At 33.7% G+C, this 72,089-nt stretch overlaps 1 protein-coding gene across 1 annotated transcript; it reads right to left on the minus strand.

The window, feature by feature from the left end:
* Positions 1–3,096: 3,096 nt before the first annotated feature.
* Positions 3,097–51,220, minus strand: LOC114329698 (protein sister of odd and bowel). Its single transcript, XM_028278883.2, has 2 exons — positions 50,132–51,220; positions 3,097–3,560 (listed from the first exon to the last, which is right to left on the minus strand). The coding sequence occupies exons 1-2, from the start codon at positions 50,896–50,898 to the stop codon at positions 3,194–3,196; spliced, it is 1,134 nt and encodes a 377-aa protein (XP_028134684.1). The 5' UTR covers positions 50,899–51,220; the 3' UTR covers positions 3,097–3,193.
* Positions 51,221–72,089: the final 20,869 nt, after the last annotated feature.

The raw sequence follows: 72,089 nt of genomic DNA on the forward strand, positions 1-72,089 counted from the left end.
CCTCAAAATTGTTGCGTCATATACTATAGCAACAACAAAACACAAAATACTGTGTTTTGATAAAATCTAAATACCTTGTAACGCTCCAAACGTCACATCCTTGTTTTTATATACTTTTAAAGACTTTCAGTAATTTTCGGTCCCCACGTTGGACGCCAATTTGTGTCGCGATAAACTACCCCAGTTAACTGAAATACCTACTACTGAAAAATAATATTTCAATCAACTATGATAGTTATCGTTTACCCTAGCCTAGCTCAGATTCCCAAGATGTGTGTTCGTCCTGTTCTAATCAAAAATATGAACAATGAAGATCTCGATTGAAGGGAAACAAAACAATATTTTAACTAATCATGTTTATTATATCTATCTATCTATCAGCGAGGTTCCTACAGCCTCTGCCGCTTCTCGCATTTCGACCGCCATCGTTTTCTGTCCATCCATTCGTCTTCTTTGATGGCTCTATCTTTCATGATGTGCCGTACATTTTCTTCCCAGGAAACTGAAGGTCTTCCCCTTCTTCTTCTTTGGTGTGGTATGTAATTTAAAGCTTTCTTTGGCCATCTATCTTCATTCGTTTCACGTGACCATACCACACTAGTTGTCTAGTTTCAATTTTATCTACACTGGAATATACAGTATGTGTCCTCCTTCTAATATCTTCATTCCTGATGTGATCTTTTTTAGATATACCACACGCTCTCCTTAGATAATCCATTTCTACTACTTCTATTCTTTTCCTATCTTTTTTTGTCATCTGCCAAACTTCTGCCCCATAAGTCATAATAGGCTCTACCAAGGTACGATAGATTGTCAATTTCGTTTCTTGCCTTATATCAAGTATATTCAAATGGGAAATAAGCCACAATTTTACCTAAAAATGATTTTATTAACGTTTCGATGCCCAAGTCGGGTATCGTTGTCAAAATACAAAATAATACTAAATAAACAAAAATGTTGTTGCTTAGTAAAAAATTCTTCTAATAATTTATTTAATCTGACTCATTTATATCGGCAATTCAGACACGTATTATACATTTTAAAGTAGACGACTTTAAAATGATATTGCCAATATTGATGAGTTGCGTTCCTGGGACGACTTTACTAAAAGATAGTTCATTCGATTACATGAAATCATTCCCAACTTAAGAATATCCGCAACAAAAAATCATAGCATGTGATCTGTCTTTAAAAAGACAATCAAATGCAACGGTGGCACTGAAATTCTCGCGATTTACTATGGAATCTCTAACGCGAGAATTTCAGTGCCACCGTTGCATTTGATTGTCTTTTTAAAGACAGATCACATGCTATGATTTTTTGTGGCGGATATTCTTAAGTTGGGAATGATTTCATGTAATCGAATGAACTATCTTTTAGTAAAGTCGTCCCAGGAACGCTACTCATCAATATTGGCAATATCATTTTAAAGTCGTCTACTTTAAAATGTATAATACGTGTCTGAATTGCCGATATAAATGAGTCAGATTAAATAAATTATTAGAAGAATTTTTTACTAAGCAACAACATTTTTGTTTATTTAGTATTATTTTGTATTTTGACAACGATACCCGACTTGGGCATCGAAACGTTAATAAAATCATTTTTAGGTAAAATTGTGGCTTATTTCCCATTTGAATATACTTGATTATAGAAATGCCACAAGAAAATAGCTTCAGAACAACATTGCCTTATATCTTTAGACCACAGTAGAGAGCTCAGAATGTTTGCCGCTTTTTGCCCTGCTGCGTTCTCTTTTCGGTGTCTCTTTTGGTAGTGCCTTCTTTAGATATTATAGATCCGAGATATTTATATTCATTACATCTTTTCGTGGTTCTAATTTCTAACTCTGGATCTTCTTCATCATCCCCTATTTTAAGATACTCTGTCTTTGACATATTCATATTGAGGCCCCATTTTTCATATTCTTTCTTTAGTTTTCTAAACATGTAGTCCATGTCTTCCTCATCATTCGCTACGACTACCTGATCATCTGCAAAAAACAAAGTTGTTAGACATTTACCACTGCCTATGTCTATTCCCATTCCGGATACTTGTTTCCTCCACTGCTCTAGCGATGATTGAATATATATTTTAAATAAAGTCGGAGACAGACAACATCCTTGTTTAAGCCCCTTTGATATAGGGAATGATTCAGATATAAAGTTTCCTTCTTTAACGACACTTCGTGCATTTTTGTATATATTTGCGATAGCATCCACATACTCTCTACTGAGACCTACCTTCGTCAATGTTTGAAACAGTTCTTTCAAAGGTACCGTATCGTATGCCTTCTCCAAATCTACAAACAATAGGTGGGTAGATAGATTCCTTGCCTTCCGTTTTTCTATTACCTGCTGCAGAACGAATATATTATCAGTGCACGATCTTCCTGCACGAGATCCACTTTGTTCTTCCATGTCTTCGTATTCTGATTCTATTCTTTTCTTTATTATTCGACCGTACAACCTCCCTACTGAGCTGGTAACAGTTATTCCTCTATAATTAGAGCATATGCGTTTATCCCCTTTCTTGAATACTGAGCTGATGTATCCAACATTCCAATCATCAGGGATATTTTGTCCTTTTAAGCATTTATTAAATAGTTGAACCAACATCTCTTATATCTTTATTGAACAATAAACATGATTAGTTAAAATATTGTTTTGTTAAAATAACTGAAAGTTTTTAAAAGTATATAAAAACAAGGATGTGACGTTTGGAGCGTTGCAAGCTTAATAAAATTTTGTACTTTGAGGTAGCAATAAAACTGTGTCATTTGATTAATAATAAATTCTTAATAGATGTATTTCTTGACGCCAAATTAGCATTGCTTAAACCTCTGTTTAAGAAGGGTAAACTTAAACTCCTATGAAATTATTGTCGTATCAGTCTGGTTCCTTCTTTCTTTAAATTATTTGAACCTGCGAAGCGTATAGACTTTTGTAATTGCTGGTTTAGCTTCCTTTCTAGAGTTCTTATAGGTTTAAAGATCTGTGTCTCTTGGCATTATTTAAACCTGTTTATCTTAATGTCCGGTTTTTATATTTTTTTTAAGTAAGAGTATTATGAAAGTTTTGTAAAAAAATCAACAACTAACATTCACTAAAATTTTATTTCTCACATGATATTTTCAGTTTTACAAAAATAAGTCCCTACAAATAATTTGTTTAAAACGATTCTTACATCTACATCATTTATCGACCTTTTTCACAGTCGAGCTTATCAGAGAATCTATACTAAAGTTTTGATTGGGCATGTTGGGCAGGGTCGTACTCGACGAACTCGCGCCCAAATTGTGCGTCAAACTATGCCGTCGCAAATCACAATTTCTTCGAAACACTTTACCACAAGTCGAACAGTTGTACGGTTTAATGTCTGTGTGGGTGAGCAAGTGCGTTTTGAGATTGGACCGTTGGTTGAACGATCGGCTGCACACTGGACACTTGTGCGGAGACTCTTCCATGTGGAGGATTTTGTGGACGGCCAGTGTACGAGACTGGCAGAAACCTTTGCCGCATTCTGTACATTTGAAGGGTTTTTCTTTACTGTGGATGTATCTGAAACAAAATAAAATATGTTAGTCAAATATTTAACTGTAGGTACTCATTTACAATAAATTAGTAAAATATGTAAAAAGTTTGTAAGAACTTAACGAGAAAATTATCATGGTAGAGCTGACAAAAAATGGCCATAATATACACACATCGGAAGTGCGCGGAAAGGAAAAAAATGTGGAACAATGGGCATACCAGTACAAGAGGATATATTATATTTAAAAATCCACAAGAAAGAATTTCCTGTAGCTGTATACATTAGTTACAAGTAAAATTTAATAAAAAATTTTTGTCCTGGTAAAAGGTATATTAGTTTAAAAAGCCCCTATAGGGCTACAAACATAGAAACAAAACGTTTTCGCTCTGTAACAAGAGCATCATCAGTGTTACAAGAACATTGTGAGCCAACCAAAAAAAAAATACAACGGTCAAAACCTTTCAACAACAGACTAAAAGTTTCATATAAATGCGAACATGACAAAATCCAAAGGATGGATATAATTCCTATGGATGCGGCCCTAGGGCAACATATGACTCCCACACATGGTAAGTGGGTCAATAGGTAACAATTAGGTCATTATGTTACAAGGGGTTGCCAAGGTCTTAGTTGCCAGCGAGAAGTGCTAAAAAATTTCATGGCAGCACAACGAACAATAGATTAAAGTGTGTAACAAATTATGAAAAACGACAATATTCATAAGACTTATTAAAATGATCAAATACTTATAAAATACACGTTATTCTTCAAAATATAAGGGAGACTCTATTATCACAAAAGAGAGGAAATCCTGCGAATGAAAAAAAAGTAGCAGTACGAATGAAATCAAACGACCGACCGTGGAGATTATTTACGAAATATGCACTAAAAGAATGAATGAGAAGGTATACAATCAAGATTTGTCAGGATGCTATTCCTGACGTTGACATAACAAGAGTACGTTAAATTCTAGTAATGACAGAAAATCACCTTGAAACAGAAAATGAGATAAGTCAAACAGGTGGACGAATGATAAAAATGACAACATACAAATTATTTTTTCTGTACCAATTACATTTTATAACATGTTTCATTAGGTAATAAGCTTATATAGGTCTGGATCTCGCGTATGAAAAAAAGTTGATTAATAGCAAGCTGAAAATTTGTTAATAGCTTAAGGGTGTCTAGTAGGACAAACTTTAATATATGAGAACACTGGAACAGGGGAAGTTTTAATTGTGGAACAGGTTAAAAATTTGGAACGGTCAGACCACGAAAACGTCACATGTATTTTGCCCGACAGAACTTCCAATTGATTTGTTACCCTTTCATTAAACTCTCATGCAAAAATCAGGCTGCTATTTATCACTAAATGGTAATTATAATGAGTGGAACACGTAGAATATGTCAAATGACAGGAATTATCTTCTTCTTCTTCAGGTGCCGTCCTCGTTCCGAAGTTTGGCTATCATCAAGGCTATGCGTATTTTTGATACCGTAGATCTAAATAATTGGCAGCTGCTGCACTTGTACCAATCTCTTAAATTCTTCAACCATGAATGTTTTCTTCTGCCAATGGATCTTTTACCTATTATTTTTCCCTGGATAATTAATTGTAGTAGCTGGTACTTTTGTCCCCTCATTATATGTCCCAAGTATTGCAGTTTGCGCTTTTTAATAGTAAGCGCAAGTTATTTTTCTTTCTGCATCCTTCGCAACACTTCCATGTTTGTCACTCTCTCTGTCCACGATATTCTCAGTAATCTGCGGTACATCCACATCTCGAATGCTTCTATTTTCCTTGTATCGATCTTTTTCAGTGTCCAAGCTTCCATTCCATAGAAAAGAACTGACAGCACGTAACATCTCATGAGGCGAATTTTAAGATTTAAACTTAGCTCTCTCCCGCATAAAACTGTTTTCATTTTGGTAAAAGTAGCTCTAGCTTTTTCTGTTCTGATCTTGATTTCTTCAGAGTTGTCGTTGTTTTCATTAATAACAGTTCCCAGGTAATTATATTTTCTATCACGCTCAATTCTTTGATCATGTACGGTTATGTCAGAAAAATGTTGTGGAGATTTCGACACCATCCTTATTTTTGTTTTTATGATGTTAAGTGATAAATCGAACTTTTCGCTGCACTCTACTATTCTGTTTATCAGTGTTTGGAGATCTTCCGGGGTTTCTGCTATTAATACTGTGTCATCAGCGTATCTCAAATTGTTTATTAAAGTGCCATTTATTTTAACTCCTATATCTTGGTCAGCAAGGGCTCTGTTTATAATATCTTCTAAATATAAGTTAAAACAAGGTTGGTGAAAGTATGCATCCCTGCCTTACGCCTTTTTTGATCTCGAGTTTCTCGGTTGTTTCCCGTTCTACTCTAATATTCGCCTTCTGGTTATAGTAAATATTGAAGATAATTCTGAGGTCCCTTTTATCCAAGTTTTTCTCTACCAACAGTCTCATCAGGTGTTCGTGGCGAACTTTATCGAACGCCTTGTTGTAGTCAATAAAGCACATATATATTCTGGTTAACATCTAGGCATCTTTGGCACATGATATTAAGTGCAAATAGTGCTTCCCTTGTTCCAAGCCCGTTTCGAAACCTGAATTGAGTATCACTGATGTCAGCGTCTAGTTTTTTGTGAATTCTTGTATGTATCACTTTAAGAAATACTTTTAGTGTGTGTCCCATTAAGCTTATTGTGCGATGGTCGGTGCACAGTTTTGCGTTTGTTTTCTTTGGAATAGTTACAATAGTTGACAGAAGCCATTCCTTAGGTATTTCTCCTGTTTTATAAATGCAGTTAAAGAGGTCAACCAAAACATTTACTGTTTCATCTTCCACAAGCTTAAGAAGTTCCGATGGAAGTCCATCTGGACCCGGTGATTTGCCATTTTTCATTGTTTTTATAGCATATAGTATTTCTTCTTTAGAGATTTTTGGTTCTTCCTCACCTTGTATGTTACCAATATCATGATCCTCTCTTTCATCGGCAAAGAGTTCTTCTATATAATTCTTCCAGGTCGTAAGCTTTTCTTGTAGGTCAGTTATTATTTGGCCATTTGCGTTGTATAGCACATTGGGATGCTTCCTTTTTTGTATACCTGCCAATTCTTTTACCTTTTTATGTAGGTTAAACGTGTCATGTTTTAATTGCAGTTCTTCAATTTCTTTACATTTTCTTTTGTAAAAGTTTTCTTTCGCTAACCTTATTTCATCTCTAATTTGCTTGTGTATCTCGTTGTATTTTTGTTTGCATTTTCCCTTAAACTGTCTTCGTTCCTCCATGAGACTTAAAATTTTCTCTGTCATCCATTCTTGTCTTTTTGTCGTATTTCCTCTGCTAAGGATATTCTGAGCGGGTTTTATTAGGGCATCTTTTAAGTCTTGCCACTTGTTTTCCACGTGCGTGTTTGGTTCCTTTGTAGACAACATTCTTCTTCTTCTTTAAGTACCGTGCCCAAATTTTTAGGCGTGGGTAGCTTCCATAACAATTTGCCGACAACATTCTTAGGTTACCATTAATCTGTTGCTTTAATTCTTCTTTGATTTTTGAGTTTTGTAAGCGGCTGGTATCTATGTAATCTGGTTTTACCCTTTGTGCAGGTTTCTTAAGTTTAATGCTTACACGCGCTATCAAGGGATTGTGGTCAGAGGAAACATCTGCGCCTGGGTACGCCTTGCCGTTTTTGTATCTTTCATTTATCAACACAAAGTCTATTTGATTCCTAACTATTTTCTGTGTGTTATATTGAGGTGATGTCCACGTCAAAAATGTGTTTGAAATAATCATATCGTTTTCTTGGCAGAACTGTAACATTCGGTCTCCTCTCTCGTTCCTTAACCCGAGACCATAATTTCCTACATATTTGCCGCTTTTTCCTTCCCCAATTTTGGAATTAAAATCACCAAGGATAATTGTGACGTCTCTTGGCTTTATAGATTTTAGAACATGGTTAATTTGTTCATAGAATTCCTCAACCTCTTCATCTGATTTTTCTGCAGTAGGAGCATAGACCTGTATGATATTAAGATTTACAGTTTTTGTATGAAGTTGAAGGAATATTACTCTATCAGACACTGGTGTAAAGTTAATAACAGACCGCATCATTTTTTTTTGATACAACAATTGCTACTCCATATCTGTGGTGTGGGTCATTATTTCCTGAAAAATATATCATTCCGTTGTTTGTCGCAAAGCTGCCTGAACTCGACCACCTTGTATCGCTGATACCTAAAATTAGGTATTATTACAGGTTACAGGAATTATGACAGGTGATAAATAGCAGTCTGATTTTTGCATGAGAGTTTAATGAAAGGGTAACAAATCAATTGGAAGTTCTGTCGGACAAAATACATGTGACGTTTTCGTGGTCTGACCGTTCCAAATTTTTAACCTGTTCCACAATTAAAACTTCCCCTGTTCCAGTGTTTTCATATATCAAAGTTTGTCCGACTAGACACTCTTAAGCTATTAACAAATTTTCAGCTTGCTATTAATCAACTTTTTTTTCATACGCGGATGCAGACCTATTATTGACAATATTTACTAGCACGAGACAATTTACAGTTTTATCATTTATAAAAGATTTCAAAAATCCATTAATATTTCTCCGAACGTTTTTAGGAACACGCCTTGTTGATACGGGCCTCAATATATCTTTGTTAAATTAAATTCTTAAAGTCTTAATTTAAGGGTCATGATTGAAAGACAAACAACCTGGTAAAATCACTTCACGATGACTAAACACATCTGTACGTATTTACTCCCATCTTTAATTTTTAATTAGTACGTATGTTATTAGGAAGGCTTATCTGTTCAAATTAATTTTTCACGTGGATTATTATAGATCAGATCTGATGAATTGAAGGGTGTGTAGTCCGGGAGCTAAGAATGAAGAAATTTAACTATTTATAACAAATTAAATTAATTAGTGTTTTATTTTTTTCAACTTGTCTTGTATAAATGTTTGATCCAGGTTTTTCTTCTTTTATTTAGCCCATTTTTCTGACGAGGATGCATTCATAAAGGGAAAATTCTCAGTGGTTATCATAATTTCAAACTAAAAAAAGAAAGTAGGTATAATTTTATTTGGTTATTGATATACATAATTTAAATTCATGGTAAGAACTATCCAAACGGATTAGTTGACATAAAAACATGTTCGGTCTTGTCAGGCCATCATCAATAATACTTGTACATGTCCAAAAAGCCACTTACAACTAGGTAATATAAAAACCTTTTGGTTAACGAGTAAGGTAAAGGAGGGTAAGAGTACGCGGTCGGCTAAAACTACGCAGGGAGTTGTTAAACACTTGGCATCACTGCAGCATATGCGTAACCAGGATGATCCTAAGGGGGGTTACAACTACTGGAAAGGGGGGGGGTTACAACTAATGGAAGGTCTCTGAGAGGTATGGTGTTAAGCATACTGAGCTCAAAGTCCATCCCAATGGGGGGGGTTACAACCCCCAAAACCCCCCTGGTTACGCCTATGCACTGCACTCAACGAAAAAGGTAAGTAATATCAATAAAAATGTTAATTCAGACAACAAACGCAATCCTTAAAATTTGTCTAATTCTTGGTTTTATTGGGACAACAAAACGATGTTCATCAATTCATTATTTTCGTTAGTTAAGCCAATGTATTACGTTTATTGAATGGATGAACATTCATTATGTATACCATAATATCACTTTATTGGTATTACGAACTCTGTTCACTGAGTCAACGAACACTATTTATTGAAACAACAACGTCGTTAATTGACCGACGAAGACTATTCGTTGTGTCAATAACAGTGTTATTTCTCCTAACGTATTTCGTTTATTTCTACAATTATTTCCGTTTATTGTTACAATTAATTCCGTTCATTCCTACTATGAACGTATTTTATATTAATAATTACTGAATGCAATAGCCCAAAATATATGATATTAATTGATTAATAATAATTTTTTAAATCCCCCTTTTTTGTCCTTAACCTAAAGGACTTTACATTGTGTGATTGTTCATATGATTTCACTTATACAGTGTACTGGAATAAGTGTTACACTCCCCCACCCCCTTATTAACTTATTTATTTTTAGCACATAAGCAAAACGCTCGGACAGGTCGATTTTTAAAATAATCAAAGTATATTATAACATCAATGTTTCGAACTTTACACGATCCCTCTTCAGGTGAAAGGCGCGGCGTAACTTTGATTTTTTTAATGGGAAAGTACGTCATGTGACAGCTTATTTAAAAGCGTTTGAAATAGTGATTCCAAAAATGTATAACACTTTAATCCTTTTTGAGAGCGCAGGTGCAAAATTTCGATCGAATTCTTTTTAAGTGCATTCATTTTTTTTTGGAATTCTGAGAAAACTAGTAAATTTTTTTGAAAAATTTAAACGCGGAATAAAATATTACATTATTACCGAGGGCAGAAAGTCCCTTAAAATAAACAAAAAGTTTCTGTTGAATGGTATGCCTAATTGAAATTAAAAATTATACTAAATTTTCTCTTTTTCACCCCTATGACTTATTAAAATAATCATTATAGAGATTCTCAGGGACTTCAGACCCTCGATAATACTGAAATATTTTATTTTGCATTTAAATTTTCAAACATAATATTTAGTTTTCTCAGGATTGGAAAAAAATGAATACATTTAAAAAGAATTCGACCGAAATTTCACGATAATAGACACACAAAAACTTCCTTCTACTACGGACTACATTTGGAAACGAAATGAAATTATTATTCGGCACTTCGGCAGAGGTAACAGCATTGTTTAACAAATAATTCTTTTTTAAACAATGGTAACACAAAGAAGCTAGGTGTATCACGATAAGGAAAAGCCGTTACATTTCAAATGGTCAAGCAAAACATTTATTGTCTCAACAACTACGTTTATTGTCACAATAAACGCATTGATTGTGGGAATTAAATGCAGTAGTAGATTGATTAATGCATTCGTTGTCACAACAATCAATTTACATCTATTCAATAATCATATATTACTCTATATTAACAACATTTGTACATTGTTTTAATGAAATCTGTACGTTGTCACAATAAACCAAGGTAATTGCTTGTCATCTACGAAATCAAGAACGTGAGTTGCTGCCAGAATTAACAGTATTTATTAAATATACGAAACTAAGTTATTGGCTGAATAAATTGAGTGTTATTGATTAATGTACTCTAGTTATTCTCATAATTATTATTCAATCATTGTGACAATAACCAAATACATTCGTCAATGTCTAATAGTTCGTTGAAACAACAAATTAAATTGTTGTGACAACGAAATACTATTCAGTAATCACTGTTAATCAATATTACGAACTAAATTTTTTTGAGTGTGCAGGAATTTTACGATATCACGTTTTAGTGTGCTTTCAACTGGAGAAGAACTCGCCATATTGTCATCCACCTGACACTCTATCTTTGCATTTTACAACGTAAATTGTTCTTTTTCACCTTCGGAATGTAATATTTTTACTCTAAAACGTAAGAGTTTAAGGTTACTTAACATTGGTAGGCATATTTTGTATTAATACATATTAAGGCAAAGACGATTAGCTATCTAATGTGTGGAGTTAAAGAGAAGAGTCTGTTTAGTGCAGGTACGTAGCGGCTATCCGTTGAATCAAGTCAGATGAGTCTAAAAATACACTGTCTAAAGATTTCAAGGCTGGAGAAGCGGATCAAAAGGAAAATTATGAAAGATAGTGACAAAAAAACAAATAAGAAAGATTCAAACGTCAAAACTAAACTAACTTTTGATATTGAGCAACCCAAACCATCTACCAGCTCCTCAAACCGAGAATCAGACTAGACTGTTGAGTGCCCAGGATGTGGACAGTCATTTAATGGCAATTTGATTCAATGTGGAATATGTGCAGAATGGTGGCATGAGGCCTGTTCAGCGTATGAAGGAAGCAGACCTTTCGTTGCGACCATCGTAAGACTCTTAGCTAGTGCGTACTTTTACCCTTATTCGTACTCTTAGCCTCCCTGGAGCTCAAGAGTGCGCAAATGACACTTTTTCAAAATATTTGTATTACAGCGATGTTTTTTTGTTTAAACATAATAAAATATGATTTTATTGTTACGTAATAAATAAAGATCGATATTCAACAAATATGGTATTGTTATGTCTTTCTTCCCCCAAATTACAACCCAAAATAAACTAAGTTCGTACTCTTACCCTCATTTACCCTATGTATATTGGAAATTATTTAAGAATAATAAAAATACAAAAAAAAACAACAATTAATGACCAACGGAATTGTTATCTTGAAGGGACAGAGAAAACAACAGAGAAACAAAAAGGAATATAAAAAACAGAAATTAATAAAACAAAAGATAAAGATCGCGCAAGAAAAGTGGATGGAGGATAAAGACAACAGACGTTAGCTGAATATGAAAGACCAGAAATGCTGAAGGTAGAAGTACCGCGTGCTATAATAAAGTTGACAAAGGAAACGTAGTTGGATCTGATAACATACTCGCAGATATGTAAAAACTAATTACTACCGTAGAAAATATGAAGATATTGGTTAAGCCTTTTAATCATATCTATTCTCAACTGATGAAATTCCAGAGGACTTCTTAAGATCTGAATTCATGATTTTACCAAAAAACACAACTTCATGTAGTATGTATGCATGTATGTTATTCCTACGTATGTATGTTATTCCTACGTATCTATGTACATTAGAATAATAAGTAAATAAGATAATGAAATGCACTTTGGATTTAGAGATATATTGGGAACTATAGAAGCACTTTTGCGCTGAATTTTGTGCTCCAGAAATGTCGAGGTCACCATGAATATCTCTTTGCTGTTTTTAATGATTATGAAAAGGCATTTTATACAGTACATTTAGAAAAATATTAACATATCTTGGACATACAATGGGGGGAGAACAATATAGTATTCTTTAACTAATAATTATGATGAGTAAAATCAAAGGACGCAGAGGAGTTGGTAGAAAAAAGCCTCGTGATTGTACAATGTCGGAGAATGGACCATGATACGGAGAGTCGAACAACTGTCCAGAATAGCTTAAGATGAAGAATCATGCCGTGTCAATCGCCAACGTCAAGAACTAGCAATGCCGTACGAACTTATTTACTCTATATTCAATCATGCCCTCGAAACCTGGATATTGAAACAGTAAATAGGAATAGAATTGATATGACTGAAATTTGATGTGGATGAAGAATGCTTGGTATACTTTGGATTGTCAGAACAATAAACAGATCAGTTCGTGAGAAGATTAATATCACACGATATCTCCAGCTTCATATTTACAATGGATTAAACTTCTTTGCTCATAAACTTCATGCTGACAATATGGAGCAGTTAATGTTCCAGTGAAACTAGAGGGACAGAGAGGTACAGGGTCAACTCCAACACTATGGACTGAAACAGTAAATACTGTGGAACTACTGGAACCAAACTTAGTGAGTGCGGTATGACCAATCCAACACTCAACGAAAAAGGTACGTAATATCAATAAAAATGTTAATTCAGACAACAAACGCAATACTTAAAATTTGTCCAATTCTTGGTTTTATTGGAACAACAAAGCGATGTTCATCAATTCATTATTTTCGTTAGTTGAGCCAATGTATTACGTTTATTGAATGGATGAACATTCATTATGTATACCAAAATATCACTTTATTGACATTACGAACTCTGTTCACTGAGTCAACGAACACTATTAATTGAAACAACAATGTCGTTAATTGACTGACGAAGACTATTCGTTGTGTCAATAACAGTGTTATTTCTCCTAACGTATTTCGTTTATTTCTACAATTATTTCCGTTTATTCTTACAATTAATTCCGTTCATTCCCACAATAAATACGGTTATTCTTACAAGCAATTCTATTCATTCTTACAATCAGTTTCATTCATTCCTACTATGAACGTATTTTATATTAATAATTAATGAATGCATTAGCCCAATGTATGATAATGATTAATAATAATTTTTTAAATCCCCCTTTTTTGTCCTAAACCTAATGGACTTTACACTGTGTGATTTCTCATATGATTTCACTTATACAGTGCGCTGGAATAAGTGTTACACTCCCCCCCCCCTTATTAACTTATTTATTTTTGGCACATAAGCAAAACGCTAGGACCGGTCAATTTTTAAAATAATCAAAGTATATTAGAACATCAATGTTTCGAACTTTACACGATCCCTCTTCAGGTGACAGGCATAACTTTGATTATTTTAAATGGGAAAGTACATCATGTGACAGCTCATTTAAAAGCGTTTGAAATAGTGATTCCAAAAATGTGTAACACTTTAATCCTTTTTGAGAGCGCAGGTGCAAAATTTCGATCGAATTCTTTTTAAACGCATTCATTTTTTTTTGGAATCCTGAGAAAACTAATAAGTATTTTTGAAAAATTTAAACGCAGAATAAAAGATTACCGAGGACTGAAAGTCCCTTAGAATAAACAAAAAATTTCTTTTGAATGGTATATTTGAAATTAAAAATCATACTAAATTTTCTCTTTTTCGCCCGTGTGACTTATTAAAATAATCATTATAGAAAATCTCAGGAACTTCAGACCCTCGATAATACTGTAATATTTTATTCTGCGTTTAAATTTTCAAAAATAATAATAAGTTTTCTCAGGATTCGAAAAAAATGAATACATTTAAAAAGAATTCGACCGAAATTTTACGATAATAGACACACGAAAACTTCCTTCTACTACGGACTACATTTGGAAACGAAATGAAATTATTATTCGGCACTTCGGCAGAGGTAACAGCATTGTTTAACAAATAATTCTTTTTTAAACAATGGTAACACAAAGAAGCTAAGTGTATCTCGATAAGGAAAAGCCGTTACATTTCAAATGGTCAAGCAAAACATTTATTGTCTCAACAACTACGTTTATTGTCACCATGAACGCATTGATTGTGGTTATTAAACGCAGTAGTAGATTGATTAATGCATTCGTTGTTACAACAATCAGTTTACATCTATACAATAATCATATATTACTCTATATTAACAACATTTGTACATTGTTTTAATGAAATCTGTAGGTTGTCACGATAAACCAAGGTAATTGCTTGTCATCTACGAAATCAATAAAGTGAGTTGCTGCCAGAATTAACATTATTTATTAAATATACGAAACTAAGTTATTGGCTGAATCAATTGAGTGTTATTGATTAATGTACTCTAGTTATTTTCACAATTATTATTCAATCATTGTGACAATAACCAAATACATTCGTCAATGTCTAAAAGTTCGTTGAAACAAAAAATTTAATTGTTGTTATAACGAAATACTATTCAATTATCACTGTTAATCAATATTACGAACTAAATTTTTTTGAGTGCAAATAGAGCCAAAAGGATGTCCGCGTATAATATTATTATTTAGCTGGTTAAACAAATAAGACAACTTGCTTCTATAATTATATACTTGCTTATAGTAATCTTTTGTATCAACTGATAGCTACCTTCAATTTGTTGAATGTGAAAATGCGCATTAATCTCCCGTACTATTTTAAATCGAATCAGAGGCACTGAACTAGTTATTAAAAATTCATTGACTATTAATGACTAGCTATTTTCTTCTGTCAGATTATTACTTAATTAATTTTTCAGTAGTGCTACGGCAACAAAAATTAATAAAAGATATAGAACAGCGGTTCTCAATCATTTTGTGTCATGTACCACCAAATACTTTTTATTATTTTTGGTACCACCTAACTGAAATGCATATCTAATTAGGTGATCTAATTAACTATAATAGTGGTGCTGATTTTGGTTGTTTTTGCGTTTTGTGTACCACCTCAAAAAATGAAATGTGCCACCAGTGGTACATGTACCACAGAATGAGAACCGCTGATATAGAAGTTATATCTTTGATGGAATCAAATAAAATCTTACAAATTGATTTAGAGGGCAAATATTTTTTTATTTCTCATTTACTTGTGGAACGCAAGTTAACGAGATATAATAGAAGAAATAAAATTTTGTTGTGTAAAATGTTGTTTAAAAAATTGCCTAGGCACTCTTATTTAACATATTTCAATGGTTTTATTTCTTCTTCATCTTCTTCCTTCTTGTATGTAGGCTTTAAAGCCTGTTTCTTCTTCAATATTAGCCTCCTAAATTGTTTTTATCGCACCATCTTTTTCTTGGTCTGTCAATACTTCTTCGTCCATTTGGTGACTTATCTCGTGCTATTCGTACTATCCTATCCTCCAGTGGCGGCTCGTATAACTTTAGGAAGGTAGTGCCAGAATCCGGGCAGCTGCCTAAATTTTTTGTGGCGGTTTTACGATATGGTCAAAAAGGATATAAAATATAAATAGAGTATCACGATAAGCTGAATTTAATTGGGTTTTTATATTTAACTTACCAAGCATTGAAAAGCTAAAAACGTTATTCATGTGCACTTTAGATTTTTCATGGGATTTCAATTTCTCCCATATATGTACAAGATCATCGGTGCCTTTGTTTGACCAAGTCTCGTCACCTCCAAACAAAACGCATACAAAACAGAAGAGTTTATTAGTTTGTTCGCAACCACACAACCAGCTATTTTTATCATAAATAATTTTATTAAACTTACGACAGCGAAGTTTTTGTCCATTTCCACTTTGTTTTTCAATTTTTAAATCGGGTAAAGGCCGACCGAGTTCTTTAATTTGTAGTTTTTTTTTCTAACGAAAAACCACCAAAAGAGTTTTTTAATATATTAATTTGATTCATTGTCAATAAATAAATTAAACGTAGAAAATAATCAAAATATTATTTTTATACCTACGACACCCACGATCACAACGCACTAACTAATAATTACAAATTAAAAAATATAGTAGAGTATAAACACAAATATACAATACAGTAGTAGACAATAAACACAATAGCGTCAAGCGAACGCGTAAAGAAACTAGAAATATGTAGATCTAAAACATTGTATCCACTAACTTCCTTTTCGAGATTTCGAGCCTGGCACGGAGACTCCAATTTAAACGTATGTTAAAAGTGCAATACCGCTCTCTCTCTGTCACTTACACAGGATGCTCATACAATCTTTCTCTTTTCTCACGAGCCACTATGCCGTTCGGCACTGGGATTTTTATGATTTTCATCCTTTATCCGGTCAGCTGTGGGTGGCCAGAGTCGGTAGATTTGCATTGCGCTACGCAGTTGCTAGATTTGATATAATTTATAAAAATAAAGAGAAATATTCACAAAAAAAAATAAACAGGCATTAAAATGTTTTTAAGATAAAAAATATGTTTCTGCATAGTATGGCACTACCTCACGGGCCGCCACTGCTATCCTCTGCCATTCTACTAATGCGTTCGTTCCACTCCTGTTTCCGTTTTGTCACCCATCCATTTATGTCTTCTACATTGCATGAGTATTTTGCAAAAACTACTTGATGGATTATGCTAAAATTTTATATAGTTAGTGTTTTTTTTTTGTACTTAAATTGTAGGTAGTTAAATATTTCCTGGATTTTTGAAGGGTCTATGCGGCTTTTGAATACATGAAAGATTAAAATTGATTATCGAAAAACATGGATTTTTGACCTTTTTAATGGTTTTTGCTAATTTTGCAATAATAACAATCATAACAATTATGTTATAGCAATCTCGTAGAGAATTTAGTTGCAAAACTTTTCTGTTCTCACAAAATTGTTCTAAATAGCAAAAAAAGAGAAAAAAAACGCATTTTTCTATTTTTTTTAAATAATTTGTGAAAAAAAATTATTGTTAACAAAAAGTATTGTATATAAAAAAATTGGCCCACTTATTGAAGTGTCCGTATAATGAAATTAAAGCGATTATAGGATTGGATGGAAGTGGAAGATGATGTGGTTTACAGATATTAAAAGAGGAAATTAAAATTACATTAAAAAACAGCAAAAATGGCAATACAGTAGGTCCAGACAAATCCTAGTAGAAATCATAAAATTCTTGAATGATGAAACCTTGGATATTTTAGTAGATTTGTTTAATATAATATACAAAACAGGAGAACAGGACATATACCATATACCGAAACAATGGACATGGACACTCCACCTTTTGCGCTACATATTACTAAAAATACAAGTGCTAAAAACTGCAGTGAATACAGAACAATACCATTAGTAAGTCATGTTTTTAAATTATTCCGGAAAATAATACACAGTCGTATAAATAAAAAAACTGGAAGAAGGAATAGATGATAGTCAGTTTGGGTTTTGAAACGGACAAGAAATCAGAGAGGCTTTATTTGCTTTTAATGTAATAGCTTAAAGATGCGTGTATAATATGTATACATATTATGAATGTGGATGTGCATACAAAATACATAAAAAAATAGACTAGAATAATAACAAACCTATACTGAAATCAAAGAGCATAAATTGTATCAGAAGAGCAATTGGGCAGAAATGTATTATATCACCACTAGTACTAGTAGCTCAATGTGTAGAATCGAGGGTATACATTTTTGAAAAAGCATTAGGCGGTGATTTCCAATAAACGCTGTATGCTGCGTACAACGTCACGATGTATGAAATTTGTTCATTTTCTTTACTTTTAATAAACTTTGAAGGACAAAAACTATCTCACAACCGAAAATAGTTAAAAAAAGGGTGATTCTAAAACAAATTCAAATTACGGGATGAATTGATATTTGGGTACATTTTTGAAATGTACAGGTAGAAAGGGTTGATAAATACAAATACCTATTAACCTGGCTTTCAGAGAATAATGATCAAACAACAGAAATAAGGACCAGGATAGAAATAGCAAGAAATGCGTATGTAAAAATGAAAACATTTCTCTGCAACAAAAACCTTAGATTAGAACTGAGAGTAAGAGCATTGAGATGCATCGTGTTCTCGATATTGCAAAATGGACTTGAAAACTGGATATAAAAGCAAGAACACATGGAGAAGGATGCTTAGAATAGCATGGACATACAAGAAAACCAACACGGAAATATTGCGCGAAATGGGCAAAGAATCATCATCATCAGCATTGACTGTACAACCCATGGTGGGTCTTGGCCTGTTCCAGAATCAGCTTCCATTCCTTTCCATCCTTCGCCTTGGTTTTCCAATGGGCAAAGAATACGAAACAATAAACAAAATAAAAATAAGAAAGTTACTCTATGTGGGGTATGTAATGAGGAGACAGCCACATGAAATGCTCAGACTTATAGTACAGGTAAAGATAAGAGAAGAAAGGAGAATAGGAAGAAGGAGAGTACCATGGTTGAAAAATTTAAATTTCTGGTTTAAATTCACTTCAATGAAACTCTTCAGAGCCGCTGTAGATAGAATAAAGATATTGACGACACTTAAGCTGGGGCCACAGTAACGTCTAATGCCGTTAATTAACGCGTTATTTGACATTAAAGAGAGGTGTAGCCAATTTGCTAATTTGTTATTGCCATTATTAATGCCGTTAAACGTTAGGCGATAGATAGGGTGGCGGTTTCTTTCCACACTTCAAAGGAGTTACTTCGTTACTTATCGCGTTGTTGTAGCTACACTTGCACTGTTTCAACAAGTTCTAGCTTGCAGCGCAGCAGAGTAATTTGTTTTGTGAAATCGGTACATACTATTCTACGAAAATTGAGTGGAGTAATGAGAAAATAATTTAATTTTTAACAGTGTTTGAAACAGAACTTTGTTTATGAGATCCCCGACAAAAATCATATAAAAATCGTGGTGTTCATGGTGACGTTGCATTTTTATCATCCACCATCTTCTTTTGAGTCTTTTGCTTGATCCGTTTTTTCTGCTGACGCGCTAAAATATGTGTAGATAGTCACTTTAACGCGCAGTTTATTTCATCATTTTTGGTGTGTATGTTAATTAATATAATGGACGTTAGACGTTAACGTTACTGTGGCCCCAGCATTAAAGAAGAAGAAGTTACTGGATTATTAGTTCTTTCTTGTTTATATTGCGTACCTACTCCAAAAAAGTGTGATTTACTCGTAATCAGACGTTAGTATTTTCTTTTATATCTTTTTGTTCTAACAAGTACAACTTTATTGTTTCAATAATTTAGTTTTTATGACGAGAATATTTTTTCAATGTACATAATGTATTTCGAAAGCGAGAATCCCCTTGTAGTCACTGAGTTATAACACGAAAAATAAATGTGTTTTACCTGAGGTCTACTTCTTGTGGTGTATATTTCGCCTCAATAACCGTAGATTTAGAGGAGCCTTATAAAAAGGTGGACCATTCAAATATTTTTTATGATAATTGTCACGAAATTAACATACTAACATCTCCAATAACATCGTACATAATAAAGTTGATCGTGATACCGAATACACCCATTAAAACCAGTTTTTACAAGAAAATTAGTTAAATATGTCTGGAGATAACGATCTACAGAAAAGTATAAGGTTTTAGTTATCAGTGAATCCCAATAAAAACAATTAGCGATGATAAATGGTTATGAGATAAAGTAGAAAGTTAATATTATTTCAACACCCAAACATTCTGAAACGATGGTAATTATTGATGTTTCTATATTTATTATAGCGATAATAATAATTCTACCTTATAACCTTTCTATTTGTTTACGTAGTTTTAACAGGTAAACAGCAATTCCATTTGGCTATAAATTAACATGTTCAATAACTATCCTTCTTCTTCTTACTCTAAGTGTCGTCTACCAATCAGAGGTTGGAAATCATCATCACTACCTTTACTCTATCTACGAGATGATCGAAGTTCTATTGAACAGCATTTAAACCATTCTCTTAAATTTTTCAACCATGACATTCTCCTTCTTCCAATACTCCTTCCTCCTCTGATCTTTCCATGCATTATCAATCTTAGCATTTTATACCGTTGTCCCCTCCTTCCGTGTCTCAGACATTGTAACTTTCTTATTTTTATGTTGTTTATCATTTCGGATTCTTTTCCAATTTTCTGAAATAGTCCCGTGTTTGTTTTCCTCTGTGTCCATTTCACCCACCGTACATCAGTTTTTGAACATCGTCTCTTTTCGTTGTTCATTCACCCACGAAGTAGCTAAAGCCCCTCCGTCAAACTATACAAGTATACATTTTCAACTAATTGTTTGCCTCAGAAAAATCAGAAGATTCTCACCTTACTTTCACAATTATTACATAACACAGAACAATCTTCAGGGAGGAATATAGACCACTAATGGCAGACTATGATGTATTAAAATAAAACAGACAGGAATAGTTGTGTTCTGCGGACCCCAAGAAGGCATTTGACAGAGCCAAATTAAAGGACTTTATCCATTTATTGTACGCAAGAGAAATACCTCTAGGAATAATTGATACGATTGAAAATATCTACCAGAACACAATAAAAGAAAAAGTAGAAGAAGAACTAACTGGCCTGACCTGACTGAAGTTGGCAATGGGATAAGACATAGTGATGAGCGAGACTGTTCTTGGTCTTGCGGTCTTAGTCTTGGTCTTGCAGCAAGACCAAGACCAAGACCGCATTTTGGTTGCAAGACCAAAACCAAGACCAAGCTTGCAAGAACAAGACCAAGACCAAGACCGAACCTTGCAAGACCACGCAAGACCAAGACCAACCTGCAAGACTCTTGCACTTTTTTGAGAAAAATTGGTTTTTATTATTTAACTTTATTTTTTTAGTTCAATAATATATTATACTGACATTGTAAGAAACCTTAAACAATATCGAATTTTTAAAATACATAATATTTTGGTTATATTTTTAAGTCGTTTTGATTAAGTCAAACGGTTTGCATTTTCTCAACCTTCAAAGTGTCCAGAAGGCAAGTTTTCAAACGGCGACAATTCAAGGACAATTGAAATTACTTGTAAGACAAAAAAATGTAATTATAAATAGGGTAATCCATTAAAAAAAATGCAATTAAAAACGGATTTTATGTACCAGCAGTTTCCGCTTTTTGTCTAATAAAAATACTGACACTTATTTCAATTCTTTTCGCATAATCGAGGAAAAATGTAGGTCGTTAAATTTAAAATGAATACAAAAAATATCATAATAGATTTTGAAAAGGGATTCACAATGCTGTGAAAGCATTGTGGCCTGAATAAAAAATAACTGGTTATCGATTGTAATGTGTCAAGCTTGGTATCACAAAATCCAAAGCTTAGGTTCAGTTTCTGAATATAATGACAAAAATTCCGATACTGGGAAATTTTTAAAATTATTTTTTGGATTAATTTTTTACAATCAACGAAAGTTGGAAGTTGAATTATTTGTGAACATCCCGGATAACAAACGCGTAAAGAATTTTACTGATTTCATAGTTGAAAACTATTTGGAAGAATCTAGGTTTTCCCCAGAAAGGGCCAGTAGTACAAATCGTATGTGCCGCACTTGAAATGCACGCGCATCATTTCAGTGTGTTTTAAATTCTAGTTTTTACTACCCACATCCGAATATTTTCAACTTTTTAAATGTCATAATGGGTATTCAATCCAAAAATATGTGAAAATAAAAAGTGCGAATAACTCGTGTTACGAGAGCAATGCGTAGTTTAAATAAAATTAAAGAACTGAAAGATAACAAATTACAGAATTAAGCGTTTATAACTCCCCATTAGGTTTAGTTATTATGTTATAGTATTAGGTCTATAAATAGGTATGGTAAATATGTACGTATTTACTAAAAAGTATGTTTTAGTTAATTTATAAAAAAAGTTAATTATATTAAATAATGATTAAATAGAGTAAAAAATATTTGATTTTTGTGTTCTCTTAAAAAAATTTTATTTATGTTCTTAAATTTGACCCTCGTAGGATAAATACTACAGTGTTCGAGTGAAAGGAGCAGATCATTATCTGTTAACAACTATAAACCGTTTATCCCTTTTCGCAAAATCCGTGAATTGAAGGTCCCCGACCATTTGTGGCACCTTTAAGAAGCTCTTTTTCTTTAACATTTTATTAAAATACAGGGGAATAAACAATAATCCAGACTCAAGACGTGGTCTGAAGGCAGGCGGCAGGTATCGACAGCATGCAAAACACAACGTGACACAACCCAAGGCCGGCAATTGCAACTAGGGTTGTAAATGCAGGTTTTTCCTACTGATAAACATTACCATTATAAAAATATACTCTAATCTCTTTATATAGAGGGAAATAATTAGGTCATTAGGTGAATGTATAATGTTAAAATTGGTATCCGTTTGAAACTACATTCTACATTCTGTTAAAATTTTAAAGCAAAAAATATAGTTTCATTCTTCACATCTTTATTTATTTCAATGTACATTTTATTCGAAATTGTTTGGTTCAAATTATTACTACCAAAAAAGCAAGACCAGCAAGACTCTTGCAGCAAGACCAAGACCAAGAACAAGACCGGCTAGTGCAAGACCAAGACCAAGACCAAGACTGCCTTTTAGCTGCAAGACCAAGACCAAGACCAAGCTTGCAAGAACAAGAGCAAGACCAAGACTATTTTGGTCTTGGTCTTGTTCTTGTTTTGCTCATCACTAATAAGACAGGAGAATTCCCTAAGTCCTCTGTTGTTTAACCTGATCATGGATGAAAATAAAAAAAGTAAGGATTAAAAAAGGATACCAAATGTGGGAAAACACCTTAAAATAAGTAAATCTCTTAAAGTGAAGATGATTTACAACGTATGCTGCACCAAGGTAATATAACGGCTGGAAGATTTTGATAATTTCCCCAAAAAGGACAAAATACATGGTTATAACGGCAAATCTTCTTCCTCACGTGCCACTACTAGCGGAGATTGGCAATCATCATGGCCACTGCGACTTTGTTAGCAGCGCGCCTAAAAAGTTCAACCGAACTACACCCGAACCATTCACGTAGATTGCGACGGCCACGATATTTTTCTTCTTCCCACACTTCTTTTGCCCTGCATGATTTTTCTTAAAAGTTCGTACTTTTCACCCCTCATAATGTGCCCCAATTATTCCATATTTCTAGTTTTTATTTCATTTATAATTTCGCACCTTTTGTCTAAAGTTTGGAGTACTTGCGAGTTAGTGACGCGGTCCATCCATGATATTTTGAGAATGCGCCTATTGCACCACATCTCGAATGCTTCGATGTTTTTTGTGGTCGACTGTTTTAGTGTCCAAGCCTCAACTCCATATAACAGGGAGGGAAAGACCTAACACCGCAGTATGCGGCAAATCTACTAAGATCTAAATCAGAGCTGAGGGTTCAGATAATAGAACTAGTGATTGAGTTTAAATATCTAGGCATCACACTATCTACCTACGGAAAGCGCGAAGCAGAAGTGGAATATGAAGTGAATAGAGCAAACAAAGCCGCAGGTTGCCTGGATGAAACAATATGGAGAAATAAAGATATCGGAAAAGAAATGAAAGGCAGAATTTACAAAACAGCCATCAGACCAATAATGATATATACCCGGCAGAAACACGACGTGACACAGAGAGGACAAAAATAATGCTTGAAACAACAGAGATGAAAACACTTTGAAAACTCGATGGTAAGACACTATGGGACAGAGCTATAGTATTTTTACTACAAAAACGTTATTACGTAGGTCAAAATTTTTGACGTAAGAGAACTGTCAAAACATTAGAATGTGACTTTTCATTATTGCCGTGTTTATAATAAATAATAGCAATAATGAAAAGTCACATTCTAATGTTTTGACAGTTCTCTTACGTCAAAAATTTTGACCTACGTAATAACGTTTTTGTAGTAAAAATACTATACAAGTACAAATATACCACGGAGCAAGGTGGAGAATAACTCTGCCGTGATAAGGTAAAAAGCAGTAAGTGCCGAAATAATGGTTTTGAGTTATTTGTAATTTAAGATTTTTTCTTTCACACAATTTATTATTTCTTTAATTTTAAGCAGAAAAATGTTAAAAAACATTAAAAAATATGTATTAATTTTTGACAAATCAAATAATTGTGTTACTTGTTTTTTGGCTGAAAATTCAGCAGTTACTGCTTGTTGCCCTAATAATGAAGTTGTTTTCTTAAGCAAAAATGTAGAATTGTCAGCTTTATGTAAATATCGGTTTTAAAAATAAAACAAAAATGCAGAATAAAGCGGTAGTGTAATCAAATTTAATTCACATTAGAAAAAGAAAAAAGTCTTAATTAATTACATATTACATAATATTGAAAAAACTATTCAAAATTTATTAAGTCTTCTATGTCATCTTCTTTTTGAAAGCCAAAAATGCTGTCTGTTTTCAGGTATGAGAGGGCACAGTTGCGAAATTATACCTTGTTTCTTTTGCGTAGGGACACCTCTACAATTATCGCGCAATTTACTAGGAATTTATTGTTTATTTTCTGTCATGTGTTTATTTTAACGGATGTTAAATCAGGTGATGTTTAAATGGCAGTATCTGAGAATATACTGTCGTATGTCATGATAATAATACAAACTTTGAATACAAATGTGAAGGAAAATAGCAGTACCTATCTACTTTACTAAGCAGATACTGCCATTTAAATTCACATTAAAAATTATGTTCCAGATCTCTGTGTAGGCAAACAGCAGTAATTAGTTATTTAATACGTTGGATACTGTCCGTCACCATCACATTGAGAGTTACTTTGTTAGTTACTGCTTTTTGCCATTGGTAGTTCTGGTATAAGTTGACTATAAATGTGCACCAAACCCTTTGTAAAAGTAAGAGAAGTTACTACTTAGGTAGAACACATTAATATCATATTTTTGACAAAAATGTCACTTACTGCCGTTTACCTTAACAGGGCAGAACTGGGTAAAAATCAAAAGAGTAGAACGGAACTACCACATAAACCGAATGACAACTATGTAATAGAATAGTAAGGATGGCGAGAAACGGTTCCCCAATAGGAAGACGATGAGTGGGGAAGACCACTTTATGTGAACACAAAAAGAAGAAGATTAAGAAGAATAAGAAGACTTATATTTAAACAAATATACCTATAGCTCAGGAAGGTTAAATATACCATTTAACAATGAACAGTTATATTAATAAAATAATATATTAAACAGTTTGGTTGTTAACTAAACTAAATAAAAAAATATGAAATACACTTCTCAACAATTGAAGTTAAGTGGATATTATGAAAATGTGTATTTTATTTTTTGTTCATAAGGTCAAATAGAAAAATGGAGTGATATAAATAAAGATTTATTTTTACTTCGTATTTTCATACAGACAGATGAACCGAAAAAAAAAATTCTTTAAGAAAAAAAAAATAGAAAATAAACAAAAATTGTAAAATTAACAACCTAAAATTTCTATTCCTGCTCAATTTCTAATATCCCGAAAAGAAAAATTAATAGTGTGTGGGTCCACCTTTGTGTCGCCTTAGCGCTCTAACTCTATTTGGAAGACCTCTTATTAAATTATTGATGAACTGCTGCGGTATACGTTCCCAAATCGCGCGTAATGTATTGGACAAATGATCGAAGGTTTGGAGCGGTTGAAGGAGCCTGTTTTGTTGCCTAGACATTTCGGCCCAAACATGTTCAATGAAATTCATATCAGGTGAACACGGTGGCCACTCCATTCTTGTAATGCTATGAGCTTCTATACACTCGTTGACAATTCTCGCACGGTGAGGGCGAGCATTATCATCAATCAGAACAAATTGTTCGCCTATTGCACCAAAAAATGGAACAACTATTAGTACTATGACTCTGTCTCGATATCGTGTAGCAGTCATTGTCTCATTAATTAAGACGGCTAAGTCCGTGCGACCGTCAAAACATATGCCTCCCCACACGCAAACGGATCCACCTCCAAAAAGAGTGGTTGGGACTCTCAGATTTTCATTGTAACGCTGTCCTCTTTCCCTCCACACCAATATTCGGCCATCATTCGTATACAAACGAAATCTGGACTCGTCAGTAAAGAGACAATTCCTCCAATTTTCGAAATTCCACTGGCAGTGTTCCATCGCCCAGTGATATCTGCATGCACGCTGCTCCCTAGTTAGTCGTGGATGAGTAGCGCGCCGTCTAGCCGTTAAATTGGATGCATGATGCATGTAACCGTCTTCTGACAGTTTGACTGGAAATCGTTCGTCCAGTAGCATGCCTGAAGATACTGTTAATTCTGGAAGCCGTGAATGTTGGGTTTCTTCTTGCCGTCAGAACTACAAAACGGTCTTGCCGACGAGATGTAGATCGTTCTCTTCCTCCTCCATGCCTGTATGTTGCAGATCCAGTTGCTACATACCGATTCCATGCACGACTTATCACACTGTGCGACACATTTAGCCTCATAGCAACCTCATGTTGAGTTATGCCTTGTTGGATCCAACGAACTAATTGCTCGAGCTGCACTAGTTCTAAACGTCTTTGCGGCATAATGTTTTTGTGATAAATAGATTTCTTGGCTTATTGACAACTGGTAAAGCCAATACAAGCACTTTTATACGAATGATATATTCATGTTTTGAACAACATTTCTCTCTTTGTACGAGATAAGGGCCGATAAGAATAGGGAGAAAAAAACCACATGCAAAAAATATTGGCAATAAAGATAGCATATAGAGTATAGTACAGGCAATTTTTTTTAAAAAAATTGTTTTTGTTAATTTTAGGAATTTTAAAATTATCCACTTAAATTGTTGAGTAGTGTAGATGTTAAAACTATTATATTGTTTGTGAAATTTGTACCATTAATTATTCGTCTCTTTTCGTTGTTCATTCACCCACGAAGTAGCTAAAACACCTCCGTGAAAAGTATACAAGTCACAAGTATACATTTTCAACTAATTGTTTGCCTCAGAAAAATCAGAAGATTCTCACCTTACTTTCATTATTACATAACACAGAACAATCTTCAGGGAGGAACATAAACTACTAATGGCAGAAGACTGTGATGTTCACGCCCACTCTAAATACCGAATACTTGTACCATTCTAAGAGATATTTTATGTTAATGTCAGACACTGAGGCTGGAAGGTATCAGGTTTTTAATAAGCAAATTAAAATTTTATCATTTTTACAACTTGAATTTCGAGTGTGACAAATAATTTACTGCATTTTACATTTACATCTTACTTGTTACTTAAAAATTTACAGTTTGTGATACAAGTAACAGCTCGTCAGTTAGAGATAAACCGTATTTGGAGAAGCCATAAGACATTCTCATTTCCAAACCTCATAAAATACTATACTTTATTTCAAATCTGAATATAAATTCTGTAAAGAAGTAAAGAATACGTAGTGTGGGTCTGGGATTCGGAGACACAACACATAATAAAAAAAATGGTGATTGTATCTTGCAACATTTTTTTAATTCCAATAGCAAAATAATTAATAATCATCTTCACTAAAGAATTTTAGGTAAATATCTCAATAAATAGCCGCAAAATACGTTTTGCAGATGACACATGCCTTCTTGCTACAGGAAATCAAATCTCGAAAGCTACAGTAATTCTTTACGCAAAATGAATCGAGATATGTCCTCCTATTAGCCATCCCGTAGAGAAAACAATTTGGAATTTCCAGGTCGAAGAACACCCTGGTTAAAGAACTTCAGTACCTGGTTCAACACATAATATGTGCAGCATTTATGCGTTGCTGCAAACAAGATAAAGTTAAACACGCATGGGTTCAAAATTCCAGCTTCTGCACAATGAATGGTACAACTTCTGTACAATGCTAAGTAAAACCAAAAGGTTTGTTTAACTATCACCATTTTAGCTTACTGTCTCCATTGGTTGCGGTCCTATACCAGATGGACAGCTTCATGTAGGGATTTTTCTACCAGAATTTTCATTTGGTCGCGTTTCTCACTACATAACCAGCCTATGTATTTTCTGAAGCACGGCACATTGTAAGATAGAGGTATTCCTTCAAACAGTTGATATTTCATCTTCTTCTCTTCTTCTTCAGCCTGTTTGCAACCACTCCTGGAGAAAGGCCTCTCCATGAGTTCTCCATTCTTCTTTGTTTAGTGGTATTTGGTGACAGTTTCTTCCCATTTTGGCTTTGATATCGTCTAACCATCGTTTTTGTGGTCTTCCTCTCCTACGACTGTAGGAGTACGTGTTCTCGGTCTTACTGTATGGTGTCGAGTCTTGGACTGTGGATAAAATCGATATACTCGCCTAAATCGCCTTGAGGCTTTCGAAATGTGGTTCTATAGAAGAATTTTAAAAGTATCTTGGGTAAAGAAGATTCTAAACTTGTCTCCGAGTTTAGAGCAAGAAACGCAAGAAAGAAAGAACGTCTCAGCAAGACTGCTGAGATTATAGAAGGCATCAAGAAGAGAAAAGTGGAGTATTTTGGACATGTAATGAGAAGTTTCAAATATAGGCTGCTACAAAATATTATGCAAGTAAAAATAAAAGGCAAACGCAGTCCAGGACGAAAAAGCACTTCGTGGTTAATTTAGGGTGGCAGTGAATAAAATTAAGACAGCTATGATAGTAACCAACGTTCTGAAAGGACATGGTACATGAAGAAAAATAAAGTAACAGCCCATACCGAAAAAGAATCTGAGTACGCGAGTGGCGAGAAAAGTTTTATTTCATTGCCCCCTCCTTGCAAGGTTGCTGGATCCGCCGTTGTTCGCACGTCCTCATTTCGTATATACACACAAATAAATTTATATGAAATCACCATGTATTGCAAAGCAATATTTATTTCTTTTGAAAAAACTTGTTATTGTTGCGAAGAAAAAAGGTTTTTATTGAAAATAAACAAATGGATAAGACAATCAGATAGTACAGCTCGGTACGGTATAGGTTATTTGCTTGAGTTGCAAATTGAACGAAAATAAATAAACTAACGTTTGCGTCCAAAAACGAAAATATGCCTCATGTGGGGTTATAGAACTTATAACGGGGAAAGATTATTATTGGTCTTGTGCAGCAAGTAATGTTCTCAGAGGGACATAGCTGCAGAGCAGCAGAGCTAGGCGTAACACAGGGTGTTCTGTCCAAAACCTATGGTAGGTAACAGGAACTAGGAAAGCCTCAAAAATAAAGCAAGGAAAAGTCGCCAAAAGTAATAACGGCTCTCCACGATCGTTTAATTGTCCAATCAGCTGGAAGACACCCAACCATTTCTCACCTGCAGCTCTAAAAGGCAGCTTTAGGAAGCTACAGGTGTAACAATTCAGTTGGAACGAATTAAGAAGAAGAGTTCTTGCCAATAAGTAGATAGCAGGAGACAGTTATGGGTTCCCGAGTTATTTAGGCAGCACAAGATTGATCGCCTAAATTGGTGTCTTCTCCACCAAAACTGGAACATTGGGAATTGACAAAATGTGCTATTTTCAGAAAACGTCAGGATTTGTGTAAAATCACATGACCCACGCAATCGTGTACTTAGAGGTCGAGGAAGACAAGCAAGAACGAAAACTGTCAGATCTGTTCACAAATATAAAAGGGAAAGTGTAATGATCTGGAGAGGAATTGTGATCCATAAAAAAACTCCTTTAATTTTCATCCAATCAACTTTAACTGCTCACAGGTATGTTGATAACCTGTAGTTGGGCTCTGGAGAGGTGCAACAGGAAAAACATTAATTTTTATAAATGTTAATGGACTTCCACATACCATCAGAGTGACTAGAGACATCATTGAAGCAGAAGGTATCCCTTGTTTGGAGTGGCCTGCTTGCTCACCCGAACTTAACCCTATAGAGTACTTGTGGGATATGCTTAAAAGAAATAGAGCTCGCCGGGATAATCCACAAAACACCGCACGGCTAGTACAATCTGCTCTTGAAGAATGGAGAAACCTACCACAACAAAATGTTGATAATTTAAAAATGCAAAAATAGACGGTTTCGTTTTGATTTAAATCTGTCTCCTGCCATCCCCTGATACCGCTATTTCTAGGTCTACCTGTTATCAAGGAGGCTATGCAAGAAGACAAATTTACATCAAAACTTCCGTAGTTCTCGGTATATCTACGGTGTTGATAATTTGATTAGAAGCATGTCCACGCAGACTGAAGCTTGCACAAGGACTAGAGGTGATAACACTGACTACCAAAAAAAAACAAAAAAAAATAAATAAAAACAATAAACATTATAGTCTAGGCGCCAAATAGAGGTCACCGTGTCATTTTCAATTCTGATGGACAAACTCAACGGTTTCTTATGGATTTTGGGCTGCTGATTACGAATTTCGAGGGGGGATTTCGATCGGAGTGGTCAAAAAATTGTTATAAACAATTTAATTGTTTATAAATTGTTTATAAGGCTCTGGCTCATAAACTAAAAGAGATAAAAAAATGTTTCAAATAAAATTTGTTCCCTAATAAAAAACGAGGAAACAACCGTTTACTAAACTTAAATCCGACAATTAGAACACAAGATATTGTAAAATTAGTGCACAATGCAAATTGCAAATTGCAAAATAAGTATTTTTCGAAGCTTAACACATCGTAACTCGGCTTCTACGCATGCAAATGAGCCTTATAAGGTGTCTTTTTAAAGTTTAATTAAGAGGCTTCCAAGCAAAGTTTGTTAAATTATTTGATCTTCGTTTGTTTTAAAGTTATACCCGTTTGAAGTTATAATTTTCTTTAAAAAATTGTACATTAATTTGTTTATAAAGGTTTCAAGCAAACTTGAGCTATAAACATTTATACTTTAATTAACAATAATGATAAAACAACTCAAAAGGGACAATTTGAGCTTACGAAAATGTTCGTAAGTTTATTTTTGGCTAAGATGTCGATATTTTAATGGCGCGCTATGAGGCGCAAGATTGGCTCACAGTCAAGTAAGTATGTATTCTTCGACGCTTTATCGATCGTAACTCAGCTTCTACGCATGAAAATGAGCCAATATGTGATATCCATATAAAAATGGATCGAGTTCTTTTGCAGCATCATCATTGCATATAAAACGAGCATTTATGATGTGGCGGCATACACACAATTGACGGGCCTTGATGATGCTGCAAAAGAACTAGATCCACTTTATATGGATATCATATTAGATAATTAGACTCTGAAGCCTCAAAAAGTTTTAGTTTTACGGCCTACAAGAACAGACTTGTACCACCATGTAACTGTTAAAATTTCGCTAAGAACTTATGCAGATGTAAAAAAGCTGATATTCCCTCTATATCTCTATGCAGATTTGCAGATGCATGAAAAAAAAGTTTGTAAAAATAGTAGTAATAAATAATATCAACTTACTTTTTAGTTATACATACTTCTGAAATATTAGTTTTTAATGTTTTTTTCTCATTTAGTGCAAAAAATAGAAGACAATGTAAATAGAATGAAAGGTGATACGAGGTACAGTATGATGATTTAATTATAAGAATTATATGATAAAATTTTATTAGGATCTTCAAAAATGAAAAATGAAGATAACGTATGTATACATAGAAATTATAATTTGCATCGAGAAGTTAGCGCGTGAACCTTTACGCGGTGAGCCGATCTTGCGCCTCATAGCGCGCGCCATTAAAATATCGACATCTTGGCCAAAAATAAACTTATGAACATTTTCATAACCTCAAATTGTCCCTTTTGAGTTTTTCTATCATTATTGTTCATTAAAGTATAAATGTTTATAGCTCAAATTTGCTTGAAACCCTTATAAACAAATGAATGTACAATATTTTAAAGAAAATTGTAACTTCAAACGGGTATAACTTTAAAACAAATGAAGATCAAGTAATTTAACAAACTTTGTTTGGAAGCCTGTTAATTAAGCTTTACAACGACATGTTCTAAGACTTATTTGCATGCGTAAAAGCCGAGTTACGTTCGATAAAGCTTCGAAAAATACTTATTTTGCAATTTGCAATTTGCGTTGTGCACTAATTTTACAATATCTTGAGTTCTAATTGTTAGATTTAAGTTTAGTAAACGGTTTTTTCTTCGTTTTTTATTAGGGAACAAATTTTATTTGAAACATTTTTTTATCTCTTTTAGTTTATGAGCCAGAGCCTTATAAACAATTTATACACAATTAAATTGTTTATAACAATTTTTTGACCACTCGGATCGAAATCCCCCCTCGAAATTCGTAATCAACAGCCCAAAATCCATAAGAAACCGTTGAGTTTGTCCATCAGAATTGAATATGACACGGTGACCCCTCTGGCGCCTAGACTACTATTCGTTTTACATAGAAATTGTGTATGCTATTGATTTTAAAACAACTAGCTTCAATTTGTTTTTTAAATACTTTATTGTTTTATTTAATTGTTATGTATTTGTTATTAAATTGCTTTAAAATAAATATTGTTTGACTTCGTACGTTCGTTTTTTTTTAAATTCGCATGAAATAATAAGAAATATCAAATGATTCCATATAAGTTTGGTTGTGTACATATAGTCCTGTCGCCAGGGGGGGTACAACGGCCTCGTTAATTCAGATGGACTTACTCAAGGTTTTTTTATGTATTTTGACCCGTAGAACACGAATTTTTTGGGTAACAGTTGATCCGGATGTCGATAAGATTGTTATAGACCAAGAACTTGAGGAATCAAATAACAGCGATTTTTGGCAAAACAAAACAATATTTTGTATTTTTTGGGCCATTTTAAGTAAAAAATATTTCTACAAGTTTTTTCGTAGGATGCACAGTTTTCGAGATAAACGCGGTTGAACTTTAAAAAAATCGAAAAACTGCAATTTTTGAACCCGAATAACTTTTGATTAAAAAATAAAATAGCAAGTCTGCTTACCGCATTTGAAAGTTGAAGTCAAATTATATCGGTTTTGATTATTTGCATTGGTAAAAATTTATTTTTTTATTGTTTAACAAAGCTATAAACACGTAGGGTTTCCCGTGCTTTTACATGCGTTTTAACGCATGTAACGTAGAAATAGTCTTGATTGCACTAGTACCTATTCTACCTACTCGTTCGATTTTAAATGAGAAATCATAGAAACATCACTCACGCACTAGTTGTTTGTAGCTTTGTTTAACAATAACACAATAAATTTTTAGCAATGCAAATAATCAAAACCGACATAATTTGACTTGAACTTTCAAAGGCGCTTAGCAGAATTGCTATTTTATTTTTTAATCAAAAGTTATTCGGGTTTAAAAATTGCAGTTTTTCGATTTTTTGAAAGTTCAACCGCGTTTATCTCGAAAACTCTGCATCCTACTAAAAAACTTGTAGAAATATTTTTTGCTTAAAATGACCCAAAAAATACAAAATATTGTTTTGTTTTGCCAAAAATCGCTGTTATTTGATTCCTCAAGTTCTTGGTCTATAACAATCTTATCGACATCCGGATCAACTGTTACCCAAAAAATTCGTTTTCTACGGGTCAAAATACATAAAAAAAACTTGGGTAAGTCCATCTGAATTAACGAGGCCGTTGTACCCCCCCTGGCGACAGGACTAATATTATGTTCCCTCAGATATACATACTCCTCGAGCTATGTTTCCAGAGAAACATAATTCGTTTGTTGACATTTTATGGTTCTTTTCAATTTCTATTTTGACAGTTGCGCCTTGAGACCTTACTTACAATGTTTCTTGTTATCTTTTCAGAATTTAGGGACACCTTGTATAAATTGTCTTATACCAGGATAATCTAATAGATCCAGTAACATAATATAATTGTATAGTGTTTTGTTTATATTATATTTATTCTTATAATTGCCAAATCATATTAAACCGATTATACTCTGTAGTTAACTCCAACAATGATTTATCTCCAGTTAATTCATTCCATTCTGTTATAGGCCTGGATTCCGCGTAACAAAAAAAGTTGATTAATAGCAAGCTGAAAATTTGTTAATAGCTTAACGGTGTCTAGTCGAACAAACTTTGATCCAGGAGAAGTCTTAAATTGTGGAACGTGATTTTAATTGTGAAACGTGCCATCATGTCAAGTTTATGATTGTGAAAACTAGCAGGTTGTTTTTAAGTTTATTCAATAGCAAAGTTTATATTATATATGAAAAAATGTTTGTCCGACAAATATGTTAGACATTTTAATAAGTCCGACACGTAGAACATGTCAAATGACAGGTATTACATTGCAGGTAATTAGCAGTCTGATTTTTGCATGTGAGTTAAAGGGTAACAAATCAATTGGAAGTTTTGTCCGACAAAATATATGGGACGTTTTCGTAGTCTGACGTTCCACAATAAAAACCTGTAACCTGTTCCACAATAGGGAACTTGCACATAAAAATATGTTTGCATAAAATTGTTAATTTATGTTTAAAAATGTTATATTCAAAATATTACGTCTTAACAATGAATAGTGTACGTACAACAACTGATAGTAGTTCCGCGCCCCAAATTTCCGTTTCAAACAACTTCAAAAGCGCGAGCTGGTGTCTGACGTCACCAACCACTGCGTTCTCGTCCGCCCGTTCGGTGAGCTATTGCACTGAATGCATTTTGCCATTGCTAGTTGTGCGTGTCGAATAACTGTCTTGTTTGCTCGGTGTTTATATATTATTGCTTTTAGTGTATTTAGTGTATAATATACTTTATCAAAATGGAAAACAAATCTCCGTAATATACTAATATAAGTACTATACAGGGTGTCCCAGACTAATTTAGCCACGCTATATCTCTTAAACGAATAGAGATTTTCGAGTGGGACAAAAAGTGGTCTATTCTACTTAGCACCCTGTATATTTTTTTATAGTTTTGGATGTGGTCTTATATCGTCTATTCAACACATTTTTTGAAAATAAAGTCGGTTCGTAAATAACCAAGAAAATATCAGTTTAGTTTTGTTAATTATGTGTCCCAGACTAATTTATCCAGGCTATATTTTTTAAACGAATAAAGATTTTCGAATGGGACAAAAACTGATCTATTACATTTTTTGTAATACACTTTAATCTGGCGTAGAAAAAAATTATCCTCTAAATATTCATCCATTAGTTACAACCCCTAACTTTATTTTTTTTTAAATAGCACCCTGTAAGTTAGGGATGAATATTTAGGGGATGAATTTTTTCTACGCCATATGAAAGTTTATTACAAAAATAGAATAGATTAGTTTTTGTCCCATTCGAAAATCTCTTTTCGTTTAAGAAATATAGCCTGGATAAATTAGTCCGGGACACACAATTAACAAAAATAAACTGATAGTTTCTTGGTTATTTACGAACCGATTTTATTTTCAAAAAATGTGTTGAATAGACGATAAAAGACCACATCCAAAAATATAAAAAAATATACAGGGTGCTATTAAAAAAATTAAAGTTAGGGGTTGTAACTAAGGGATGCATATTTAGGGGATGATTTTTTTGTGCGCAATATTAAAGTGCATTGCAAGTAGAATATATCACTTTTTATCCCATTCGAAAATCTCTATTCGTTTAAGAGATATAGCGTGGCTAAATTAGTCTGGGATGCCCTGTATAGTGCCGGAATGCCAAAGCACAACTGTCAGAACATCCAACAAATATTTTTTACTCTACCAGTAGAACTAAAACGTCGATTGAAATGGCTAAAGGCATGCAGGGAGATAAAAAGCATATTTCACAAAGTAGCAAAAAGGTCTTTATGTCTGTGAGGATCATTTCGATGGTAGTATTTATCTAATTAGGTACCTAATAAATAAGACATTTTCTATTTCAAGAAAAAATATTAGGTAGTTGTCGTTTCATGAAATGTGCCTACTTAAACTTGTTTATTTGTTGCAGTTGGAACAAGACATGGATAACCATACATATACATAAATTCAAGATTATGGGTGGTCTCAAAATTATTAAGTCAGGTGTTGTCCCGCACATATTTGATTGTTAACCAGACATAAATCGAACTTCTTCTCAGCCCATGAGGGAATCAGCCCTTAAAAGGGTTAAACGACAGCTTCTTGAAGATGCCGCTTCTACATTTAAGTCTGTTCCGGAGGACAATGATGATAAGAGACAGTGTGATCCTAGTTTCACAAACTTAGTTCAACCAGCACCCGAATTAAACCAACCAGCTTTACCTTAAAAACTACTACTATGCATCAACTCAGACTCACATCAAAATCAGAAGTAAAGGTGTTCGGTATAAATTTCAAAGGAGTGTTATAATCGCGTTGTCGCCATTGAAAATACATAATAAGGATGCAGGAACTTCAACTATAAAAGACTTGCAAACATTATTTGAAGATATAAAAAGTGAATCAGGATGTTCTGTGTTTGAAGATAATAGTGAATATAGTGGTAGTGATGACTATTGGTACAATGAAAGTGATTCTTTATCTTGTGATGAAGATGCGAAAGAAGAGAAAGTAAAACAATTTAAAATGTTGTCTCTGAAGTGTACGTGTGTACAGTGATAAAGTTACAATACAGATCTAGATTGTATACGTTTCAATTAATGGAAAAATATTGTAAAACACAAACAATGCATCTATTTTAACTCTATAAGGCAGGCCGCATATCAAAGAAACATGAAACGTAAATTACGTTTCATGGAAATAAACCACTGCTAAACAAATATATGTCCGGCCATTTATGAAACTCTCCCAAAATAAAAATGTGTCTTGAGCATGAATCACACTCGTTTCATTGGTAGGCGGACTTTGAGATTTGTTTAGCAGTGTTTTCTTTTCATGAAACATGTTTTTCGTTTCATGTTCCATGTTTTTCGTTTCATGTTTCTTTGGTGTGCGGCTTGGCTAAAAGAACAGGACACACATTTATGTCTCTCGGAGATAATTTTGGCATAAGCGAAAGCAATGCTTCGAGATTATTTGCAAAATCTGTTCCATTAATTAGTAAATATTTAAACTATTGTATTTTTAATCCACAAGTTAGTTCAATTAAATTAAACTTACCCTTAGCATTGGAACTAAAGACGATTAAAATGTGCTATACAATTCCCAGAATAACCTAATCGCTTTCTTTTGAAAAACCCTCGCGAGTAATAGTATCACTTATACGTTTTAAGCACTTAAAAGTAGCAATTTCTAAAGATTTAAAAATTTTATTTTGAAACTAAATAAACTGATTGTAAAACTATGCAAGAGTACAAATAATATCTGGTAATTTCTAATTAAATGCGATTAAAATGTTATATACAATTTCCGTAATACTCTAATCGCGTTTGTAACCGGGCTCGACTCGTAGCCCGGTTGTGGTCCGTGACGTCAGACCAATAGAAGGACGTTCAAGCGCCTTCTAAAAAATTTGAATTTTATAGCATTTTCAAAACCTCGTAATAAGCGTATGGGTTAAGAATATTTGTCTTTTTTACATGCAAGCGTTTTAAGATCATGTTATTTTATATTTTTTAATATTATTTTAATATTTAAAAATTTATGCAAGTTCCCTATTTCCCCTGTTCCAGTGTTCCCGTACATCAAAGTTTGTCCGACTAGACACCGTTAAGCTATTAACAAATTTTCAACTTGCTATTAATAAACTTTTTATTGGTACGCGGGATCCAGGCCTATTAGATTCCGTACATATTATTCTAATAAATTAAGTGCAGTATAATTAACTTTACGCAATGTTAATAGTCGTGTAGCTGTGGGAGATTATTTATATAATAGCATAGAAACAACTAATAAATAAGTAATGAACAAGATACAACCATAATTTTATATGCAACTAAGGTTATTGGGTAAGTTTGTAATTATTGAAGAAGGTTTTGATTTCATTAATTTCATTTTCAGGATAGGTGGAAATCTAATGAAAAAAAAAAGAATAATATTTATGACGACATAAGTATTAACTTATTATTATTAATGATTTAAAAGTATTTTATGAATATAATTTAGGTCAATTGCTTATAACAATGCAATATGTAAGCAGGCGCGGATACAGGGGGGGGGGGTCAACGGGTCCATGGACCCCCCTATTGTATTTAGTCTGTAAGTATTTTTTTAATATTTATTATTTTTTCTCTTAACTCTAAACTTTAAGCCATCAGTACAACTCTAAATTATACGACAACCGCTTCCAAAGAACTGAAAGAAGCCATAAAATCTAATAAAACACCCTTCTCTGAAAAATAATCTGCAGGCGCATTTGTTTGGGTACCGGTGGAACCATAAACAACGGAAATATTTTTCTCAATTCAAAAAATAACAAAAATGATATTTTAAAATGCAAATACATTACACTGAGTATAAACCTTATCTCATGAAAAGTCACGTTTTCAATTTGCGATACAATAAAGATATAAACATTTGTATTTTAATATTGAATGAGTTGCATATGTGAGTCCATATTAAATGTAGTAATGAAACACAGACTTACTCACAATCATTTAATTATACTTTGACGACCGGTTTCGATCTCTACATTATACAGATCATCTTCAGGTCGGCGTTACAAGTAGTTAAATGCTACAATAATGAAAACCAGATTTAGAACATTATCTGGTTGCACAAGTGTTAACAGAAAGCCAAATTCGAAAAAACTTTTTGCAATAAAGGTTTTTAACTGTTGACATTTCAGAATATTGATACCTACAAATGCACACCTATGAGCTAAAATGCTCATAAGCATATATGAGCAAATGGGTGCATGTAGTTTGTGAGCATGTGTTGAAATTTAAATTATTAACAATTAAAAACAAATTAAACCATTAAGCAAACTTAAATATGCATCCAAACTCAAAATAGTAATAACAAATAGATAGTAATATTGTTCAAACCTACTTACATGCCGTTACAAGGGATGCGTTGCCACTTAGTTGTTATCATATTAATTCGTCCAACTTATGCTGATTGGTTTGCTGTAGGGTTATACGGTAAACAGACATGTTACGCAGGTCAAAACAAAGTAAATTTTTTTTTCAAAAATTTTCAAAAATTTACTTTGTTTTGACCTGCGTAACATGTCTGTTTACCGTATAACCCTACCAGCAAACCAATCAGCATAAGTTGGACGAATTAATATGATAACAACTAAGTGGCAACGCATCCCTTGTAACGGCATGTAAGTAGGTTTGAACAATATTACTATCTATTTGTTATTACTATTTTGAGTTTGGATGCATATTTAAGTTTGCTTAATGGTTTAATTTGTTTTTAATTGTTAATAATTTAAATTTCAACACATGCTCACAAACTACATGCACCCATTTGCTCATATATGCTTATGAGCATTTTAGCTCATAGGTGTGCATTTGTAGGTATCAATATTCTGAAACGTCAACAGTTGAAAACCTTTATTGCAAAAATTTTTTTCGAATTTGGCTTTCTGTTAACACTTGTGCAACCAGATAATGTTCTAACTCTGGTTTTCTTTATTGTAGCATTTAACTACTTGTAACGCCGACCTGAAGATGATCTGTATAATGTAGAGATCGAAACCGGTCGTCAAAGTATAATTAAATGATTGTGAGTAAGTCTGTGTTTCATTACTACATTTGTATTTTACTAGATAACCCATGCGCACCTACCCATTGATGGTAGAAAGGTTAAGAATGGTAAAGAATGACCAGTGAGATTAATAGTCGTGAATTGTCTATCAATCCTTTTGATACCGTAGGTATCTGGGATTATATAGTGTATGTTACCCTTAGAGTAAGTGTGAGTCGTATGACTTAATCTGGAAAATATAATATTTTTGAGGTAAGTCTGCCCCCCCCCCCTATTATGAATTTCTAGATCCGCGCCTGTGCAAGGGAATAGACTAAACTAAAAATAAAACAATTAGGCATGCACGTCATACTTTTAATGACATCACAACTTACCGGTACAAACTTGAGAGCAAACAAATTCAAAAAATGTTTCCTAATATATTAGTTTTTTCGCTAACGTCAAGTTTAGCAGGAAAGCGCTGTTGCCAAATAAAAAAATATATGTATTTATCACAGCAGCTACCGGCTACACTGTTTCTCTTTGTCTTTAAGAGTGTGAAACAAAGAATCTGTAATATAAGTGTCACAGCCATGTTATCCTATAGAAGGTTATGTAAGATTTTTGTTTGCTGATTTTTTTTTTCTTCTTATTTTATGGCCCGTGGGAGCTCTTCCCATTTAGCCAGCAACATTTCTTAAAATTAAAGCCTAAGTAAACCTACCATACAACAAGACTATTATAAACATTCGTTAAAATATAAACTAAATAAATAAAATATAATTTGAAAATAATAATTTGACATCATATATAACCTTCAATATTATGATAGACGTCAGTAACCATTTACCATCTCACCAAATATAATAATCACGTCATATACTCATCACTACTTCTAGCCAATGAAATGCTCGCTGTAATAGGAATGGCATGTCAAGGGAATCTGATTATTCCCTATATATTTTTTCAAAATTAAAATATGGCAACACGGGGAAAATTGCATGCGAGCCTTATTGTTTGACTTCGTCCATACTTAACACTTTTATCGCTAAGTGAAGTTGGCTAATTTTTAACGAAGCTTTGGAAGGGCAATGTGGAGTTCGAATCGGGGGAGAAATTATTAACAACATCAGATATGCAGATGTCACTGCGATCATGGCTGAAAGTATCGAAGATCTTCAATTCTTTATAGATCGAGTTACTAGACTACTAGACAATGCTCCAATAACGAACTTAGCATAAATACAACTTATTAACTTATTAACATATTATTATAACAATACTTAACGGACAGATCGACTGAAAAAGAGGAATTGATAGGAAGAAATATTCATGGCTCCGAAACCTTTGTCAATGGACTGGCTTCTCAGCAGATGAATTACTTACTACATGACGCGCAAGATGGAGAACAATATCGGCCAGTTGTCATGGAAGCTACTCACGTCTAAAATTTGATCACGGTACTGAAAGAAGAAGAAGAAGAAGTTGGCTTCACTAATATTCCTTTATAGGTCAGTCTTTGGCCATAGCAACTCCACGCGCTGAATTGGCTCATTTCTCCCTTTGTAGAAATGAAACCAATTTTCTCTCCTCTCTTCAATTAATGCTAGAACTTCCGAAGTCATCCACTTCTGCATTTTATTTGTCTTTTCAGGCTTTAAATTTTCTTCTCCAGCCTTTAGCAAGTTAGCATTAGTTTTATATTTTATACTGTCCTTATTAATATTTAGTAACAACTGCTCCTGTTAATACTCGAAATGCTTATTAATTTTGAAAAAGTCAAGTAAAGTAACTTTATTGACTAAAAATGGCTAAGTAACTATAAATAGCTTCAACAATTACATTACACAGCGATAAAATCTTCTTATAATGAGAAGACTTGCAGAGTTTGAAACATTCCTTCGAGTATCCTCTAGCTTCGAGATGAAGTAAAATAAGAACTAAAATTTATTTCCAGAATTTGCATTTAATTCTAGTTAGTGTTAATTTTGCTACCTGTTAAGTACTCACTTTGTAGGTAATTGCAACTTTAAAGTTTCAGAAGTACCTGTTTATCTATTAGATCTTATTACCAATATTCTACGTATTCCTGTATTTATTTTAAAATAATATGTTTGTTAACTTCAACCACGTTGTAAGCAGAACGGCTAAATCTTATCAGGAATATACAGGGTGTCCCGGTAAGGAATATACAGGAGTGCGTTCCTTAAAGGAATGGGCTGAGTACACCATTAAAAAAAGAGAGTCTCATAATATTTTTTTAAAGTCAACCGTTTTGGACCTAAAGGTGTGGACAAAATTGCAGCAGACACAGCACAAAATGAATCCATGAGTGGATTTCTGAAGAAAGTGACAGTCTAATACTGAACACTCACTCCGAAAAAGGCCAGAACAAAAATCTTGGCCAGTCTTGCAAAACATTTCCCAACAGAAACGAAGATGAGATCTGAGCTGGAAATAATTAACAATAGGTTTTATTATTAGACGAAGCAACGAAGTACTAAAAAGCCTAAAACCTAGGAATTTTGTGCAGTAAGATGAATCGTCATGCAACTTTTTGCATTCGATTCCGGCAAAAATTTTTGTGCATAGGTCAATGCATTTTCAAAGTCCATATTCAAGAGATGGAAAATGAAAAATTTGGAAAAAAAGGAAATATTGACGGAAATGAGTTCAATTTTTATACTTGGGGGTTTTGGAGGTCACTGAACACGAATTTTGTGACGACGATGGTCTCCGAGGTACCTGGTGCCCAGGGTGGACGTCGCCTGGGACGATCGAATAACTCGCGAGACGATCGAATTCGCGAAATGAAGATTGGATGGAAGAACTGAAAAATACGTGTTCAATATTTTTCAAAAATCTATCTAATGACACTAAACATGACCCTCTACTCCAACTCATGGAGGTGGGGTATCTTTAAAATCTTATATGGAAACCCCCATTTGTTATTGCAGTTTGGATTATTTACGTAAAAATAAGCAACTTTTATTCGAGACATTTTTTCTAATTATTGTGTATATAACATATATAACATATTATGTAAATTATAGAAACGGTATATCCCGAGAAATACACTTCCAAACAAAAAACCAAAAAATACGTGTTTAATATTTTTTAAGAACCTATCGAATAACATCAAACACGACCCTCCACTCCACCCCCCTGGAGGTGGGGTGGGAATGGGGTTCCCTGAGGAATCCCCATGTTTTATTGCAGATTTGGATTCGTCATGATTGATTCGTCAATAAGTAACATTTATTCGAAACATTTTTTAGAATTGTGATAGATGGCGCTAATAAATAGTGTTTTTCCGATTATAGCGCCATATCCATAATTCGAAAAAATGTCTCGAATAAACGTTACTTATTTTTACGTATTGTTTAAGATTTTAAAGTTACTCCTCACCCCACCTAAAGGGGGTGAAATGGAGGATCATGTTTGATTTTACTCGATAGGCTCTTGAAAAATATTAAACACGTATTTTATGGTTTTTTATTTGGAAGTGTATTTCTCGGGATATAAGACCGTTTCTATAATTTACTTATGGTATTCCACAATGGTACATACTTATGGTATGGTATACATCTATCCACAATTCGAAAATATGTTTCGAATAAAAGTTGCTTACTTTTATGTAGGCAACCCAAATCTGCAATAACAAATGGGGTTTTGCATTTAATATTTTAAAGTTATCCCCACCCCACCTCCAGGGGGTGGAGTGGGGGGTCGTGTTTAGTGTCATTCGATAGATTTTTGAAAAATATTGAAAACGTATTTTTCAGTTTTTCGATCCAATCTTCATCTTGCGAATTATTCGATCGTCCCAGGCGACGAGTTACACCCTGGGCACCAGGTACTTCGGATATCATCGTCGTCATGAAATTCGTGTTCAGTGAACTCCAAAACCCCCAGGTATAAAAATTGAACTCAATTCCGCCAATATTTCCTGAGTTCTAAATTTTTCATTTTCCATCTCTTCGACATGCACTTTGAAAATGCATTTTCTTATGCACAAATATTTTTGCCGGAAATCAATTTAGTTCACAAAATTGCCTGACACTCTCTCGAATCGAATGCAAAAAGTTGCATGACGATTCATCTTACTGCACAAAATTCCTAGGTTTAATGCTTCCTTGCCTCGCCTATATTCGCTAACTGGAAATGAAGTGTTTGAAGATGTCTGAATGGAATCTAATCTAGCTACTCGAAAAATTTAAAAATGAAATAAATAACAACATCAATCCAAAAAGAACCCGAAATTGATAAATGCGCGTTTTTGATAAAACTCGTCCAAACTATGTTGATTATGTCGAATCTATTTGAAGGTTTCGATCCCCTACCTTTTTTCTCAGACGTCATCTAAAACCCGCAGTACAAAGTTAAACTTGCAATATTCATTTTTGCATAAAATTGGTCCCCTCGTTATAAAAATCAACCGGTGTGCGAACTGCTGTCAAACATTTATTTTGCCGAATTTTAAAGAAATAAAAGTATTTCGTTGCTCAAGCTCGTAGATATAGATAAACATACGCATTATGATGGATGCTTATTAAGGATGGAAATTTAAATTTAAAAGAAAAACGAAAAAGAAGCTAAATAGTATGGTATAACTAGACCCAAACTCAGACATCCAAAGTGAAAGTTATCCTCCAACACCAAATTGTTCTATATGGTCCACATAATGTTCAGAAAAAAGTCACCCCCTTTTTTTCGTCGGGTTTGGGGGGAGAGGGGGGAGAAATCGGTAAATTTGTAGTTTTTTAAGTTTTTCGTAAATATCTCTACGATTTAGCATAAACAACCTTTTATACAAAAATGTTCTACATTAAATTTGAAATAAAATGCATAATCCTTCTAAAATGAACGGTTTCAAAGTTACGGAGGTAGTATAGTATAATTGGTCCAAAAAAAGGCCTAACCTAAACATCCAAAGTAAAAATTTTTCTTTAACACCAAATTGTTCTATATGGTCCACATATTGTTCAGTAAAAAGTTACACTATTTTGAGCGTCCGGTTTGGGGGGGAGATGGGGAAGAAGTCGGTAAATTAGTAGTTTTTTTTTAAGTTTTTCGTCAATATTTCTAAAACTATGCTTTAGCCTAAACAATTTTTTATACAAAAATGTTCTACATAACATTTAAAACAAAAAAGGTTCTATACATAGTTGTTATAAAATCAATGGTTCCAGAGTTACGGAGGGTGAAAAGTGGAGGTTTTCGATATTTTTTGGGCAATTTCCTACTGATTTTCTTTAACAGGATTGGGTGTTATTAATAGAAATTTGCTATTTCAGTGGCTGATGGTATGTTAGTGATAAGCCCTTGAAGAAACGTCAACCTCACCACCCAAAATCATCATCAATTGCCCAAGAAATATAAAAAGTATCGAAAACCTCCACTTTTCACCCTGGAACCGTTTTTATAACAATTATGTATAGGACCTTTTTTGTTTTAAATTTTATATAGAACATTTTTGTATAGAATATTATTTACGCTAAAGCATAGTTTTAGAAATATTGACGAAAAACGTAAAAAAAACTACTAATTTACCGACTTCTCCCCCATCTCCCCCCCCCCCCCCCCCCAAACCGGACGCTCAAAATGGTGTAACTTTTATTGAACCATGTAGAACAATTTGGTGTTGGAGAAAAACTTTTATTTTTGATGTCTGGGTTAGGCCTTTTTTTGGACCAATTATACTATACTACCTCTGTAACTTTGGAACCGTTCATTTTAGGATTATGCATTAGAAATCTTTATTTCAAATTTAATGTATAACATTTTTGTATAGAAGGTTGTTCATGCTAAACAGCATAGTTTTAGAAATATTGACGAAAAACGCAAAAAACTACGAACTTACCAATTTCTCCCCCCTCTCCCCCCCCCCAAGCCCGACGCTCAAAATGGTGTGACTTTTTTGTGAACATTATGTGGACCATATAGAACAATTTGGTGCTGGCTGGAGGAGAACTTTCACTTTGGATGTCTGGGTTATGCCATCTTTTGGATCAATCTTATCATACTAAATCTAAAATACAAAAAAATGTATTGACTAATGAGTCGGTATTTCACTTTATCAACGAATTATAAGCTGTGATGGTGGTGTCAAAAGGTTCCTAACCTAATTTAGACATGGTTTTCAATGAAGGAGATATGTTTACCGGTTCAATAAAATATTTCGGGACAAGTGATTAGGAAACAAGTCGGAAGAATGAGCAATAGCTTCAATAGCGCCTAGAAAGTTTGTCACCAATACGGTGCCAGCACGGCACAAATATGCAACTTTTGGATAACACAAATGATACCAAATTAACTCCTCCAATCAACATGATTTTCAGAGTTTTAAAAGAGTAGATTCATAATTATTTTTCATGGATCCCTACAGCACACTAAACAAATCCACGGGCGATAATTCACGGCGCCGTAAGAGCAGTAAACCTGACGAGGCATTGGTTGACTAACTCCTATTTCATCTAAAATTGGTGGAGGAGTTAGTCTACCAATGGGTTTACCGCTCTTACGGCGCCGTAAATTATCGCGCGTGTGGCCTTTCGCTAAATAAATTCAGAAACCTTTGCACTTCATTGCACCCTTAAAGGGTGCATTGTGTTCCTGGTACCCTAGCATAATTTTTAAATGTAGGTACAATTCCCCATTTAGCTATTCTGATTTTTTTACACTAATTTTGTAATATATATAAGTACTTACTTTCATTAAAATGTTACATTTTTTAGAACTTAACGTACCTACATGCTTCAGAAGATGCAATTTTATTTTTTGATGTGTTGATGGGGGGGGGGGGTAAGGTAAGTATAAGCTCAAGGTTGTGGGGTCGTTCCATTTGTCCCCTGTTCGCCATCTTGAAAAAAAGTTTTGCAAAGGAATTTCGTGCAATATCTGTGGTAACTAACACACACTAGAGAAAATTTTATTAGCAAATTAAATTGTCTTACAACTTTAGTTAATCTACTTTTTTCGTAAACTGGAAAATAAAAAGTTATGCACAAAAACAAAAAGTTTTGAACAAATTTTATTTTTTTGCCTCATAACTATTTTCTGGTTGTTTTACAATAAAGTAATATCGGACCGATATTATAGAGGATTTTTGAACAAGTAATAGGTCTGGATCCCGCGTATGAAAAAAAAGTTGATTAATAGCAAGCTGAAAATTTGTTAATAGCTTAAGGGTGTCTAGTCGGACAAACTTTGATATATGGGAACACTGGAACAGAGGAAGTTTTAATTGTGAAACAGGTTAAAAATTTGGAACGGTCATACCACGAAAACGGCACATGTATTTTGTCCGACAGAACAGACTTAAACTCTCCGAACAGAGATTAAACTCTCATGCAAAAATCAGACTGCTATTTATCACCAATATGGGCGTTTTAATGAGTGGAACATGTAGAATATGTCAAATGACAGGAATTATGACAGGTGATAAATAGCAGTCTCATTTTTGCATGAGAGTTTAATCTCTATTCGGAGAGTTTAAGTCTGTTCTGTCGGACAAAATACATGTGCCGTTTTCGTGGTCTGACCGTTCCAAATTTTTAACCTGTTCCACAATTAAAACTGCCCCTGTTACAGTGTTTCCATATATCAAAGATTATCCGACTAGACACCCTTAAGCTTTTAACAAATTTTCAGCTTGCTATTAATCAACTTTTTTTTCATACGCGGGATACAGACCTATAAGTTTGCATAATTTTATATTTAAAAAGTTGTTTTCCAGTTATTGTTTTTTTATTTTCTTTGTAGTCCAGGCTGAGGTTTAGGATCTAATTCAGTATCGGAGGTGAATGTTTGCAGAAGAACAGCAGTTAGAATTGGCGGCATTGGGGTAATTCACCTTCGAATTCATTTCTTTCGACTAATTTTGAGAGTTCCTCGATGTTACCGCAGATTTAACCAGAACATGTTGAACTACAGAACAGAGCCACAGTTTCCACCTTGCGTCTACAGAAAATTAATTTCAGAAGTTTCGGGGTGCTTCCTTTTGAAAATTTGAAGTGGTATCCAAATATTTTCACGCTTTTTCCAACCCCAGTTATCAAATCGCAGTGTTTGCCGAGCCACGACTTTGTAATAAACTCGGAGACTGTTGAAACAGGTTGCAACTTGTGTTGGAGAAAGCGATGAATCAACTTTATTTCCATAAAATAAAGAGACGAAAAGACGTTCGCCAACGACAGTGAGAGTGAGCAGATATGGCTCAACTTTCTCACTGAGAAATAATGTTGTTCCGTGATCTTGTTAGCTGCTGATGTTGTGTCGCATTCTGAAAGCGCATGGACGAGCAGCAACTTCCTGTAATGACGTCGTCATTAAAACTTGAAGTACAGTACCTATAATTGATTCAACCTTTTTGAAAATTTAAAAAAAATCATTGGACTGCTTTCTTCCTCATACAGTGAGCAAGACAAGAATGTTAATGTCCTCTGTTACGATAGCCACATAATAGACACTTCTAATAGAGCAGTTTTGAGAAGGTCGATTAAGTTTGTTTTGCTTTTTCATTACCAAGAAATTTATTTGGGATAATGTTGGAACGGCGCTCTTATCAAACTTCATCTCTGTCGATTGGTGCTTTTCCGTGCGACGCAAGCTCATGAGGTGTGGTAAGTTTTGTGGTGGGGGAAAGGGTCGATAATCAATTAATGACATAGGAATATTAAGGAAATGATAAAATTATTTAAAGTGTTATGAATAAAAAATATCTACAATAGAAAATTAAGCCTAATGATTTGTTTTTATCGTATTCTTATGAGTATTCAAGAACCCGGTCATCTTCAGAGGGTTGTAAAAACCAAATTAGGGACCGTTCAAGTATTACGTAACGCAGGTTGGGGAGGGGGCTCAAAATTCTTCAAAAATTGCGTTACGTAATAGTTAAACGCCCATTACAGTGCGTTACGTGGGGGGGGGGGGGGGGGTCAAAAATCTTCAAAAATCGCGTTACGTAATACTTGAACGCTCCCTTAATCAATTAAATTAAAATTTTGTAGTGAAAATAATTTGTTAAAAAACCCTCTGTAAAATTGCTTTGATACCATTTTATTGTAAAATGACCAAAAACCGTCATTTGCCTATTTTGGTCATTTTACGGCCAAAAAAAGATTTGTTCAATTTTTTTTTTAATTCATATTATAACTTTTTTATTTTCCATTTTTTGATAAAAACTAATATGAATAAAGTTGTAGACAATTTAATTTTCTACAAATAATATCTAATAAAAATTTTTATATGGTTGCTAGTTTATGAGATACAACGCGAATACCCTTTGCACCCCCTTTCCAAGATGGCGGCCGGAGGACAAGGGTGGCGACCCCACAAAATTAAGCTTATACCGAACTCCTGTCCATAAAAAGAATACAATTATTGCGTCCTCTTGAAAAATTCAATAATTCTAAATGTAACTTTTCAATGGACTAAATGACATATACCTAGGTATTTCATGTAATAAAATATATATGCAAACATAAAATATTGTGAAAACTTTAGGTTTAAGAAGACGAAACAATAACTAAAAATTAATATGGGTGCAATATCTAATGATAAAAGCCGAATTAATTCATGATCTAAGGCACATTACAATCAAGAACTATCATTAAAAACTTCATTTTTCTCTATTTTAAAGTATTGTATATTTTATTACAAAAGCTATCAAAATTTAAAGATCTGTAAGTTGTAACTATTCAGAAAATTTATTCATGAGTCTGCAATACTCTGAGAGGTATGAATTAAATATAGCAATATATCAAAATTGACAGTAGACAAAAACAGTAAATAAAATATGTAGTAGAAAGGTAACAGCTGACAAAGTCAAAATAAGGCTAAAGTCATAGACATAGACGATTCAATATTACGATAAGACATAAATATTATAAGGAAGCAAAATAAAAAAAAGTCACACAAAAAAAAACAAGAAAGAAAACAATGGCGCAATCATGCCGGTATATGCAACTTGAAAATATATTCTATTAGAAGGCAACCCCAATGAAGAAGGAAGCTAACAAAATAGCTCCCAAGTATATTACAAAATCATAATTATATACCAAAATTTTTATTGTTGCAAAAATATGATAAACAATGTATTTATATCAATATTAAACTAATGTAATTGTATGTACCTAATTGTAATTGATGAATTGGATGTTAACGATTCTTTTTAAAGTTTTTATGCATATATAAACAACAATTGAATAAAATTAACCCAGCACAAAACAAAAATATTTGACGCTGTCACACAGATATTTAAGTGGGAAGATAGACAAGTAAATATATATCTAAATATTCATATAAAATCAGCATTAATAATGAAGTAATATATTCAAATTTGAATTTAGAATGTATATCATAGACTAAATATTGTAAAAAAGAAAGTTACCTGTGATCCCTTAAGTGATCCTGTCTTCTGAACGCCTTCCCACAAATATCACAAGAATACGGCCTCTCATCAGTATGTGTTCTCTCGTGGATGAGTAAATTATAGCTTTTCGTAAAGTGTCTATTACAAAATTTACATATAAACTGCTTCTTCGGTCTCGCACCTCCTTTCTGCCTATTGCTAGAAGCTCCTGTAGTCGTGGTCACTGCAGAAGACGATCCAACCAACAAGTTTTCCGGGTTTTGAAACATGGAATTTAGAATCAAGCTGGGATAAGTCGTGTCTACCGGTGAAGATGGTACCGAAGCATTGCTTAACGTTTCTTCGTTGTCTAGTAATGCTAAATCTTCTTCTACTTCTTCAGCGAGGTCTACATCCTCCGTTAGGCTTGTATTAGTTACTAATTCTTCGCTGGTGCCAACGGTTTCTTCACTTATTTTCGCCGTGCTAGCGGCAATTTTTAAAATATCGATTTTTCCAGTGTTGTTGGTCGTTGAGACACTGGTCAGTCTTTGTAAGGTTAGGTACGATTCAAGAGCTTGAAGATTTAAAGCTGCAGCTGCGGCTGAGTTTACAGGCAAAAACGCAGCTTGTTGTAGCGAACTCATCATAGCATTTTGCAGCGATAAAGCAACATTTTGTATTGATCTTTGTATTAAATTTTCTTGTAAGAGGGCTGTAGCTATATTTTTATCTAATTCTGTGTATTTACTAGGTGACATTTGTCGTTTATCTTCATGATTTGCATTATCCGGTGATGTTTGCATTGTGAAATTCTGACAAAAACAAAGACAGCTGATGTATGTGAGTTTATTTGTTTTCTGTCTTTTTCTATGTCGGCATATTGCAAAGATATCAATAGAGTACGTACCTCATGTAATTGTGCTCTTGTATCCCATTATCATTCACAAATATTGATATTTTGTCGTTAGATTTCTTCGTGAAAACGTAATATTGTCACCAGAAACGCGCGACGCGCACACTCTATGCTTAAACAGTAGAACATCGACTAAGCAAGTATCATAGTAGCTGTTAAAACGTTCTTCATCTGTTTTCACTTGTGCGCCATCTAGAAGAGAGTTAAGGACCATCGAGAAGAACTCTGAGGGACTGTTGCTATTAGTCGAAAGTAGAAAACGTGTTATTAACTGTTAACGTCTACTCGAGGAATAAAAACCGATGAATCGCGGTTAGAGCTGGGCGATGTCGGATGTTCTGTTATGTTCATCGATATTTTATTATGTATGTTTTTCATAATTATTGTTGTTATTATTTGTGGCCGTATTAAGTGTATAAAATATGCTAGCTGCTAGTGCATTGTCAAAAGTAAATACTGGGCAATTTCAGAAAAAAATTGGTATGAATTAGCTGTTAAATGACAAGTGGCGGATAGACGGGGCAAGTGGGAAATTTCTCCCCCAATAATGTCCAAAATTAAAGAAAAAAAAATAATAACAACATAAAAATATTATATTAGCTGACATGTAATTTAAATCACAGGTACACAAATTCAACTTATGGTTCATTTCACGAATATACGACTGTTTTGGATTATCGCTACAACGAATATTTTAGTGTACAACATAAGAAGTACAAAAGTAAATGGCTCTAATAATTATTCCAATAAACAACAATTTAATATGCAATTTACTTTCGTTCTTCATATTTTGCACAATAAAATATTCGTTGTCAAGATAATCCAACACAGTCGTATGTTCGTGGAATAGGACAGGCGCGGATTTAGAAATTCATAATAGGGGGGTCAGACGTACCGCAAATTGACGCAAATATTTTATTGTCCAGATTTAGCTATACCACTCACACTTACTCTAAGGATAAAATTCGGTCATCTTAGATACCTACGGTATCAAAAGAATTGAGCTCTGGTTGACAGAAAAAAAATAATAAATAATAAAAAAACACTTATAGACTAAATACAATAGGGGGTCCATGGACCCGTTGACCCCCCTCTGTATCCGCGCCTGGAATAGGGTATAGTAATCCCGCTAGTTAGCAAAATAATTAAGGGAACTTATATTCCAGTTGTCTGAGATGAATACCACTGAACCTCTAAACAGCACACGAGCAAGCTGAATTTTGCCGAGGATGTCAATTTTTGGGACACTAAAAAAGGTGAAAACAAGTTTGCCATTTCTACCTTCGAGCGTCCCTCCAAAAGCAATCCCCGTAGGGTGAAAATGGAAAACATGGATAACAACCAAGAAACTGTACGCCATAGAAAAAATGTTTCAAACAGGAAATGTAACTAAGATAGTTTTGAACAATAACGTATCACTTTGTGTGTGCTGAGAATATCAATTTTGGAACCCAAAAAAGATGCAAAAAAGTTTACCACTCCTGCCCCCGCGCTTGTCCCTAAAACCTCCCTCGTAGGCGGGAAACGGAAAACATCGATTTACCAAAAATAGGTACACCGACCGTAGAAAATATGTTACAAACATGAAATTTAGCTGAGATAATTTTGAACAAAGGTTTTTATCACTTTTTCTGTAGAGTGAACTGTTCTCTCAGAAACAACACTTAAGCAACCGGAGACTGTGAATGTCAGTTCGGCGCACGAAATTTTTTTAACTAAAATTAGTTTGTTTAATTCGACCGTAAACATTTGGTATCTTTTGATCCTACTACCCAATACTTTCGCGGACTCCAAATAGGTCTATTCCGGTGGTGTGTGTTGACGGAATTAATTAAAAATAAGTGTAACAACGAACAGTAATATATATATTTATTTTGGGTAAACCAGAGTGGTGTTTTGCTTATATCTAGAAAGGGTATTGTTAGCGAGAGCGAGGGTGTGTCTGAATCGTTCGCATTCGCATGCTGTGTAGATAGTGGCTTGCCGGACCACCAACTATTATGTCAACTGGTTTGCGATTTTGCGATAATGACCAGAAGGGCCATAAATTACTGCATCTGCCTTTTAAAAGATGAGAACCTTTTTGTATTTTAAGAAGTTGACATGAAGAGTGTGGCAATCTGGCATCGTAATCAATTAGTGTTTCCTTGAAAAAAACATTAATTTTATACAATCTGTTTAGGGATACATTTTCGTTTCTCGAAATCAACGGCCCTTGTTGGCATATGGTTTGTGTGTTACATGTGAATTTTAAATGACTAACGTTGTTTCGTTTTGAGAAAAGTTATTAAAAATTAAGAAAATAAAATTAGCAAAAATAGTAGGTAATTAAAGCGTATCGCTGTAGGTCTTAATGACCTCAATTAGGATCCGACACGCGAATCTCTAGTACAGTAAGGCAGCTTCGACAAAACTTACTTTTGTTGTGAGAACGTTCACTTTAGTCTTGATCTTGATACAAGAGCCCTGCATATTGCAGGATTAAACAAAGGTAGGTATATCGGTTATTGGCAGAGAGCTTATGTAAAGTAGATCTAATGAAATCGTGTGGATTTTTAAATTAAGGAATAATGCACAATAAGCAAATGGGCTGTAGTACTACTGGCGTAGTTCTGAAGGCTTCCTTCAGAAGCAATGGATATCACCACCACACCACCTCTCAAATATCTCGAGTAGTATATCAGGTTCTGTGTTGGTTAGACTTACGAGTTTTACTGTAACGTGTCATAATGATGTTTGTTACATTTTATCCAGTTTTCGTTATTTTCTTATATTTTATAACACTCAGTATTTATCAAGAAATAATTTTTGGCCATGCTAATAAAATCTCCGTTATATTTTACCACCCAGCAATTCATACCTTTATCGGTTTATGACTGTCCTGCGAATTGTCTGTATAAAATATCGTTAAGTTATTATATGCATCCTTAACTATCCACTATAATCCCTTAAGACAAGATATTATACCGAAAAATATCCCAGTAGGACCACCAAAAAGCTCTAATATTTTCAGTCAAATGCGGAAACAGTATTTTGCCCAGGAAATTTTTTTGGTGTATAAAAATGATCAGATCACCTTCCCAATAAGAGTTTAGTTCACGTTGAAAATACGTTATCAATGTCTCAAGATGTAAGAGAAGTTCGACAAATGTTTCGAGACCCCCTTCAGGATAAGATTAATTTTGTATCTTTAATTTTTCTTGCACATTTAAGTTTGTATCTTCTCAGCTAAATTGGGTCCAAATTTATCCAGTTGGGAGTCCAAGTTTATTCTGGTGGATCTCCCAACACCCATTTTAATATTATTCTCATTGTCCTACCTTACTCCAAGTTCCCCCCATTTAGGTGCGACCTTTATCCTGTTACGTTAATGTAAAGCCCCCTTTATGTTTCAGTTTGGACGGAGAACCCCTTTTAGTCGGCTGGTCCCGAGGTCACCGTTTAGTTAATCTGATTAACAGATCTTATAAAAATTCTAAGTACATTCTCCCTATATTCTAAGACAATTCTAGTGATGATACTTTTAAGTTCTTCTTCTTAAAGTGCCTATCCGTTTTGGACGTTGACGATCATCATGGCTAACTTGACTTTGTTTATAGTTTCTCCAACAGTTCAGTGGTAGTCGTGTTATACCACTTTCGTAAATTTTGAAGCCAGGAAATGCGTCTTCTTCCCGGTCCCCTTTTACCTTTCCTTGGAGAATCAGTTGGAGAAGGCCGTAACATCCTTGATTTCTCATTACTCATTCTCCTAGATATTCTAATTTTTTAGTCTTGATGGTGATGAGAATTTCACACTCTTTCCCCATTCTACGCAGGACTTCCACATTAGTAATTCGGTCAACCCAGGATATACGTAGGATGCGCCTATAACACCACATTTCGAAAGCTTCAAGCCGTTTCATAGATGCAACAGTTGGTGTCCACGCTTCCATTCCGTAGAACAGAACTGTGAATATGTAGCATTTCAACAGACGTTATTTTGTTTTTAATGATAATATGTCTCGACTGTTGAAAATGGGTCTCATTCTAACGACTGCTGCTTTTGCTTTTATTATTCGCCATTTAATTTCTGTTGCGTGGTTTCGATATTCTGTTATATGACTGTAAGTTGAGCATTTAATATTTTTTTTACCAATTGTCATAAAGTTTACCAATTGTCATAAAGACATTCTTTATGTTAAGAGCTAGTCCGTATCTGTTGCTGACTTTTGTTATGCGATTTTTTAATACCTGTAAATCATTCAGATTATCGGCAAAAACGATGGTGTCATCTGCATGTCTAATGTTATTCAACCAGTCACCGTTAATTAATATTCCTTTCGCACAACCGTCTAAATACCCATTCAGAATAAATATTGAATAGCAGTGAAGATAAAATACAGCCCTGTCGTACTCCTCGTTCTATTGCAATTTTATCAGTTAACTGGTCTTCTATTTTTAATTTTTTGACTTTCAAGTTAGAAAGTTTATATAAAAATCCAAGATACCAGTTTTCATCATACTTAATTTAGATTTCGTGGTTTTTCTTTTCTTTATTAGTATCTGATTTTGTTAAATGTGCTTCGGTTATTATATCGGTTATTTTGATATCCAATATCAGTATCACCTACTGACAACAGGTAAAGCCGTTACTCTAGAAACGACCACCTCTATTCGTCGTTTACTCTTTTTGGCGTAACATGTATACCGTGCAGGTTGAAAATACTTATTTATAACTTTCTGAAAATATTGGTTTACAATAAAAAAAATTATTTTCGAAAATAATCAAACACAAGGTAAATACTCGTGTTTGGTATAAAATATGTTTTAATCTAATATATTTTTAAATATGAGCCAGTGAGAATGAAAGTTGCATAAGTCGTAAAATTTACAAAATTGGGATATTTATTCAAAAAAGTCTATTCTTCAAATCTGCTGACATAGTACTTCCAGAACAAATGTTTCTTTAGTCAGTATATAGATTCGCCACTAGGAGCAGTACGAGTTTCCTTCCTCTATGAAACATGTTTTGTTGATAATGAAAGTGAAGTAAGTCACTGTACAATATGGAAAAATAATTGATCATCAATACTCAGGTTCATCTGAATTTGTTGACGATGTAGACAGAGATCCAGATTTCGATTCTGACCAACCTAGACCTACGCCTAATAATTTAGAATACTTCCTCAATCCTTCTGTAATAAATATTCTTCTAAATCCTTCTATAGTAATCTATTCTTCTAGTTCAGAAGACCAAGATGGAAATCTGCATTCGTTTTCTAATGATGAATCTACAGAAATAGGGCTTTCTAACCAGTATAAAAGTAGGAAAATACTTCGAAATCTTAGCGAAGTTAGCCCAAAATTCTGGACAGCGATAGGTATGTGTTAAAGAAGGGAAAAGTTATCGTAGTTAAAACATTTCAACATTGCTACTCTTTATTCGTTTAAACAAAATGTAATGAAAATATCACACATCACACTAAATTAGAAAAAGCAAGTTTTTGTCTCAATTGTTTTGGAAAATGGGCGATTTCAAGAGACAAAATACATTTTTATGTTGCTTGTTGCTATGTTGCTAACTATATAAAAATGCAATAAAGCAGGACCAAGAAAGGACGGAACAACTCTCGAGATCTTCGTAGAATAAATATTATTTGAAACCAAACAATTAATTATTTATCCGTTATGGTTTGTAAGGAATACTTTCTTAATAATATTAAGATATATAAACGTATATAAACGTATATAGTATATACGTTTATAATATAATGTGTCTGAGGGAAGCGTTTCTCGCGCATTACAACAGAAAAACAGAAGACAGTAGGTCTTCAGAAGACGACTTGAATAGACAAGGCTAATAAAAGGCTATCCTACACGTAAAATAACAAAATACGATAAAAACTATGTTAAATGTCATACACTTCATACCAAAGCCAATACACGAGGAAACATAACCCTAACTGCCCTAACAGGAAATTGGTTTTGGTATCTATGCAAATCATTGAAATAGTTTTCATTTCTTCGTTTGACCTGACCAAACAATTGAACTCTTTATTCCTGAGCCTTTTTTCAGACCATGTTCTTTCCCAAATTTTTATTGTGTATGCCATTAACTCTATCCATTTATAGTTCTTACAGTGCTGAATGTCACCTTTATCTTTATAGATAGATAGATAGATAGATAGATAGATAGAAATATGCTTTATTGTCACTGAAAATTATACAATTTTATGGACAAAGCTTAACATAGATTCACGAAAAAGATATACATAACAATAACAAATACAATTTTATAAAATTAGATAAATCGTCAATAAAAAAAATATAAACAAGTTAAAAAAGTGAAGTAAAAAAACAAAAACCAATATATTGCAAAATTACTATAAATTGCAAAATTGAACATACAACATAATAAAACACAAACAAAGAAACTAATAAGTTTAAGCTGCTGTATGTGACACCCAAATATATACAGGGTGTTTCATTAATAATTGTCCATATAGTAACTGGAGAAACCTTAGCACAAAATACGAAGATTTAACCTAAAACACTTAAATAAAATGTGGTTCCTTACTGAGTTACAGGGTGTTTTATCTAAGAATTTAAAAACTATTTTTGCTCAGCATTTTAAAACTATTCGACGCAGTGCCGGTTTAACCTAACTTCGGGCCCTGGGCGCTAAATATTTAGGGGCCCCCTTAATTGTTATTCGTTGTCAGTTTTTTTAACAAGAAAATAAATGTATTTATTGTAACATACAATATTTTCATTCATACAATATCAATCCATACAATATTTTTTTAAACCAAACAACAAGAAGAAGAATAGTAAATGTAAAAATATTCGAAAAAGTACATTCAAAAATATATAAAAAAACAGAAAGTTACACAAAACAACGCATGACAAACAAAAAAATATATTTAAAAAAATACATATGACAAAGATTAGATGACTTTTTCTTGACTAGGCATTAGTAATCTGTCATATAATACTATCACAATTCAGTTGCTCCAACATTTTCTATAATACAATAGTGATATGCGCCTAGATTTTCTTGACCCAAATTTAGCGTTAAATATATATTTATTCTTTTTAAGAGGACATTTCATGGGACTTTATTAATGACACGAATATGAATGCGAATAATAAGTTTTCCTATTTTGTTCACATCATTTCCAATGCATTCTTGACCTGTTTCCCGGAAAAGTCTTACTCTAAAAGAAAGGGTCAGGCGGGTGTGGTGAGTTGGTTTAATGATCAGCGGCGGCTCGTGGGTCAATCTTCAGGGGGGTCATTTTGGTTTGAAAACTTCAAACTGTTGATTTTTTAAAGTATTTAAAAGATCTTTTAGCATTTATATTTTAGATAAAAAATACAGACTTAGATAAAACTCAATACTATTTACCCTAGTTTTCCGAAAATTAAATTTGTCTTTTTTTAGAGTAAATCTTTTAAAAAATATAGGAAAAATGGTATGAACAGGTTATTGACTGATATATAGATAGGAATATTTATAGTATAATAAATTGTAAATTTATTAAAACGAAACTTACTTTAAATATTTTTATATTTTAAGTCAATTCTTCTATCCTTTAGTTCTGCAAAATAGTCTATGACCTTCTCATTGAAATTTGGAATGCTCTTGACAAGCGTTTTCTCGATGCTCAGCATAGACAAGGCACTAAGTCTAGGTTGTCCCATCGTATTACGCAGGAATGTTTTTACTCTTTTTAAAGTAGAAAAACATCTCTCACTTTCCACGGTTGTCATAGGGAGTGTGCACAAAATATTTAATAACTTCACTGCTTCAGAAAATGTTTCAGACAAATTCATGTTAATAAAAAGCTGAAGTATGGCTACTGCACCAGCACTATTGCGAAAATCCTCACGACAATATAAGACTTCAAGTTCCGATTTTAGTTTGGAAATATTCACTGTGGGATAATTAGCCGTCACCATTTTTAAAATATTTTGCGGAAAGTTGGTAGTGTATGCTTCAAATTTCTCTATGTAGAATAACTGTGAAATCATGAGATGATCATTGAAACTAAACCTGTGATTTATTTCAGATATAATAATATCACAAATTTCAAGTGCAGTTCGTCGCTTTGGATCCTCTGCAGTAGTTTTTCTTTTTTTTGCTGTTGATGTGCTTGGTACTTCTGATTCCAAAATAGTATTTCTAATTATTTGGATATTGTTGTTAAAAGACAGGATACAATTTTTGACAGATATAACATCAATGTCTCGCATTTGCAATTGTTTAAACAATATATCAACATGGGGCATTATTTTATGGAAAAAATTTAACCAAAATAAAAAATGCTCATCTTCCAAATGTCTTTTTAAACCAGTTGCTTGATTTATATTGTTACCATCTTGCTCCTCATCAATAATTTCCTCTAAGCAAGATTTTAAATCATCTTTATAAGTGTATACAATTTCAACACATTTTGTATTGAAAGCCCATCGAGTAGGCGCAGCTTTAGGTAGCCTTACTTTAACCACTCTATCCAGAACCATCGTACGTTTTGGAGATCGGCCGAAAAAGGACGAAAATCCGTGTAAATTTGCAAAAAATATTTTTATCGGTTTGTGTTGACTCGCCGCTTTTTGGAGGATAAGATTAAATTGATGGGCATAGCAGTGAATGAAGTGTGCATTTGGGTATATTTCTTTAATTTTTGTTTGTACTCCTCCCAGTTTACCGCTCATGACTGATGCACCATCGTAACTTTGGGCAATCAATTTTTCAGGTGCTTCATTAATTTTTAATAATTGAAGTTCTTCCAATATTACATTAGTTAAATGTTGTGCTGTAGTACCTAGGGGGTTAACAAATTTCCAAAATCTTTCATGTACAATACCAGTTAATACATATCGCAATATGATAATCATCTGCGTTTTATTGGAGCTGTCTGTGGTCTCATCTACTTGAATGGCCACAAAATTTGTCTGGCCAATCTCCTTCATGATATGAGTATGCACAATGGCTAACATTGATTCTAAAATATCGTTCTGAATTGTTTTCGATGTTCCTTTAAATACTGTACTTTTTTCAATGTGTTCTTTAAACATTAAATCCAGTTCAGAAACAAAATCGATAAGGCCCAGAAAAATTCCACGATTATTGGAGCTGTCACTTTCGTCATGACCGCGCAATGCAATTTCGAAAACTCCACAAAATTTTACACAGTCGATTAGTTTGTTTAAAATATACCTATTTTTAGATACCAATTCATTAAAGTCATGCACAGATTTACGATATACACTATCAAGTTGCTGTCTTATGTTAACACGTCCTAAACTTGCGTAACTCATTGATGAATTTATATGAGTAGTTGAAGAGGCATGTTTTGTAATTTTCACTTTTAAATGCTTAATGTCAGTTACTCCATTTTTCGCCCATACAGCGTCATTCGAAAACAGTAAACACGGATAGCAAAAAAATGCATTTCTCACACTGCAGCCACAAATCCAATCACACAAATTGTACATTGATTCTTTAAAATATCTTTGAATGTCCTTACCCCTATCCTTTGTTGTTTGTTTTAAATTCATGTTTGGTTTTGGTCGACCACTTTCTTTTTTCTCAAGCCGCCGTTCATAATTTAGTGTTCCAGCAGATTTTAAGGCAATTATTTCGTCAACAACACTCATCTTGTTTTTGTTACAATCACAAAAAAATCCAACAAAACAAAATAAATTACGCAAATACGCCGCGATCGATATAGACCTGCCGTGAAGTGCGGTCAGCAGACGGTAACTAACTAAACGTGAGGCCGTCGACTCTACTAGAGGTATACGACGGAAAGGTCACTCCCACTCTCGCCCACGAAATTGCTATCTGCCGTCTCTTTTCTATTTTACATGCATTTGTCCATAAGCCATAAGAACTGTATATAGACAATTTAAAATACGGCCCAGCCACGGGCTTGTGTATAGCGCGAGGCGCGACGTTATTATATCTATTATATTTGTTTTGCCAATGCAGACTGCTGAGAGAGAATTTTATATTTCAGAGTGAAGTTTTAGATAAAAGATATTTTTAATAAAATTGGTATTTTTATGAGATTATTTTAGGGGGGTCATTGACCAATTGACCCTAAGGAGGAGCCGCGCTTGTTAATGATAGCTTGAGAACAATGCGTGATAATATTCAATTTTTTATAGAACTTAATAGACAGCTTGATGCACCAAATTACCTACAGGAATACATAAAAAATATTAAAAATGAATATCGGACAGCAATAAAAGCAGCAAAGAAAGCTACCAATGGCCAACTAATTTCAAACTCTCATAACCCGATTAAAACAATGTGGAATATCATTAATGAGTATAGAGGCATCACAAAAACTGAAACTAATTCTAATATAACACCTGATCAATTTAATCATTATTTTCTAAACATTGCCTCCGAGCTGCATAGCAGTACTCCTGCACCCCACAATGACCCACTCAACTATGCACCACCTTATGCTGAACAGATGTTTGAATTCCAACCAGTCTCTTTTAATGAGGTAAGAGATATTGTGAACTCTCTCAAAAATAAAAAAAGTAAGGACCCATTTAATTTAACTGTCAGCTTAATCAAAGGGATAAAAAATCTAATAATATGTCCTCTGACCAAGCTCATAAACTTATGTATAGCTGAGGGGGTTTTTCCTGAAGTTTTAAAAACTGCGGTGGTCATTCCGGTTTTTAAAAAGGGAGAGACAGATCAAATGTCTAATTACAGACCTATCTCTCTGTTACCTATATTCTCGAAGATATTTGAAAAATGTCTTGCTGGAAAAATAGCAAGTTTCTTTGAGTCTAACGGGCTCTTCGTTGAATCTCAATTTGGCTTCAGAAAGGGTTTGAAGACTGTTCAGGGTATTTTGAATCTTGTAACATACATCCAAGATGCTTTTGTACAAGGTAACTATGTGTCTTCCAACTTTTGCGACCTAAGTAAAGCCTTCGATTGTGTGTCTCACGAAATTCTTACTGCTAAATTGAGTAAATATAACTTCTCAATCTCCAGTATATCATTGATAAAAAATTATTTGACGAACCGCTGCCAGAGGGTGAGATTTGCAGGTGATGAATCGGAGAGAGGATGCTTGCGCATAGGAGTTCCTCAGGGCTCTGTGTTGGGTCCCTTATTATTCTTGATATACATCAATGACTTACCATTTTCATGTCAAACTGCGCATTTCACTCTCTTTGCAGATGACACAACAATCTCATCCTGCAGTAAGGATTTGGTAACAGCAGTGGGGAGTTCGTGGGGTTCAGTGTCGGAGGCAGAACAATGGTTCCATTCTAATAGGCTGTTTCTCAATACAACCAAAACACAGTCCTTACTTTTTTCAACTAGAAATATTCCTGATGAACTGGACAATGCATCCTGTGCTAAATTTCTTGGTGTTCTGCTGGATCCTGGTCTGATATGGGATGCTCATACCACCTCTTTAGTGGCAAAGCTATCATCGAATACATTTTTGCTTCGTGGACTTTCATCCTGTGTTTCCGTTTCCATACTAAAGCAGGCATATTTTTCTTTGTGTCACTCACATATCTCCTATGCTATTCTCGCATGGGGCCATAGTGCAGGAGCGAAGGATGTATTCAGACTGCAGAGAAGGGCCATTCGCATTGTCGCAGGCTTGCCATATAGAGCCGATTGCAGACAAGTTTTTATAGATTGGAAAATATGAACATTACCTTGCCAGTATATATATGATAATCTTATATATGTAAAATGCAATATGCATAAATTCCAGACTCATGAACAGATTCATAATATTAACACACGCTTTAGAGGGAACCTTGCCCCAAAGTTTCGTAGGCTGGAGAGGTGCAGAGATGGCCCATCATGTCTGGCTATACATTTCTTTAATAAATTACCCCTAATAATTCGAGAACTGCCCTTAGATACATACAAAATAAAAATCAAAGAACTTCTTTTGGTGGGTGCTTACTATTCTCAGGAGGAATATCTCGGGGCTACCCTGTTGTGATAGTCCTACAGCTCTCTTAAATGTTCTGTGTGCTCTTGTGTTTTTATGCTAATATTCTAACTTTGTGTTAAGTATTTAGACTAGGTGATAAAATTTTATAGATTTTACTTATTAAGTGTTAGCTTGCCAATGTATTTCAATGATGCATTTTAACAGACTTTGACTTATGTAAATACTTTGTATATTGACATCAATAAACTGAATTGAATTGAATTGAATTAAAACCGAAAAAGACCGCTCGCCTGACACAGTAGAAGTTGTTATCGTGAAATAAACTTGCAGTAAAGGTAAAATACTTGGAAATGTTGCCTACAATCCTTACATCCTGGATGACACCAAATTTTATAAATTTATTCAACTTTTGGCATGTTATCATCATCACGTAGCGCTACAACCCTGGGTGGGTCCTGGCTGACTGTACAACTTTCTTCCAATTTGTTCGGTCTTCCATCAACCTAGGGTCAAATGGGATGTTCATTTTTCGGAGATCTGCTTGGATGTTATCTCTCCATCGCATTCTGGGACGCCCGAGTGGTCTTTTGCCAGTAGGAATCTCCTCCCATACCAGTCTTACAAGTCTCTCGTTATGAAGTCTGTGCAGGTGGCCTGCCCATCTTAGTCCAAAAGTATTTTTCGTTCAAAACGTCTGAGCTTTTCTTCGTTTGATTTGGTCATGGTCCACGTTTCGCAACCATATGTTAGTACAGGTCTGACGATGGATTTATAGATTTTGATCTTGGAACTTCTTGTAAGATTTTTTGATTTTATAAGCTTATCCAGTGCGAATAGACAGCGATTTGCTGATTGGATTCTGTCTTTTATTTCTTTAGTAACATCGTTGTCAGCTGTAATTATGGCCCCCAGATACTTAAAACGTTGTGCTCTTTCGAAGTTAAAGGTGTTGACCGTCACATTTTGTCCTATCCTGTCTCTTCGTGTCGATCTATTTATACACATATATTTCGTCGTCTCTTCAATAATCCTCTGCTTTACTTCGCTTGTTGCTCCTTCCACCTTGTTGAAAATGTCTTTTGTGGACAAGATGGAGTCTCCAACGAGATCAATGTCATCTGCGTGAGTCCACTATATTATAGGCATGTTATAGAATGAGTAATTTCACTATGCAAATTCTCTTTGATTTTATCAATATCTTTTTTATATTTCACACATAAAGTATTAATTAACGTCTTGACTGCTTCTTTATTTAGCGTAGAAAAACATCTAACAGCTGATGTAACATCTTTGTAGCATTTAATTCTCTTTAAAAGAACTTGAGTAATTATTGTAGCATATAACATTAAATACTTCAATTCCGAATCTTTCTTTCCTCTTGAATTGTTTCACTTTCACCTGCTTCATCGAAAAATGTTTTGTTCTTCTTTGTTCTTTGAAGGTCAGTTGTATAGAATATGTTTGAGATATCCTGGTCTTCGTAAAAAATATTTTTGGCTTAGAATAGAATAGAAGTATGCTTTATTGTCACTGAAAATACAAATTTTATGGACAAAGCTTAATTAAAGTCAGAAAAAATAAATAAATAATATCTAACAATAACAATAACAAATACAATTTTCTGAAATTTGATAAATCGTCAATATAAAAAAAATATACATAAATACAAAATATAAGTTAATAAAGTAAAGAAAAGAAAACAAAATCGATATATTTGCAACAATTTATAGAAATTGCAAAGTGAATATACAACAAAGTAAACTATTTATAGACATAGGAACTAATAAGTTTAGGCTGCTGCATGTGACACCCAAATATAGATAAGTTTGGTTACTTGTACATTACTGTAATTTCTTAGTTAGTCATTAAGAAACTCTTCTACTGAATCTAGTTCAATTTCCCTTAAAATAATATTTCTTACGTCTTCAACAAATCTCAAAATAGATGTCATTAATTCTACTTCAATTGACACGCTTAAGTCCACAGTTTCTTCACGTTCACGTTTTGCTTGTTGCATTACCTCGTTGCAAATTTTTTGTCCAAATCAGTGTCAATAGAACTGTCTCAAAGCTATCCATTTTATTCTGCAGTGTCTTGGCTTCATTTTTAATTGCTAATTTTTCGTCTCTGTTATTGCTTAACTGGAAAAAATAGATTTGATGAATGATGGATCCCTAGTTTTTAACTAAAGCATTTACAGCGTCAAAAGTGTCTACAAGTTTTGATTTCATTACTTCCAAGAATTCATTGCAAATTTAGTGATACACATTCCGTTGTAAATGCTCAGCTAAAAAGTAGTGAAATTTAGCCTAGTATACAAGACAACTTAAGTAATTTCCTTTATGACGACTTGTTAAATCCTCATTGTATCCTTGAGAAGCAAGTAATTTGGTAGTGAAAACAACTCTTCTTATGAAGCTTATCCAATAGTCAGCTTCGCGTTCTACTTACTCTTTCAAGCCAGCGTCTATAACTATAACTCCAATTAATGATGATCTTGTTCTTAATGTAACGATAGAGTTTGGATGAAATTTACTTTCTTAATGTAACCATAGAGTTCAGATGAAATTTACTTTCTTCGTGAATTTGAGCAAACTATTCAAATGTTTCCAGTGAATCCGTCCAAAATCAGTTAACAATTTTTTCAATTGAAAAAAATTTGCACGGGAAACAATAAACACTTGCGTCGTATATTAGCCAAGCTCTCTATTTTCTTTCCCTTCATTGGGTTTTCCTCTATAAAAGTTGCTTTTATTTAATCTTCTATAATAAGCTTTGTCTCCATCTTGATACATTGTTTTACAATTTTGTCACTCCTTGGTTTAAAATCACTCTTTGGTTTAAAAGTTCACAGTTTTTAGAAAGTCATCAGTCTTAAAATCAGACCATTTCGAAATCGCAGGTATTTCGTCGTCTTTTTTTCCATTTTGGAAAATATGTAGATTATTTAGCGGACTAAACTTTTTTTATTAAGAAAAGGAACGGGTCTCTACGGGCCCCTCCGGGGCCCGGGCCCCTGGGCGCCCGCCCCAAGCGCCCAGTGCATAAACCGGCACTGATTCGACGTATCCTTTTCATACTTGACAGAAAGTGCGAGCAATAGACACCCTACTAAATTATGATAAACAAACGTTTCTAGCTACTACCAGAGGCGTACGACAGGGGATAGTGGCTGCTTGACCCTTCCCAAGTTCTACGCCAATGACGAAATTGCTATTTTAGTGTAATTTTTTGATTTTGCAATACTTTTTATGTAAATAATATACTCCTCATTCGTAACGATAAAATGATTAGTTTTATAGTTTTCGAGATATTTGAAATTAAAAATGAAGCGACACAATACACTGATCAAAATAACCGTGTAATTTCATTTTTAACTTCAAATATCTCGAAAACTAATGACTTTGTGGTTACGAATGAAGAGTATATTATTTTCATAGAAAATATTGGAGAATCCAAAAATTGAACTAAAACAGCAATTTCGCCAGTGGCGTAGAATTTGGAAAGGGTCAACCATTCACTTTTCCCCGTCGTACGCCTCTGGTAATAGCCATAAACGTTTGTTTAACATAATTTAGTAATTTAGTAATTTGTACAGTATCTATACTTCCTGCCAAGTATGAAAAGGATACGTTGAATAGTTTTAAAATGCTGAGCAAAAATAATTTTTAAATTTTTAGATAAATCACCCTGTAACTCAGTAAGGGACCACATTTTATTTAAGTGTTTTAGGTCAAATCTTCGTATTTTCTGCTAAGGTTTCTCCAGTTACTATATGGACAATTATTAATGAAACACCCTGTATAAATACACTTTAGTTACTTGTACCTACATTACTGTGATTTCTTAGTTAGTCATTAAGAAACTCTTCTACTGAATAATATAGTCTTTTAGATAAATGAGCTTTTGTCATTTTACGGAACTTGAGAAAGGATGTTGCAGATTTGAGTTGTAAAGGGAGATGGTTGTATAGTTTTTTTGCGGAATATAGTATAGATTTCTTTACTAACTCAGAAGACGGGATCGGTAAATAGACATCAAAAGTTGAATTTCTGGTGGAGTAGTCATGATGAGGCCTTGCTGGAAAGACATGCATGTGTTTACGAATTAAGCAAACAGTTTCTAAAATATACAAAGATGGAAGAGTTAAAATTTCGTGATCTTTAAAGTAACTTCTGCAATGGGTTGTTCTTCTGAGGCCAAACAGATATCTTATTGCTCTTTTTTGTAATTTGAAAATAACATCAAATTGGGCAGCTGTACTAGCTACTAGACCCCCAAAAAGGAAGACCATATCGAAGATGAGACTCGAATAAAGAAAAATATGTTATTTTAGAAGATGCTAAATTGAGTTCCTTCGAAACAGATCTTATGGCATAGCAGGCCGAGGCGAGTTTCTTACTTAACAAATCGATATGAAGGGACCATTTGAGGTTGCTGTCTAAAAGAATAACAAGAAATTTTACAGAATCAACGGTAGAGATCTGGCTGCTATTCACAAGCAGGGGTTGAAGAGCACCTTTATATGATAATGCTACCGTTTTATCCACGTTAAAGGAGAGTAAATTAGAGTCAGACCAGGACCTTTATACAGTGAACCATGCTCTCTTTCTCTCTCTCTCTCCATGCATTGGGTATGCCTTTTTCCTCATAAATCCTACTCATCGTTTGGCACACAACATTAATTAACATATGCCACATTTAATGAAAAACACCGACTTCTACAATACATCCTAATAAGCAAGTTTCAATGCATGATAGAAGCCATATCCTAGCTTGCAAATCTTAAAAAATGAACTGGCCTAACATCAAGTAGGTACTAATCTCTTACGAGCTGCAGTAAATAGAAATTTAAAGGATCAACCTGGTCGCCAACATCATAGGCTTATACGCTTATTTAGAGAAAGTGTTTTTTAGCTATACGTGGGATTAAATTGTTACATTCTTATTGAGCTTGTAGAGTACCTACCTAGTTGAAAAGCCTCAAAAGACTGATCTATGTGGAGCTTTTTAGCCTATGGTTAGGGCATGGATAAGAACCCAGTTCTGCGAAATGAATATAAACAGATCCCTGCTTAGGGATAAGGGTGAAGATCATAACGGCAGACACGGAAAAGAAGAACACTTTCACTTGGAGGAAATGATGGAGGTGGCATCCCAGACTTTAGGGCTGGTATAAAGTCAAATAAAGTGATTGTTTTGACGTCATAGGGTTGTTAATTGTTCACCAATTTACTTAAAACCTTTTATAGTCCAGGGCGGATCTGTTTTGAGATGGACGTTGAGAGGCGACTCAAATTTTTTTGCAGAAGTTGCTTGAAAATAACTCAAATAATAATATTTGAGTTATCCTCCTACTCAAAATGGTCCGGAACATTGTTTAAATAATCAAAATGTCAAAAAATGAAGGAAAAATTCGATTTTTTTATTGATTTTTTGATTATAACTTTAAAACTATTCATTTCTAAGAAAAATTGTACTGACATGAAAGTTGCGTAATTAAATTTCCTACAATACAGAATTGGCCAGAAATTTAAAAAATAGTCACCCTTGTGGCAAAATAGCAATAATTGCGAAAAAAAACCATACAAAAACAAGTATTCGCATTGTACGTTTTTCAACCATTTACCCTACACTTAGGACCTTCCTATTTTACCCAGAAAAACTTTATGATATAGTAAAACAACACTGTAAATTTCATTAAGATCGGTTTAATAGATTTTGCAAAATAAATTTTGCAATCCAGCATTCGCAAAAAAAATTCATTTTTTTAAAATGTTGCAGGACTGAAAATAAAGCAGATAGTAAGTTGATTTTTTTTTGCTTATAGAAGTGTACTGTACCTTTCATTTGCAATTTTCAAAATTAAAATCGATTAATTCCCACGGCGTCAGGAAATTTTTTAAATAACCATTAATTTTTGGTGCTACGCGCAGGACAGCGGTGTTCGATTCACACAAGTTGATTTCCACCAAAATTTCTTCTAATCTTTATCTAATATTTTATTTCCCTACTTTATATTTTGTTGTATTTTATTATTTTAATTCCACAAAAATCAAACTAATTTTATTATTGTTTGTGAAATACTGTTTAAACAATCGCATATGTTTAAAAATAATAAACTTCTATTCTTCTAAGTTAAAATATATGAACAAAGAAAGTTTTTGCTAAAAAAAGTGTTACTTCAAAAGATAGAGTATGTGTTTTTATTTTGCAATAAACAAATTTATTTATTTATATCGAAATGTAATAAAAATTAAAATGTATCAGTCATTATTAAAGGTCAGTGGAATGCCCAATCAGAGCAAACTATCCGCTGTCCTGCGCGTAGCACCAATCTTCTTCTTTATGTGCCGTCTTTTACCGAAGGTTGGCGACCATCAAACGATAGGTTTCTCTGTTTTGTGCCGCATGTATTATGTTCGCAGCTTCTGGTATTTGAAACCATTCTCTCAAGTTTCTCAGCCAGGATTTCTTCTTCCTGCCCAAACCTCTTCTACTTTCAATCTTGCCTTCGACGATAAGCTGTAGCAGACTGTACTTATCATTACGGAACACATGGCCCAGGTATGACGCTTTCCTCCTTTTAACAGTTGTTAACAATTCCAACTCTTTACCCATTCGTCTCAATACCTCTGTGTTGGTTACTCTGTCTGTCCAAGGAATTCTCAGTATGCGTCGATACAGCCACATTTCTAGAGCCGCTAACTTCTTTATAGTTGCTGCTGTTAACGTCCACCCTTCTACTCCGTAAAGTAGCGTAGAGAGTACATAGCATTTTGTGGCGCGCCATCGGAGGTTAACGCTTAGGTTGCGGTTGCTTAAGAGCTTTCTCATTTTTATGAATTTGGATCTTGCTATTTCAATTCGGATCCTAATCTCTACGTCTGGGTCCCACTTATCATTTACTGTATATCCCAGATATTTAAATCGGTGTACTCTTTCAATACGTTCGGCTTCAATATTCAGGTCGATATGTTGAATGTTCTTTTTACTGATCACCATAAATTTAGTTTTTTTTCTATTGATCTTCAGTCCAAATTGGTTGCCAGTTGTATTTACTCTATTTAGCATCATCTGTAAATCCAATAATTAATGTTTATTTAAAAAAATTCCTGACGCCGTAGTAGTTAATCGATTTTAATTTTGCAAATTGAAAATGAAAGCTACAGTACACTTCTATTCGTAAAAAAAATTTAAACTTGCTATCTGCTTTATTTTCAGTCCTGTAACATTTTGCAAAAATGAATTTTTTTTGCGACAGCTGGATTGCAAAATTTATTTTGCAAAATCTATTTAACCGATCTTAATGAAATTTACAGTATTGTTTTACTGTATCATAGAATTTTTCTGGGCAAAATATGAAGGTCCTAAGTGTAGCGTAAAAGGTTGAAAAACGTAAAATGCAAATACTTGTTTTTTGTATGTTTTTTTCGCAATTATTGCTATTTTGCAACAAGGGTGACTATTTTTTAAATTTTTAGCCAACTCTATATTGTAGGAAATTTAATTACGCAACTTTTATGTCAGTTCAACTTTTCTCGGAAATGAATACTTTTAAAGTTATAATCAAAAAAACGAAGACAAAAATCGAATTCTTCCTTCATCATTTTTTGACATTTTAATTATTTAAACAATGTTCCGGACCTTTTCGAGAGGGAGGATAACTCAAATATTATTATTTGAGTTATTTTCAAGCAATTTCTGTAAAAAAATTTGAGTCACCTCTCAACGTCCAAATGTACTAATATTTTTACAGATGCGCCCTGGTCTATTATTGCAATAGCAAGCACGCTAAAATGGTTCAAAGAAATAAGTTTTACTACTGGAGGAATTTGAATCAACAATTTTGAGAAGTTTTTTTTTATAAAAATATGCAGATATCTGAAATTTTTTGTAGAAATATGAAATTGATGCAAAATATGTAGGTCAGATATGAAAAAAATTATTATATTCCGGTCTCTAATAATAACCATAGGAACCACTAAAAACCAAGATCTATAAATTTTAAATCCGATAAAAATAAAATAGGTTTTTGAAGTTACATACATATTTCTACGCCAACAATGTCGCCAGTTTATTTATTGGCATGTTATAAATTATGACAACGTAATAAAACAGAAATAAATATATTAATTAAATACATAATAGTACCTTGTTTGGAAACATTTTTTAAACAAAAAGGTCAAGTAATAGAGTCTTGCATTTTAATGCTGAGAACCAACGTTTGATTTGTAAAGAGCAACTTGTATATCAGCTTCTTTTTTTCTAGTCATCGTCCGTCTATGCGGGAAATGACAAAGTTTGTCAAAACACTTTGGTGCACTGTTCCAAATCTCCCGTCGACGTATAAAACACCACTGGAATTTTATCCCACTGTGAGGGAAACGACAAACAACAAAAGGCAACGGCACACTCATAAGCGGTCAGGCGCATTCCAATCATCAAATATGGAATTATGGCCCAGAACAAATGGAATGTCAAGAAAAAATTAAATGTCTCTGATCGAGTTTTTATTTATTGTTCGTGGGGCAATTACTTTTTCATTACGATTTATTCATGTAATCGATAATTCTTGTCAGTGGATGTTGTGTCATTTCGTAATCTTTGTTAGCAGTTACAGTAAATAATCAATTAACCAGTTCCGTTCGTAATATTTTCATAAATAGCTATGTATAACAGTATGTATGTATTTTCATAATGTAGCTATGTATTGTAGTTTCAAGAGAATCTTTAATCTTATTATGTACTTAATTCTTTAGTGAACTGAAGAAGTGAACAACAAGAATATACCAACAATGCAGCAATAACGGATAGGAAAATGTGAAACACAGGTCTCAAGCATACACAATGCATATGCAACATACAATACACAAGCACAATTTACAATTTATACTTACATTAAAAACTCAATTTACGAACACTCAGAAACAGATTGGAAACGGATTAAGAAGTAGAAATAAAGGATCGCAGAATTTTAAATATTTGATCCACGAGGAAAATAAACTTCCTGTAGCTGGCTGTATACCATAAATCACAAAAATACCAGTTTTTTTGTAAAAGGTATATTTTAAAATACCCTAAATAAGGGTCACAATAATACAAAACGTTTTCGGATTAAGAAATCCATCATCAGTGTT

The sequence above is a fragment of the Diabrotica virgifera genome, chromosome 7, assembly GCF_917563875.1.
Source record: "Diabrotica virgifera virgifera chromosome 7, PGI_DIABVI_V3a".
NCBI classification, from domain to species: Eukaryota; Metazoa; Arthropoda; class Insecta; order Coleoptera; family Chrysomelidae; genus Diabrotica; species Diabrotica virgifera.

What these genes read in the sequence shown, in the direction of transcription:
- LOC114329698 (XM_028278883.2), bottom strand. Translation starts at nt 50,898, where the DNA reads ATGCAAACATCACCGGATAATGCAAATCATGAAGATAAACGACAAATG. An exon ending in GATCACTTAAGGGATCACAG is followed by an intron (nt 3,561 to 50,131) that starts GTAACTTTCTTT and finishes ATTTTGTTTCAG; the next exon opens with ATACATCCACAGTAAAGAAA.